General features: G+C 48.2%; 6 protein-coding genes across 8 annotated transcripts; 2 read left to right on the top strand and 4 right to left on the bottom strand.

Moving 5' to 3' along the window:
- Nucleotides 1-1,410: 1,410 nt before the first annotated feature.
- LOC136956858 (UPF0729 protein C18orf32 homolog) lies at nucleotides 1,411-2,966 on the bottom strand. 2 transcript variants are annotated; one of them, XM_067250878.1, is made up of 3 exons: nucleotides 2,891-2,966; nucleotides 1,987-2,219; nucleotides 1,411-1,779 (listed from the first exon to the last, which is right to left on the bottom strand). In XM_067250878.1, exons 2-3 carry the CDS (start codon nucleotides 2,164-2,166, stop codon nucleotides 1,714-1,716), a joined length of 246 nt encoding a protein of 81 aa, XP_067106979.1. In that variant the 5' UTR covers nucleotides 2,167-2,219; nucleotides 2,891-2,966; the 3' UTR covers nucleotides 1,411-1,713. The 2 variants fall into 2 exon arrangements, with proteins under 2 accessions (XP_067106979.1, XP_067106978.1); XM_067250877.1 differs by having other exon boundaries at nucleotides 1,987-2,222; nucleotides 2,891-2,936.
- A 479-nt stretch (nucleotides 2,967-3,445) lies between these two features.
- Nucleotides 3,446-23,323, top strand: add1 (adducin 1 (alpha)). The gene is given in 19 exon segments (XM_067249768.1): nucleotides 3,446-3,581; nucleotides 9,270-9,478; nucleotides 9,983-10,145; nucleotides 10,293-10,444; nucleotides 10,630-10,710; nucleotides 10,818-10,967; nucleotides 11,102-11,245; nucleotides 11,571-11,669; nucleotides 11,807-11,980; nucleotides 12,193-12,447; nucleotides 14,902-14,997; nucleotides 15,163-15,252; nucleotides 15,689-15,706; nucleotides 16,289-16,375; nucleotides 16,771-16,927; nucleotides 17,171-17,557; nucleotides 18,097-18,186; nucleotides 21,093-21,186; nucleotides 21,188-23,323. Coding segments are annotated over 18 exon segments (2,634 nt in total). The 5' UTR covers nucleotides 3,446-3,581; nucleotides 9,270-9,283; the 3' UTR covers nucleotides 21,390-23,323.
- Nucleotides 23,324-23,567: 244 nt separating this feature from the next.
- Nucleotides 23,568-31,546, top strand: nop14 (NOP14 nucleolar protein homolog (yeast)). Its single transcript, XM_067250390.1, has 19 exons — nucleotides 23,568-23,702; nucleotides 23,918-24,100; nucleotides 24,181-24,315; nucleotides 24,448-24,589; nucleotides 24,809-24,951; nucleotides 25,231-25,368; nucleotides 25,551-25,673; nucleotides 25,838-25,969; nucleotides 26,235-26,541; nucleotides 26,782-26,912; nucleotides 27,047-27,132; nucleotides 27,605-27,740; nucleotides 27,845-27,946; nucleotides 28,457-28,610; nucleotides 29,461-29,620; nucleotides 30,448-30,595; nucleotides 30,723-30,841; nucleotides 30,997-31,152; nucleotides 31,294-31,546. The coding sequence occupies exons 2-19, from the start codon at nucleotides 23,918-23,920 to the stop codon at nucleotides 31,388-31,390; spliced, it is 2,592 nt and encodes an 863-aa protein (XP_067106491.1). The 5' UTR covers nucleotides 23,568-23,702; the 3' UTR covers nucleotides 31,391-31,546.
- A 563-nt stretch (nucleotides 31,547-32,109) lies between these two features.
- Nucleotides 32,110-34,184, bottom strand: LOC136956896 (desmin-like). Its single transcript, XM_067250936.1, has 4 exons — nucleotides 33,650-34,184; nucleotides 32,738-33,409; nucleotides 32,484-32,524; nucleotides 32,110-32,334 (listed from the first exon to the last, which is right to left on the bottom strand). Exons 1-3 carry the CDS (start codon nucleotides 34,119-34,121, stop codon nucleotides 32,520-32,522), a joined length of 1,149 nt encoding a protein of 382 aa, XP_067107037.1. The 5' UTR covers nucleotides 34,122-34,184; the 3' UTR covers nucleotides 32,110-32,334; nucleotides 32,484-32,519.
- Nucleotides 34,185-37,276: 3,092 nt separating this feature from the next.
- LOC136956909 (desmin-like) lies at nucleotides 37,277-39,574 on the bottom strand. The gene is made up of 4 exons (XM_067250953.1): nucleotides 38,973-39,574; nucleotides 37,950-38,621; nucleotides 37,695-37,736; nucleotides 37,277-37,551 (listed from the first exon to the last, which is right to left on the bottom strand). The coding sequence occupies exons 1-3, from the start codon at nucleotides 39,442-39,444 to the stop codon at nucleotides 37,732-37,734; spliced, it is 1,149 nt and encodes a 382-aa protein (XP_067107054.1). The 5' UTR covers nucleotides 39,445-39,574; the 3' UTR covers nucleotides 37,277-37,551; nucleotides 37,695-37,731.
- Nucleotides 39,575-41,502: 1,928 nt separating this feature from the next.
- On the bottom strand, nucleotides 41,503-46,480 carry LOC136956670 (alpha-synuclein-like). Of its 2 annotated transcripts, none has more exons than XM_067250608.1 (6): nucleotides 46,234-46,480; nucleotides 45,678-45,868; nucleotides 45,420-45,449; nucleotides 44,560-44,702; nucleotides 42,480-42,551; nucleotides 41,503-42,285 (listed from the first exon to the last, which is right to left on the bottom strand). In XM_067250608.1, exons 2-6 carry the CDS (start codon nucleotides 45,796-45,798, stop codon nucleotides 42,274-42,276), a joined length of 378 nt encoding a protein of 125 aa, XP_067106709.1. In that variant the 5' UTR covers nucleotides 45,799-45,868; nucleotides 46,234-46,480; the 3' UTR covers nucleotides 41,503-42,273. The 2 variants fall into 2 exon arrangements, with proteins under 2 accessions (XP_067106709.1, XP_067106710.1); XM_067250609.1 differs by having other exon boundaries at nucleotides 45,678-45,823; nucleotides 46,234-46,370.
- Between the last annotated feature and the right edge of the window lie 14,468 nt (nucleotides 46,481-60,948).

Below are 60,948 nucleotides of genomic sequence, written 5' to 3'. Positions count from 1 at the left end.
ATTGAACGGTATTCGCAAATAGCATTTGTCCCAGTTGCATTCTCCTTGGTTGTGTTTTTGCCACTACTCCATTCTACCCTGCCTCCTGTAGTTCCGTTGTATTCCAGCAGGGTGCTATATAATAGTCTGTGCTGTCTTCAGGGAGGAGTTTCGTTGCTTAGCTACTGACATTGGCAGCACTGACATTGTCTATGGGTGTGTGCAAATATTTTATGTTAATTTAACTTGTTGATGATGTATCTTTTCACGATATGTATGTATTCATGGAGGGATTTCTTAATGTCTGTATGTTTTGCTAAATTTCTTTCATGATGTATTCCTATCATCTGTGTTGGACAGGGCTAGGTACAGTGCAGTTGGGGAGAGCGAGAGTAACATTACAGTACTGCTGGGATAGTTTATTGATCGATTGACTGGTTGATGACTGATCACTGCACTAAACTTCTTCCACCCCATCACTGCCAGTCCAAAGGTTGTGATCCTGCCAGTGTATCCCTACACCCCTAGTCCCCCGGGCCCAGCATGTGGTCCGGTCCCCCTTGTTCTGGCGGAGGAATACATGGTGATATCGTAGTTGTGATACAACGCCCTCAGCGCTGTAAGTGAGCTGCACATGCCCACTGTGTGGCCACGCCAAATATTGTAGTTTGCCTGCAGGATTTACAGTTAAACGCTTCAAATGGTTTTATTATCATATTATTATTACTGATTATTATAAGTACTACCACATTTGGTTGATGTTGTGGTATTTTTCTCTGGATAGAAGTCTGCTTTATTTGAATTTTGAAAATTTGCTGACTTGTCAATGTTAACTGAGAATGGTCTTATATTGTATGCAAAACAAGCCTGTTTCTCTCTTGTACAACAATGATGGAGCTGGTGTTTGAATATTCATGTCTGTATTAGACATTTCATTTGAAAATCTATTGTTCGATTGATAATGTATACAAACTAAACGATGGTACACATCTGTCATTGTATACAGCTGGTTCCATCATTAGATGGACTCTTACTCAGTTCTACAAGCTGTAAACCTGATACTTAAGTGGTGACAAAGGGACAAATCACATTTCAGAGTAACAGCATACAGTTGTCCTCATAAATAATACTGTCTTTATTCCACTTTCTTTGGAAATATGACATGTGTAAAGGTATCCCCTTTTGCTTACAGCATTGCAAGAAAGGACTTTGGCTTAGACCTGGTGTGTTTGTGATTTTTGGCCAACAGTGATTCAGTTGATCATTTTAATGTTTCTGCTTGGCCAGGTTACGTTCTCCTGTAAGAACAGGCATAGTCAGATGGAGATTTCAGCACCTGAAACTGCATGCTACAATAAATTGAAAAAGTAACAAACAATAAAAATGATTTTGTTTTCTGTATTTTGCGCCTCACAGATGCCACAAAGGGACCAGTATTCACAATATTTTATTTCAATTTTATTTTAATTCCCACATTTTACTGAACATTTCTGGCTTATAAAATAGTGTCTCTATATTATACAGATCTATTATTTAATGACAATGCATGATAGGAACAGCTTGGAAATACAATTTATAATTTAAGACATGTAAGAGCATGTTGTTGGACATTAAAAACTTTTGACATTTCAGAAATCATTAGAAGAAAAAAATAATAATGATACAAGTTTGGAATTGTTGTTAAATATGAAAATATGTACAGTCGAGGTGCATCCTAAAATGCGGAGGATAACGTCAGTTGATCTTTTTATCATCCACTGAGGCCGCTGACCCGTTTGAAGCTTCTCCGTTACACTCAGTCTGGAAAGAAAGGCAATAAACGGTTAATAACATAGTTATATTACATAACCAGTGTGGTTATTCAATAACATACCGTTTTGTAACATTCCTTCTTGAGTGGCTGTCGTTCATATATACAGACACGGCTAAACTTGAATCTGAATCATACTACAGAGCGCCCATTATATGGATACAAATCTATCAATAGGCTATACTGGTGTTGATTACCTTGCATGCTCCGTTGCTCTTTTCGTTAGCCTTCACATCTCCAGTGCCACTCTCCTGGACGGCCTTCTTGGTCCACCAACGGTTGATGACGGGGGAGATGATGGGGTAGAGGAAGGGCTCCAGGAACTGTTTGTAGATCCACAGCAGCACTGGGATGACGATACACGGGATACACACCATGTCTGGGGCTTGGCAGGGCAGCGCTGGGGAAATACCTGAAACGCTGGAAAGACCTGCTGGAAAACAAATAACAGACATTATAATAAATATCTTCATCGGGTGTCATTTGGGACAGACTTACGTTCATGGTTGTATTTGATATCTTATAGTCTCATTCACGCAAAACAGAAGTACCAGTTTTTTTATTGGCCTCTCTGAAAGCTTTTATTCCATGAGAAAGTAATACAAATTTAAGTCGCGTAACTATCAAAAACTCTTTCCTGACATCACGATGACAGTTGACTAAATTAGGCTTTGGGTGACATCTCGAACACACTATATCACATGTGCAGATAACTATTCATTTCCTGTACTGAATATTCAAGACGATATTTTTGTGTTGATTGATCCATTCCTTGCCTGGCTCGTTAGTTCAACGTGAAAATAAACCTGTATTGCCATACTACGTACCTAATAGCCAGTTAGCTTACGCTGTCTAGGTGGATTACTTGTATAGCTAGGCTAGTATTTACAACAACATTGACAGAATTGCATCATGGTTACTCGGCTAGCAAGTTAGCATAGCTTTCTGGTTGAAGACCTCAAACATCAGCTAAAATGTATTGTCACAGTAAACAGGCTGTTCATACAGCATGTCACTAGTTCCTACATTGACTTGAAATGTAGGCCTGGCAAAAGCAGCGAATAAAAAACACATTCAGCTAGGCTGAAAACGGTAACTGACCTGCGGTGTGGTCTGTGCTGTGGATGTCGATGATACGCAATGGAACTCAACAAGCCTAGCGAAAAACCGTCTAACTCCGCGGCGCTAGAGGGAGACAGTTGATTGAAGGGTGTACTGTACACGATCGCTACACTGTAAATTCAACTGTATGTTGAAACAATGTGTTTTATTCACATTGTCTTTAAATAGCTGAATAAAACGTATCGTATTCTAAAATCTACATTTAGCACATGCCTCATTCAAGTGTCTGCACTAAATGACAGACACCAAAGTTGATGTGGGATATATACAACACCAATAACATGGTTCGGGAATATGGTTAGGTAAATGACACGAGCCATGGTAGTGGCCGATGCATTTAATATTAAATCCATCATATACAATCTAGGCATATAGACATAGTAAAATTGGTCTATTGTTTTATCAGCGGTACAATGCCGACCTCGTTCAAACCTCCAATGGCGTTGGTCGTTGCTCTGGTGTTTTGTTAGGATAGCCAATCATGCGCTCCAGTCTTCACAGCTCTGCCGCACCCAAGCGCAAGGGTGGTAAAGGGGCGGAGTCAAACAGAAACTACAACAAGCAAAGGGAGCCCTTGGAAAATACAGCAGGACAGCGGAGTAAAACTGAAAATAGTGAGCCGCATTCATCAAGGAGCAAGTCCACACTACGTATTTTCTGCTTAAAGAGGGTAAGAAGACAACATTTAAAGTGTTGCATTTTAGAGGGGGGGCCAAATGGCGACAGGCCATGTAGACTAAATTATTGAAGTGTTTCGCTCGCCAGTGTGTCTTTGTAGGACACAGCGACGGACAGCATTGCTTCTGTGTTGCCATCATTGCACCCTTCTTCATGTATTCTGAGTGTAGGTCTCACTGTTTTCTGTTTTGCAATGTTGGATGATGTTGTAGGGCAGTTTGACACGGTACTGGACCGTTGATATGGTTGATGGCATAAAGTCTGCTGAATCGGCCAACCAAACCAGCGCGCACCCACACACTAACCTCCACTCTGAATTGAGTCGGCAGAAGAGCTGCGGCAAAAGGCAACAACGTCCAGTAGCCTGCGGTTTAACGAAACAAAAGATTTAGATAGGTTACGAAAAGCTTGTGTACAATAGACTCAATTGACTAAAACAAAACGCTAATTTCCACCGTTTGTACTTTGCATCATTTCGATAGGCTACGTTTGGATATATTATTGTCGGTACTGCTTGTGTAGGGGTGAGTTTTAGTGACTAAAGCGCATTCGTTTTAGTCACTACAAATATCCAGTGAGATTTTTGGCTAGGCTGGAGCCTGCGGCGCCAACCACCAACTAGTGCGTAGTTTTGCATTGAATGGCTTAATGGCCGTAGTGTGTTTACGGTTAGTTACAGTATGCAGGTTATCCGTGGGTGTAATTGCTCAGCTGCAGCAAGTGAAAGGCGTGCTAAGAGCCTTACTATGGGAGGACGAGGCAGATGTACGAGCTAACCTGGGGGACCACAGTGACTGATATATCCACAGGCTATGGCCAGATATGAGGCTGTGCTATCTATTGGTATTAGTTTTGCCCCTGACCGAGGGACAGAGCTGCTAAGCTGTTCCACTGGTCGCTTTCAGTTTCCTGTGTGGTGTAAATCCCCTCCCCCTTCGGCCCTATGAGGATTAGAAGGACTAAAATCCGAGCTGTGGAGATAACTTTGCGTGAAGGGAGGGTAACTCCCTACATTTCGTTACTCTGTTGGAATGAGAGGAGCCAAACTGTGCTCCATGGGATTTTTCTCTACTTTTGCTCCCTTGGAAACCGACAGAGAGCATGATATTTAATGGGATTCTGGTATTGCCAAAGCGACCGTAGAAACACTAACAAAAGGTCTCTCTTTCACTAGTGTTTGTGTTACTCCCACCACACCCATGACCCCTTAGTTTATGAGCATTTTCATATCAAGTTACCCTCTCTTTCACCTTCCTTCATTTGGCAGGGTTTCAGTATAAAACGGAACCGACAGCATCGATAGAGAGGACTGAGATAAAAACATGAGATATGTGCAGAGTAGGGTGCTGTCGCCCCACAGTATGCTGTAGGTCCCAGCTGGAGAGAGGGGCTGTATTTAGCCTACACTTGTGCTCAGTGTGTGTGTATTGCCGGCCACTCGGAATGCTATACTCAGCTCTTCTCACCCTGGACCAAGACTGTGAGTGTGTATGTGTGTGCACTCTACTGTGGGGAGTAGTTGCTCATTTGACAGTAATCCTGTATGTGAATGCTAGATAATAGCCCTGGGAGGGTCCTCTTCTCTCCAGCCTCTGTCGACACCACTACACTACACCACTGGAGTTAGATAGTGTTTATTAGCATGCTAACTGACTAGGTCTAGCCTGGCTTTGAACACCAGTGGTGCTACTGTCAATGAACTTACCAGTTAGAATAGAGGTAACTGGTCTTTGTTTTGTCCTCCATTTCAGGAGAGAAGACAAGTTCTTGAGTCTTTAGCATATTCCGTAGTAAGTACGCACGTTTCCATGTTAGAAATTCTCCTTGATTGAAACTCTTCTGCAGTTTGCCATACGAGAACACCAGATCAGTGTGTGTATTCAGAGTAGAACACACTTAGGGGAAGTGTGTGTAAACACCATGTCACCATTTCCTGCCAGTACCCATACTCCTTTGGGGCACTCAGGGTCACCTGGGTATGACAGAGGCTGGGTATACTCTTACCACAGAGGAAGACTAGCTTTTTGCAGTACTCTAGTTGACTATGCCAGGTCAATACTGGTATGTAGGGTACAGACTGCCTGTCCAATAGCCCTCCACACACACACACACACACACACACACACACACACATCAGTGTTGGTAGTAGAGAACGCAGGCCTTAGTCTACTTACCGTCTATGACTGCTACTGTGACTTTATCAGAGCAGATCAGTAGATTACTGAGATATTGTTTATATTTGTGTTTTGTTTACATAACCTCACTAAGACGCACAATTTAATCACATTTGACAAGATTCCGAACATGGTTTTGCGTTTTGACGAGGGTCATGGGTGATGTTTCGGACCAGAAACATGGTGGGTGCTTTGTCGATTCTTGCTTGTGAATATGACCTGGACCACTCAGACACAGACGCAGCACCCCTTCCAGCGTCTTCTGTTAAGTGCATTCTCCTCCTTCCTGTCCAGGCACTGCGTAGTAGATGGGGTGTATGAGAAGCAGCTGGACTTCTCTACATCTCAGCTGACAAACATTCACCAGGATGTATTTAAGAGTCTCTCTCTCTCCTCTGTCTCTCTTGTTTGCACATAATCCACTCATTTCATTTAACTTGACTGGCATATTTTTGGATCTCACCAAATCAGGCTTTTATTCTCTGCTTTCCATTACTTGTGTCCTTTTGGCACAGATGAAAAAGATTTTAGAAATCAACTTCCTGCTCCATACATCACACCCCATGTCTCCTTTCTGTCATATTGTTGTCAGCCTTCCAATTAACTGAGAAGCTAACATTTAGTTTAGCATTAGCCTACAGAAACAGTGAAGGGGGCTGCACGACTCCTAGATAATGTCTGTAATCAATACTACTCTTCCAGCTCCTCTCCCATTTCAGACCCACTCATCCGCCCATAACACTGCACATCCAGGAGCGATTGTGGTGTATTTTAAAACAAAATGGCCTCGGTTGAGGCCCGCATAGACAGAGAAGGGGGTTCACACACATCTGGATGCTTTGTGAAGTCACCGAGGAGGTCTCCATTCCTGGAGCAGTCTGAGGTATCTGTTACATAACACTTTCACCACTTAAATGGTCCTGGTTTCCCTGGTTTCCACGGCAACGCACAGTTGCCATAGTGACCATTGTGCGGCCAAGTCAGCCCGCGCTCCTGAACCCGTGTGACAGTGGTGAGACGACCTGTGTGCCACAGGCATTATGATTAGTAAATCAACAACTGCCAACTTACTGCACACCCCCTGTATCCATCAAAGCTGCGCACGTCTCTATAAAACCACAATCCCCCCCGAGGCTGAGCTAATCCCTCCACACCCCCACTAAACACATCCAGCCTTGAGAGCTTCCCAGTGAGGCAGTGAGCTAACAGAGACTCCCTATGACTCACCTGGTGGATGGCATGTTTCAGCCCTGTGCAGCGCTCCCATTTCTGCATTCCCTGTAGACCTGGGATCTGAGGGGAGACGGCAGGGCTGCAGAGAAGGATGGGCCCCCGGAGCCTTCTGGAGTGGGAGGACACCATGACATAACCTGTCAGTTATTTCCTGCTCTGCTCCAAAGCAGGGTTACAGGGAGGGGGGAAAGGCAGCAGCCGGCTGCGAGCTACCATGGATGACAACGCCTCAGGGGGGAGGGGGGGTCCCCCTCCTCTGGTGTTGCTTCCCCGTGTTGGTTTCGTTAGTGGACCCTTCGTGATGCCAGTCGCTTTTCTGCATGCTCTGAGTGAATGAGTCTAGTTATTCTGTCAAGTGTTTGTTTTAAAGGGAACTCTGTCAGACAGGCATATATATCATCAGCAGCAACAGGAATTATAATCAGGCACAGAAGAACGTAGACAGCCTGGACAGATGAGTCAGCAGCCCTGTCCGAATGCCACTACCATCAAGCCTCTCTGTCTAGTATCTGTGTCCCTCTCTCCCTCTCTCCCCCTGTCCTTCTGTCCTTCTCTCCCTCCCCCAGAGCTGAGAGACGGACTCATGCTGGCTCAGGTCCTGTTGTCTGACAGGAGGACAGTCCGTACAGCCTTTTATTAGGGCTCCGGGTACATTCACATCCCAGGGAACGCAGCTACAGGACAAGACAGGCGAGCACATCCAGGGACCAGGCCAGAGAGGGAACATCCAGGGAACAGGCCAGAGAGGGCACAGCCAGGGACCAGGCCAGAGAGGGAACATCCAGGGAACAGGCCAGAGAGGGAACATCCAGGGAACAGGCCAGAGAGGGCACAGCCAGGGAAAAGGCCAGAGAGGGCACATCCAGGGACCAGGCCAGAGAGGGAACATCCAGGGAACAGGCCAGAGAGGGAACATCCAGGGAACAGGCCAGAGAGGGAACATCCAGGGAACAGGCCAGAGAGGGAACATCCAGGGACCAGGCCAGAGAGGGCACATCCAGGGACCAGGCCAGAGAGGGAACATCCAGGGAACAGGCCAGAGAGGGAACATCCAGGGAACAGGCCAGAGAGGGAACATCCAGGGAACAGGCCAGAGAGGGCACATCCAGGGAACAGGCCAGAGAGGGCACAGCCAGGGACCAGGCCAGAGAGGGAACATCCAGGGAACAGGCCAGAGAGGGCACATCCAGGGAACAGGCCAGAGAGGGCACAGCCAGGCCCAACATCTTCCACAGTGTCTGGCTCAGAGTCTGCAGCAATCCCCCCACCTCCTTCATCCACCTTGTTCAGGTTATCTGAGGCCAGAACCAGTGTGAGCCAATCGTATTACTGATAGGTCAGAGGTTCGTATTCTCCGTCGGGGCCTAATGAGTGTGTCTGGCACCAGGACCAATCACTGCCGTCACATGGTCCATCCACTGACTGATGGGAATGGGAATTCATCCGATGAGATGAGGACAATTACGCCCTTAAATACAGAAAGATGTGAATGGAAAACAGAATGCCCACCGCTTCCTTTCTTTCCCTCCTCCCTCCTCTTCCCCCGTTCTCCGGAGGTTCTGGTCTGGTCTCTGCAGTGAGGTCTGCAGGGTTTAGGCCGTGTCTGTGGTCGCCATGGCAGCCCTGTGGACAGATTTGGCAGAGGACCTATGTTGGAGAGTAATGGGGATAAGTTATATTATGGTGCGTTTGCCAGGGCCTGTCTCCTCCCCCACCCTCTCCTTTTCCATTTAGACCGTCGACAGGACATTTCAGGACATTTCACAGTCACTAGGGTGACCAGATCCCATCAAACCTAATGTGATACAAAGGGAATGTTTGTGTGGGACACATTAGCAATGCTGAGAGGTAGTCTAATGTTTTTGATAACTCGTGTAGAGGACAGCTTTGAAAACTAGAGCCAATCAAAATTGTCTCTGTGTGAAGCGAGATAAAGGATAAAATGCCTGGTCACCTTAGTTTACACATTATTTTAGCTGGAGCTCTCATGGGGGACAGGCAGTGATGGTTTAGAGACACTCCCTGGTTAGCTTACTGCGTTATTAAAGCCAACATCGCTTGTTTTGGACCTCCCATAGACTGGCAGAAAATCAATGCAAAGGCCCCCTGGGAAGGTCACATGACAGGAAGCAGAGCGCTAAGAGGAGGCTGGGTATCAGAGTGCCGGGCCTGCGAGCAGAGAGCCTTGTTTCCACTGAGCACGGCACTGTACTGTGTTCCAGTCTTGCCTGAACAGGAAGTGAACCTCCGCACTTCTGACCTCTGACCCCCAGGAGCTGACACCAGGATGAACGGTGACTCAGGTGCCGGGGTGGTGACGGCCCCGCCTCCCACCACTGCGCCCCACAAGGAGCGCTACTTCGACCGCGTGGATGAGACTAGCGCGGAGTACCAGCGGGAGAGGAACATGGCGCCCGACCTTCGCCAGGACTTCAACATGATGGAGCAGAGGAAGAGGGTGTCCATGATTCTGCAGAGTCCGGTCAGTCTGACACACGCACACACACACATAATGGGCATGGACACACATTCTAAATACACACACAGACAGACCATAAACACATGCATACACACACATACACACACAGTCCACTGACAGACCCACACAAACACACAGGCTAATAGTATAACCTCCCACCTATCACATGACAAAATCAGCTTTCTCTTTATCAACAGTGTGTCTGTTCCTATCCCAGTTCCTTGAGGGTTCACCTCTGTCTCTGCTGTGTGTATGGCGACATTGTCAACAGGAAGAAAGACATTTCTCCAAGAGCTGGAAGGACGGGGCTGAGACTGGGGCAGGGCTAGAGAGGAGGCTTGGGATTGGCTGGCCTAAGAGCTAGCCCAAAGCACAGGCCAATAGCGTGCTGCAAGACAGGACAGTGTTGGACGGAGACACACAAGTCGTCCAATATAGAGCAGAGCTGTGTCCGCCTGGATGTGTGTCTGAGTTCAACCCTAACTTGTACCCCCCCTCCTTCTCCAGGCTTTCTGTGACGAGCTGGAGACCATGATCCAGGATCAGTTCCAGAAGGGGAAGACCCCCACCAGTCTACTGGCCCTGCAGCAGATCGCTGACTTCATGACCACCTCCATGCCCACCATGTACCCTGCCGCCCCCCAGGGGGGCATGGCTGCCCTCAACATGAGTACGTACATGAGCAGGGAACGTGCTAGTTCGTATCTTGCTGTAGTAGCTCCAGGCCACCGTGTACCCTGCTGCCCGCGAGTATGCACCACTCGGAGAGCTGTGTCTCTAGACTGACCTCCACCTCCCCCTCCTCCCCCATGTCCAGGTCTGGGGATGGTGACCCCCGTGAACGACCTGCGTGGCTCGGACTCCATCTCCTATGACAAGGGAGAGAAGCTGCAGCGCTGCAGGCTAGCTGCCTTCTACCGCCTCACAGACCTGTTCGGCTGGTCCCAGCTGATCTACAACCATCTCACGGTAAGTACGCACGCACACACACACACACACCTCTGTCACGGCGAGCCAACACATGCTCTTCTAAGTTACTTGTTCGGAAATGCCAACTCCCCATTGGGAAGGTGTGGTCCATATGGCATCATGAGACAGCGTCTTAGTTTTATGTGGATTCACATGCATGTGTATTGTGACTTTGTGCCACCCAGGTGAGGGTGAACTCTGAAGAGGAGAGATTCCTGATCGTCCCTTTTGGTCTCCTGTACAGTGAGGTGTCAGCCTCCAGCCTGGTGAGACCCTCTGCTCCTCTTCCCTCCCCTTCTCCTCCGCCACCCTCCTCCTCCTCTTCCTCCTGTCCTGTCGTCTGACTGTGTACTCCGCTCGTGTGTGTGTCCAGGTCAAGATCAACATGCAGGGGGAGATAGTGGACCGGGGAAGCACCAACCTGGGGGTGAACCAGGCTGGCTTCAATCTCCACTCTGCCATCTACGCTTCCCGGCCCGACGTCAAGTGCATCGTCCACATCCACACACCAGCAGGCGCCGCGGTATGGAGTGGGGGAGGGATGGAGGTAGTGAGGTAGAATGAATGGAGGGGGGGGGGACCAGGATGGAGAGAAAGGCAGTGATGGGGTACAGAGAGGGAGATCCGGGTGTGACCTGATGTGTGTGTGTGTGTCAGGTGTCTGCTATGAAGTGTGGCCTGCTGCCTATCTCTCCGGAGGCCCTGTCTCTGGGAGAGGTCTCCTACCACGACTACCACGGCATCCTCGTGGACCAGGAGGAGAGCCTGCTCATCCAAAAGAACCTGGGGCCCAGGAGCAAGGTGTGTGTGTGTGTGTGTGTGTGTGTGTGTGTGTGTGTGTGTGTGTGTGTGTGTGTGTGTGTGTGTGTGTGTGTGTGTGTGTGTGTGTGTGTGTGTGTGTGTGTGTGTGTGTGTGTGTGTGTGTGTGTGTGTGTGTGTGTGTGTGTGTGTGTGTGTGTGTGTGTGTGTGTGTGTGTGTGTGTGTGTGTGTGTGTGTGTGTGTGTGTGTGTGTGTGTGTGTGTGTTTGAGAAAACAAAAACTGTGTGTGAGTTTGACAAGATGAGGAGATGGACATACCTGGTGTGTATTTGTGTGTGTGTGTACTAACCTGCGTGGCCCCTCCAGGTGTTGATCCTGAGGAACCATGGCCTGGTGTCTGTGGGGGAGACAGTGGAGGAAGCCTTCTACTACATCCACAACCTGGTGACGGCCTGTGAGATTCAGGTAACACACACGCACACACACTTCACATCATTCTGCTCTCTTGCTGCTGCTGTCTGGCTGGATATATGTTTCTGTCTCTCTGACTGTGTATCCACGTTTGTCTGCGTTGTGCGTTGTGTGTGTGTGTCTGACCACAGGTGCGCACCCTGGCCAGCGCGGGGGGGCCAGACAACCTGGTGATGCTGGACCCAGGGAAGTACAAGTCTCGGCCCCGTGTCCCGGAGCCCCCCCCTGAGGGGTCCAGCCCCCAGCCCAAGTGGCAGGTGGGGGAGCAGGAGTTTGAGGCCTACATGAGGATGCTGGACAACCTGGTAGGAGAGAGACCACCCTTATCCTGCCTGAATGCTCCTGGGAAATTCATTTTGAACAAGACGATATTGAATGCTTAGTACCTTCGACAATAAAAATGGCTTCCCTTCCTTTGACCTCGTTCTACCCCCTGTTACTTTTGCTCTCCCTCTCCTGCTCTGTCCCTCTCCTCTCTCTCTCCCTGTCTTCCTCCCTCTCTCTCCCCGTCTCCCAGGGCTACAGGACCGGCTACCCCTACCGCTGCCCAGCGCTCCGGGACAAACACAAAAAGTCCAGCGAGGCGGAGCTCGCGTCCTCGGCCGTGGGCTCCTTCTCGTACGGCGAGGACAGCGACTCGGGCGCCCGCTCCCCGCTCAAGCACAGCTTTCAGAAGCAGCCGCGCGACAAGACGCGCTGGCTGGGCTCGGCCGGGCGCCCTGACGGCGAGGAGGAGGGCTCGGAGGCGGGCAGCCCCAAGGCGAAGGCTAAGGTGTGGACCAACATAACACACGATCACGTCAAACCCCTGCTGCAGTCTCTCTCGTCCGGTGTCTGCGTGCCAAGCTGTATTACCAACTGCTTGGTCTGTGCCTACCTTACTGTTCATAGTTTAGACCTACTGCTACTGTTGTTCTGGGGCAGCTGACTGGTCCTCCAGGCCTCCCAGGGGGGGGGAGAGATAGATCAGATGACTGAAGTCTACTGCAGAGAAGTGTAGTTGGAGTTGTCTCCCATTTCTCTCGCTCTCTCTCGCCTATACTCTCTCTCGTAGATCTTCCCATTGGCCCTTGTCCTGTCCCTAGACAAACCCCTCCTGTGTAGAGGAGTGATACCTAACCACCCTGCCCCCCCCCCCGCTTCAGAGTGCCAGTTCAGCTGCCCAGCGCATGCCGTGTTGCATGAGTAGTGGTGATATGCATTGTGGGTGTTGTCCTGGAAGAGTGTCGGGGGTGGGGGGGAGACATGAGGCCACTGGTGGGCATGGCCTGATGGTTGTTAACCACTGCAGCACTTGCCCCTCGCTTCCTGTCTGTCTTACGTTTGTTTCCTGTCTCACCCGAGGAAGACGACTAACGTGCTAGACTCGCCTCGGTTTAAAACCGAAGGCTTGCCTCTTCGTTCACCGTTTTGGTTGAACTGGATCCAGGTGGCGACCTATGCCTCTTGTGTGTGGATGGTGAACCCCCCACCTCATACTAATGATGTCAGCCATATGGGGTCTTTTTGTGACTCCCTGCCCCCTTTCCTCTCCCCAAAACACCCTCAACTGCCCTCGTTTTTTCCCCCCCAATTTTTTTCTCAAGTTTGATTTTCTGTTCCAAGTATGACCCCAGACCCCCATAAAGTGTGCTTGTCTCTGCATGACCGGATTTGTTTAAGACCACAACAGAGGCCACTATAACCGTTCTTAACTTCTGAACCGATTGTTATCTCCTGTGAGGAAGTAGGTGTGTTGTGTTGTGAGGCTCTCTCAGTGAGTATACCATGTTTACATGTCCATCCATGAACCCAGCCTCTCTACCCATAATGCCCTGCTCCTCGCTCCACATCCGGGCCCGACAGGGCCCCTCAAACATGGCTGACTGGAATGAACCCCCTGGGCTTCTCTCTCTCTCTGTACATGCTCCCTCAACACGCAGAGTGAGAACATGCTTCTGAAACGGGGGGTGAAATATGATTTTGTATTTCAATGTGATTATTTATGATTTGGAATGAAGGTTCAGTTTAATCTAATTTGCCTTCAGTCTTAACTCAAGAGGAAAAGACTGTGCCGGAATCTGCTTTTATTCTTCATGTTACTTGGTTGAAGATGAGTTTTGGCTTTGGGTGACTGGTCTAACATCCATACATGGTGTGGTAGCAGGCTGTAGAAACTTCTAGTATAGCTACATCTACTCATCTATTCATCTAAATACACAAAAATGTTAAAAGAAAAACAAAACAGTGGAAAATGAAAGCTATGTGTAGTCAAGGTTTGAAGATCAGTATCCAGGAACAAGTGTGGGCCATTTATTAGGTGGGAGAGAGTGCAACACTTTCTTTTTTTTAAGAACTGATCAAGTAGAAGTTCCTGTTAACTTCTGAATGGGGCCTTCTGTAGAGTTTTGTGTGTCGTCTTGGATGGGTTGTTAGAATGTCAGCCAATGATCTCAGCTAAAGCAATGATCTGACTTTCTGTTCTTAAGCTCTTTAGAGCTCTTTAAAGCGCTTAAGCTCATTAGATAATCAGTGTTGGTCATGATCAACTTGGAACAAACCATATAAAAACTTGAAAACTAGCGAGCATTAGAACGTAGGTTCATTCCTGGAGAGGGGGTCTCTGGAGCAGTGTGTGTAGTGTGTGTGTGTGTGTGTGTGTCTCTCTCTCTTCTCTGTGTTGTCCTGTCCCGTGTGCCATCTGGGACATGATGATGGTGATGCCAACTCACTCACCCCTCACAGCCACACCAGCTTGTAAGACCGTTCCATCACCGCCTCACCCCTCGCACACTGTACCCCCGCCCTCACCCCCCGCCCTCTTTCTCATCCATTTCCGTTGGCCTTGGTAGTGTTCAGTTTCGTTTCACTGCTTTTGAATTCGGGACTGACGGTATATCAATGATGATGATGATGAAGGTGGTGTGTACTGAGTTTTCCAGTAGTAGTAGTACTACCTGCATGTCTCAATGAGGATAACTGGGAGGGATTCACTTTTATGAGGGGCATCATCATTGGTTGACTGGCTCCAGGTTGAGTTTTATTTTGTATAAATCTTTCAACAGAACCATCATCTTCCTCCTCCTCCATTTCAGTTTGACCAGCATGACACTTCCTGTGTTGTTGGGCCTGTGTAGTTTTTTCTGTACATATTCTTCATCTTTTTATATATTTTCATGTTGTGTCATATTGATTGGGCAGACTTGGGCACAGAGGTTGTTGGTTAACTCTGTTGTCGTGGTTGCAGTGGACAAAGGAGGAGGGGGCTCGCCAGGCGGCAGTAGCCAATCAGTTCATCCCCATGAACACCAACGCCAAAGAGGTGCTGGAGATGAGGAACAAGGTAAAACGCCTTGTGACATGTCCTCCATATAGCTGTACTCCGTCTGTCCTTTGTCCAGATGGACTGTGCTATTGATGTTTTCGTAAGGCCCATGTAGACAATTAAGGATAATTCCCCTCTCCCCCTCATCTCATTTCTGTTCCGTCCTCCCTCCTGCCTCTGTAGATCCGCGACCAGAACTTGCAGGACATCAAGACTGCAGGGCCCCAGTCCCAGCTGCTCTGCGGCTCCGTCATGGAGCGCTCCTTTGTCCAGGTGAGTCGAAACAAGCGGCCCCAGCCAGCCACAATGGGATCCGACATGCACACAATGAAATACCAAAGGTGCACTTTGTTTAGTCCACCTGGCATGCCAGGGTTGCCCTTCTGGGGCGGCCATCTTCCCATGGCGCAGCACCAGTTTTGGTGTCTACGGGTATTGCAAATCTGTGTGTGACCCAGGTGTACTACATATGTCTGTGCTGCAGTATTAGGATAAAGGTAGTATGAAATACTGCGATATCATCAGTTCTGCTTCTCCAAGGTATCATAAACACCCGTTCATAATAGACATGCTAGATCAAAAACCGACTTCACCCACAACAGGGAGCCAAAATGGCCTCCATATTGCATCCTAGAGCCAGAATGTCTTCCATATTGTGTCCCAGAGCATGGACCTTTTGTGTAACTGTGCCATTATTCTTCGACCCCAGAGAGAGTCACTGTGGCAGGTGAGTACGTGGCAGAGGTAACCTCCCGCTGCCTGGCATCCACCCACCACAGGGGGCGCTGTCTCCTCCTCTGGGCTGGGTTCTGCTGCCTTTTCATTATCGTTTGTGTCTTCTCCTTTGGTTGGCCGGTTTGCTTAGGTGCATTGCTCTGATTGGTAGATTTCTTTTCTGCAGGCCTCTCATATTTACACGGCCCTTCCCCTTTTCAGGATTTACTGTAATTCTGTACATGATGGGACTCAATTGTTGTGAGATTGAGACGTTCTAGTGTCTGGTTTTTCATATAGTTTTTTTGCGTGAAGCCATATGTAAGCTGATTATGGTAGCAAGGTGTATTTGTGTATGTCTGGTTTTGCATTGCATTATTTGATCATTTGATCATTTGATCATTCCATTTGCAACATCAGCTTCCTATAGCCAGCTGTCTGCATGCCTGTGCATCGGCGTGTGTGTGTTAAGCGTGTGTGTGTGCACGTGTTGAGCTTGTGTGTGTGTGGGCTACGTGTATTTGACTGTACACACGTGAGAGAATGAGAAAGACAAGTTTGTCTTGTGTCCCCCTCACTCAATCTACTATTGCAGGACGCCCCTCTCTCTGACTGTATGGACTGTATTGATGGCCCTGATGTGTCAGAGGGGGCCAGTAGCCCTGCTAAGTCCTTTAGAAAGGTACTTCCTGTTCCTGTTGTGACATCATCACAATGCGCCCCAATCCCTCCCCCAGCCTCGTCTTAACCGAAGTGGGTGTGGCCAGAAGGAACGCTTACCAGATGACTTGACACAGCTAACTTTACAACACTGTACTGTCCTGTCAAAAGCATTATATGGATATATATGGGGGACTTGGGGCTGGTTTGGGGTGCAGTATTACTCCTCTGCTCTGTGTTATACTTGCAATGTCGGCAAAAGGAACGGGTTACAGCACCATCAATTTGAATCCACAATCTGTAACATTCATCGCTAGCTGTCAGTGCTGGCCTGACTGCATGTTTTGTCAAAGTCTAACCTTGAATGTTGAGTTCCGTCTTTTTATGGCCACCTGCTTTCCCTCTGTCCGCCTGCAGGGGGAGTTGGTGACGGCATCCAAGGCCATCATAGAGAAGGAGTTCCAGCCTCACGTGGTGGTCAGCAAGCAGGGGCCCAACCCCTTCACCAAGCTGACCGACCACGAGCTGGAGGAATACCGCAAGGAGGTGGAGCTCAAACAGAAAGGACCGGAAGGTAAGAGCGGGTGGGGGGGGGGGGGGGGCGAGGAAATGAAAGGCATCATCGTGTTTTGTCCCCGTGCGGTTCTTGTCAGATGTAGTGTATCAGCACGTGCCATGACAAGGTCCCAGCCCTGTCTGTGCTCTAAGAGTGTGGTGTCGAAGGATGATGTGTGGGTTCTCTGCGCCCCTCCACACCTGACCCCAGACACTGGCAGCGTCACATGCAGACAAAGTGTTATGTTGCCCCCCCATTCAGTGCAGGGTCGGGGTCAGGGCGACCAGGCTCCTCCCACCACCACCACCAGCAGCTCAGAGCTCTCTGAGCCTGTGGAGGGACCGCTCCCTACCTCCATCCCTCCAGGGAATCCAACCCCCCCTTCGTCTGTCAGTGGCACCCAGCCGGATCAGGGACAGTCCCGGGACCCCCTCGGCTCCCCGCCTCCCCCCGAAGCCCCCACTGCCGCTGGCCAGGCCTCCGACTCGCTCCCACCCACCTCTGGGAAGGGGAGTCCCAAGACCTCCGGCGAGGGGCCGGTGGGGAGGTCAGAGCCCGAATCCCCTCAGAAGGAGTTCCACTGTGCGGTCCTGCGGGCGCTGAGCGTGAGCAGCAGGGAGCAGGCCCTTGAGGAGGACCAGCCTCCAGGTACCTTCTGCTGCCCTGCCCTGCCCAGACCCCCCTCACCCTCCCTGGCTGTCCCGGGCCCACCTACCCCCATCCTGGCCTGCACCCTGGAGTCCCCCCCCCCCCCCCCCCCCCCTGCATTCTCCTTCTATCCCTCTGGTCTGGGAGGTCCCACCCCTGGCTGGTTGATTGGCAGGTTCCTGATCCGTTCGTTTGGTGAAAGTGGTGGACTGGCTCTCTCTATCTTTCTCCACTGGGGCTCGTTCTGTGTGCCACATCCTGTATTTACAACCAATACCCCTCTCCCAGTCTCTCCATCTGCCCCCTCCATCTGCCACTCCTCCTTTCTCTGGTGGAAGGGAAGCATTTTGGTCTCTGGTGGAACATTTCGGGTGGATCTGAGCTTTGAACCTCCTAAACTAACCTCGTAAACAACATTTGGATGCCGACTAACCACCTGAACCAATCGGACGTTACAGACTGTGGTGACGCCTGGCCACGTGTTTTGTCGTCGGTTGATGTGAGTTATGTCGTTTGTTTTGTTTGTTTGGCCTCTCCAGACCAGGAACAGGTAGCGGAGCCTGAGCCGGAGGTCAGAGGTCAGGAGGAGACGCGTACCCCTCCCAGCACCCCCGTCAAAGCAGAGGAAGGTAGGTCGGCCCCTCTCTCGTGCCCCACGCTGCTCTGGCTCTCTACGGCCTCTCCTGGTTGGCTGGTTAGTGAGGTCCTCTGACCCTGATTTGGAAGTAGCTGATTGGCTGGTTGGTGGTGTCCTCTCCCTCCTGGGTGGGTCGTCTCCAGGGCCAACAGAAGGAACTCTCGGGGTCCGTCCCTGTGTCTGCGAGGTGGGGGTGTGGGGTCTCTGTCCGGTGTTTGCTGTTTGATGTGGTCTTTAACACACTACTGTAGGTGCTGCTGTGTTACTTTTTGTCCTTTATTGATTTGTAATAACAGACCAAGAGGCCACGTGGTTTACTCAATTATAATTATACAAATTATATGGGCATTAAGATGCCATATTAAATATCAATTTAAATGGAAGAACAAGATAACAACTGATTTTAATCTGGGGATTTTAACAGGGATTATATACAGACTATGTTTATATCTGACACTCTGCTGGGACTGACTAAAATAAAGATTTATTGTATGAGAGTAGGTTTGTTCGTTTATTCTCCCTCTTGGTCTTTATTACTGTTGGATTACACCTCAGTTAGTCATTACTATGTAAATATAATGACTTACCAGTATACTAGAGAGGAATGGGGGGGGCAGAGAAAGTCAAAAGAAAGAAAGTGGGATTAAGAGAGGAAGTGATTAGTTTTATACAATCACAATGGTGTAATCTAACGCCTTATTGTATTGTTTTAATAAAGTAACCTGAATCTGACTGTCCATAGTATAAATATACCTTCATCTTCCTCTCATTCTCCATCTTCTGGAGTCTCCAAGAATGGCTTCCATTCTTTTGATTTGGTTACTTTACACTCCTGGTATTTATACCACTAAGTTTGTTTTAATTCTTCCTTATTTGGTTTGGACTTTAACACGGTGGCTGTGTTTGATCTGCATAGACATTTGTTTCTACTTGTGCTTTTTCTTCTTTGTGGCTGCCTTACAATCAGGAGATGGGAATGCTAAAGAATACCTGTTGCCATAGTAAGTACGTACTGTTCCAACCCTCACCCTCTCAGCCTGTGTTTCTCACTAACCCCTTATCTTCCTCTGCATGGCCTCATCCTGTCACCTCCTCGTGGCTGAACTAACCTCTCAGCCTAGGAAGAATCTCCCCGTCCTCTTCTTCCTCCTTCCTGTCTCGTCCGGAAGTCCTTGTTGTCGGGTGCTGTTTCAGACCGTCCTCCTGTCTGGGGAGTGTAGTGCAGGGCGGTGATCATATAGGCCCCAAAATGGTAGTCCTACAACGACAAAAAGCATACTTCCAATACAAATATCTGCTGTATTTACACACAAATGATGAAACGCTGAATACATGTTGAATAGTACGACCCACCAGAGACCTGGAGCTCCTCAGACAGTGAGATTAATCTGACAACAAAGCTGGCAATAACTCTGTTACTAGGCAACCTCTGTTCCTTCCTGGAGTTGACCCGCTGTGAAAGTATCAATTAACCTCTGGACACATCCACATCTTAAAAACTTTCTATCTGAAACCACGTGCTTTGACATAGAAACTGTGTTGAATACACAGGAACAGGTAGAGTATTAAACTGTGTGACTGGATGTTCTGCTTCCTCCCCCAGGTGTGTGTCCTGACAGGTATTCCACTCTTCAGTACTTGGTTTTGTTTCTGTAAATGGATACGTGCTGTATCTGGCTTACAGTGTGTGAGGCTGTGTGCAGCGTGTGAGGCTGTGTTTGTAGCGTGTGAGGCTGTGTTTGTAGCGTGTGAGGCTGTGTGTGCAGCGTGTGAGGGTGTGTGTGAGGCTGTGTGTGTGCAGCGTGTGAGGCTGTGTGCAGCGTGTGAGGCTGTGTGCAGCGTGTGAGGCTGTGTGTGCAGCGTGTGAGGCTGTGTGTGCAGCGTGTGAGGCTGTGTTTGTAGCGTGTGAGGCTGTGTTTGTAGCGTGTGAGGCTGTGTTTGTAGCGTGTGAGGCTGTGTTTGTAGCGTGTGAGGCTGTGTTTGTAGCATGTGAGGCTGTGTTTTAGCGTGTGAGGCTGTGTTTGTAGTGTGTCAGGCTGTGTTTGTAGTGTGTCAGGCTGTGTGTGTAGTGTGTGAGGCTGTGTGTGCAGTGCGTGAGGCTGTATTTGCAGATAGTGAGGCTGTGTTTGCAGCAAGTGAGACTGTTTTCAGCAAGTGAGGCTGTGTTTGCAGCACGTGAGGCTGTGTTTGCAGCACGTGAGGCTGTGTTGGTCCAAGCAGGCTATAATGTGCTTCATGTCTTTCACCTGGTGTTACGGCTGATATATCTGTCACATCTCTCATAAAACCATCAGTAAATAAAAGGCAATCACCGGAGACTGAGGTTCAAAGGTGAATATAGTTGTGTCTGGTTGAGCATGCTAGTCACTAGATTATAGCATGGAGCTCACTGATCTTAGAAGAGGACTGTGTCTAGAGAAACCAGTGTGTGATCTGAAGGTGATGGTGGTTTGGTGAAAGCACCATGGAGAAGAGGATGCTCCAGGCTAGGTCAGGGACAGATGGCAGGTAAAGTAGATCAAGGCTGTTGTCATGTAGGTGCTAGTTACGATGATGAGTTAGTACTCTTCATTACTGCTGACCGTCCTGACTTGAAAGACAGAATGGTAGTCTATTATAGATGGCTAATAAATAGCTCATTGGTGTTAGCTTGGTTTGCGCTTCAGTGCTGACACAGTTTAGCTAATCTGATTATTAGCTGGCCTGTGAGAAGTGTTTTCTCTAGTCGACGGAGAGGGTTGAGGGTGATTAGCCCACGTTCTAGTGTTCGTTCTAGTCATAATACAAGTCCTAGTACCCTCTCCAGCAGTGGATGTTTTCAGCTCCTCAGGCCCTGTGAATCAACCGTTTTCAGTCTGACCTGACTGTGTTACGTCCCCTCCTCTTCCTCCCCCCCAGAGTCCCAGCCTGATCACACCTTTAAGGACGAGAGCGACGCAGCCACCATGAGACAGACCCTCCCTGACCTCACCCCGGACGACCCCTCTGACGCCCCCCCCCCTCCCCACAGAAGACTCCACGCCCGCCGCCGCAGAGCAGGTTGAGGGGGAGGAGCCCGCCTATGCCCCCGAAGACCCCGCCGCTGTCGGCGAGGCGGGCAGCGACGGGTCTCCCAGTAAATCACCCTCCAAAAAGAAGAAGAAGTTCCGCACGCCCTCCTTCCTGAAGAAGAACAAGAAGAAGACAGAAACCTAATCCCACATCACGCCACTTCCCCCTTGTTGCTTTCGTCCTCCCTCCCTCTCTCTCCGGAGCGAGGCACGCACGCCTACACATACACACATACACAATCACTCTCTCCTGGATTTTCCAGCTTTTTTATCTTGTTTTGTCCGGCTTTTAACTTGTCATTCACCTTTTAGTGTGTGCCAATTTTATATTCAGTATACGAGTCCAAGTTGCTTTAAGGTTTTACCAGTGGCTTTCAGTGAAGAGTGAGCACTGCTGTGTGGTCCTGAGCTGCCTGTTTAGACCCACAGCCTACCATGTCAGCTTAAGCAGTTTCAGCTATATTATGTCCCATATTTTTATCTTGTTTATAAAGAATATTACTAAACCTGATTAACCTCTAGAATGTAATGGGATTGTATCAAAATGTATCAAAGTGTCTTTAAAAAAAGAAAAGAAAAATGGACTGCAAAAAAAGGAAGCTGTACTCCTTTGTCTCATCATTAATCTGTGGTAATTCTCAAATACTAAACTGCATAGTAAACTGCATACTACTGGGTGCTAATCTTTGATGTCACAGTAGCATCATAGCTGAATCCTAACCATTCAGAAACTGTGGTGTTCCAGGGGAGTCCTCTAGCTTCCCTGCGCTGTGTGCCATGGCAGGTACAGTTGGCTAATGGTCAAACTGAACTCCATGTTGTCAAATGTTAAGTCAGACTTAGTTCTATCTACACTGCTCTCTTATCGAGGGCCAAATCATGTCAGAGGAAGGCCACTCTGCTACTGCAGAGAAACGCAAACAGCAAACCACACTCCCGTTTAATCAGGAGGAGTAACCCATAGCTCTGCTTCAGAGTTGCTTGTTATCCTGCACTGCCTAGACTTCTGAGGAGACATCCTCAGATGTCAGATTCAGAGCCCAGGTCCAGGTGACCCCAGTCACTATGGGATTAAGATTTGAGCTGTTCGTAGGTCAGCGTTGTGATTCCTCTCACACAATTGTCAACCAGTAGCCTATGCATTTCCATACGGCAAAGAGGAATGTGTCCGAATGTTTCCAGAATGTTGTTTTTCTAAAAACAATGTCTCCTTGTCTTGCTTTGGCCCCTCATCAACCTAGGCTTCTCTGAGGAGACAGACCAACAATAAGAGTTTAGGATTTTATTTTAAGTCTAATAAAACTCCTTGTTAGTTTTTTACATAATTGAGCCGATGTGACTAGCTGTGAGTGAGAGCACTGTGAATCAGACCACTGCCTGAACTCCTCCCGTCTCCACCCTCGCTTACAGACACTGTAGATACAGGGAGCATTAGGACAGCTGCAAGGAATATTCATTCACTGTTAAAATGCATTACAATGCTGCATGAACGACCCCGACTCCTCACTGTTCATCATGGACTTTCCTGTGGAGATCCTTTTTTCAAATGTCTGTCGCTAGAAAAGACCCTCGACACTCAAGACACAATGGACTAGTAGGAGAGGAGCGTTTAGGAGGGATCTGAACCGCTACAGCTAAACCTGTTAGAGGTGGTCTGACAGGCTGTAGTAGGCCTACTGGGAACAATGTTGATCTCTCCTGTGAAGCTTGGTTATTAGACCACCACAAACCTGGTATTTAATGACAGTGTCAGAACAGAGCCAGCTGAGAACATGACCCTGGGTGGAGGACGTATTGCATGGCTTTAAAAGGCTTTGAGCTTCTATCGTTTGTTGTCTTTTACTTTTGTTTTTTTTGTGCTATATTGTGCTAATAACAATACTAAGCCCCCCTGTAGTCCAGATTTCAGTTGAGCCGTCTTAACTTGTGTTGAACTTTGCAGCTCTGATGATTTGTGTTCTATGAACTGTTCACCATGCAAAGTGGGTCTCAGATTCATCTATAGAGAACTACCATCTGTTTGTCATGGAGTGTTTATTTTTTGTCCCATGAATTAAAAAAAAACCTTCAAAACTTTGACAGCTGGTACTTGTGATTCATTGGAAGTTAAACTCGATGTGTTATAGTATGGATTGTTTTTAATCCATAATATGTATTTGTGTGTCACCATTTTTATTATTTTTAGGAATACTTGAAAAAAAAAGACTGAACGTCGTCAGCGTCTGCAGGCATAGCCTACTCATTTGCGTTTAAGAGTTTCGCCTGTGGTGGGCGCTGTAACAAAACCCGTTGTATCCGGTTTTCTTTCGGATTGCCCTTTGACCTCAGATTCAGGCATGCAGGGTGTCTACAACGAAACAACGTGTATTAAGACCAAGTCAATGATAATAGCTCAAAATAATATTGTAAAGAGGTGTTCAACCTCTCATATTTAAAACCAGAGTCTTCTGTACTGAAGGTAATATTGTTGACTATTTGAACTCCATTTCAACGATCATTGTTTTGATGTGTATTGTGGCTAGTCAACGTTAGCGGTAGCAAATCTGCTTTGTTTTCATTAGTCAGCTAGCTAATGTTACATTAAATTAGTAACAGTAACTTTTAAAATTACAGCATAGATGTATTCTGTTAAATATTGTTTCGATCGGTAACATCTGCCCTGTGTTCATCAAGATGGGGAAACCAACAAAGAATCGGAGTGTGGCGGATAAGGTTCGCAAGACCAAGACGACCTCGCAGATCAAGAACAACCCTTTCGAGGTTAAGATCAACAGGAAGAAGTTCGACATTCTCGGGAGGAAGAGCAAACATGATGTTGGGCTGCCAGGGGTGTCCAGGTCCAAAGCCATCAACAAGGTGATGGGGACGGACATGTGTGAGAAAGATATGATTCTTATGTATAGGAACATGATACTAATACATGATCTTCTTCACAGCGAAAAGAAACCTTGCTGAAGGAGTACAAGACGAAAGATAAGGCCAACAAGTTCATAGACAGACGCTTTGGAGAATATGACACCAAGATGGATCCCGAGGACAAAATCTTACAGAGGTTTGCTCTGGAGAGACAGGTAGGTTTGCTTAAACCGGTTTTGATGTAGACCTCATCCCCATGGTCACCTTTGATGAGTGTGTCCCTCTTACTAACCCTACAATCTTTTGTTTGCTGCTTCACCTGGCGTTGTTCTCCTTTGATCTGTCAGCGCACGCACGACAAGAAGGACATGTACAACCTGAACGAGGATGAAGAGCTTACTCACTATGGCCAGTCTCTGGCAGAGATGGAGAAGATGAACGACCTGGTGGACAGCGACAGCGAGACTGACGAGAAGGGGCTGCTCTCTGGTGAGTTCCTGATCAAGAAAGGGAGGGTGGAAAGGTGGAGGGGTATTGATGGATATATTTATTTTATTTTGGGCTAAAATTCGGTTGGGTCAATAACCATGTAAACCAGACAAACAAACAAAAAAAGAATACAGAGTCAGCCCCAGTGTAGAAATCCGAATTGCGAAAGTTCCCATTTCGTACGATGTTATTGATGCGTCTCCCTCGTTCCCCACACAGCTGAGCTGACCGCCTCCCACTTCGGCGGAGGGGGGGGCCTGCTGAGAAAGAAGACCCCTGGAGAGGAGGACGGAGGAAGCCACAGGGCTAAGTCCCGCCAGGAGTTGATCGAGGAGATGATCCTTAAGTCCAAACAGGACAAGGTAAGTCAGTGGTCCTCCATCTTCACTGAGGAGACACCGGTGTTGCAAAGTAACTCCTGTTGATTCACATGAGAAATGGCGGTTGTATGCGGTCATCAAAGTGTGTTGGATCGATCTACCGAGGCTGGATAGTTTTAATGTTATGAAATGTTGGACAAAACAAGAGAGATTTGTTCTGGTCATTCCGGAACTCTTGTGATTCTGGAATCTTCTCAAAGTTCTGCAGGGTTTCTTGAAGTTGTTGTTGTTGTTGTTGTTGTTGTTGTTGTTGTTCCTTAGAGAGAGAGACAGACCCAGAAGGAGGAGGCCCAGGTCCTGACTGAGAAGCTGGACCAGGAGTGGAAGAGCATCCATGGACTGCTGGCCCACAAGACCCCCATGGCAGAGCGCCCTGAGAGGGGGGAGGAGAAGCCCAAGGTCAGTACACAGACCTGGAGCTCTCACTGTGTCGCGTTCCAAAACGCCTTCATCTTTCGCATTTGATAACGGATTGACACACAGACATCTCATTTGTCTTTTATTCTCACACCTGTTATGTCTTCTCTCTCTCCCTCCCTCCCTCTCTCCCTCCTTCCACCCTACCTCGTTCCACGCTCCAGCTGGACGAGTATGACATGATGGTGCGTGAGCTGGGCTTCGAGATGAAGGCCCAGCCCTCTGAGAGGATGAAGACCCCGGAAGAAGTGGCCAGAGAGGAGCGCGAGAGACTTCAGAAACTGGAGGTGTGGAAATGTCCGACATGGATGAGCTGGATGACGCTTGATGCTGTTATGCTATCTCATGCTTAGCATTCATGAAACAGGGAAGATGAGGGGATAAATAAATAATGAAGTCCCGTCATGGAACTTGTGTGTGCTGATCATGTCCCTGGGGTGGTGTGATGCAGGCGGACCGTCTGAGGAGGATGATGGGAGAGGCGGCAGGGGCGGCCAGCCAGACCCAGACACACCTGTCAGCTGATGACCTCAACGACGGCTTCATCCTGGACCATGATGACAAGAAGGCCCTGACCTATCAGGTATGGGTATCTAGACGTATACTGTGTGGAGGTTGAAGCACGATGGTGTGTTTTTATTTATTTTTGGTCTTCATGTTGTCTGCTTTCCCCTCCTAATAAACAGGTGCATAGCATACACAGAACATTTCATGATTGTGTACCTTGTCCCCTCTCTCTCTCTCTCTCTCTCTCTCTCTCTCTCTCTCTCTCTCTCTCTCTCTCTCTCTCTCTCTCTCTCTCTCTGTCTCTCTCTCTCCCCTCCCCCCACCCCCCGCCCTCCCTCCAGGACGGGAAGTTGAACATCGAGCAAGGTTCCGAGGATGAGGGAGAGGATGGTGATGAAGGAGAGAGCAGCCAGGAAGAGGGGTCTGGTGAGGAGGAAGACCAGGAGGAGGAGGAGGAGGAGGAGGAGGAGGCGAGTGGAGGAGACGACAGCCACTCGGACCTCGACTCCGAGCAGGAAAGTGGTAGAGAGGAGGAGGAGGAGGACATGAGTGAAGAATGTGGCGCCCAGCCTCAGAGTCAGCTGACTGAGGAGGAGAGGAAGGCCGAGCAGGAGGCAGCGAAGGCAGAGCTCCCATACACCTTCACAGGTAGGAGACCATCTCTGGAGCTTCAGTGCAGTGCTACAACTCCCGGACCTTCTCTGGTCCTGTCCAGCTTGTGTATAGGAATGTCATGACCTCCAGATGATCCCAGGCCCAAACTGAACTTCAGCCTCCCCCTCTGTGTGGGGGGGGGGGTTGCGTTTGACATGCATATGCTGTGTTTGACATGGTTTTCCTCCTCTCCTCTTTCCTCCTCCTCCTATCCTTATCCTCCTCCTGTCTCAGCTCCAGAGAGCTATGCTGATCTGAAGGCCTTGCTGCAAGGCCATTCCCCGGAGATCCAGCGCCTCATAGTGTCCAGGACGCAGAAATGCAACCACCCCAGTCTGGCTGTGGGCAACAAGCTGAAGCTGCAGGTCGGTACAGACAGACCATTGATTGATTGAATGGATGATGGTAAAGTCCCGTTTAAGTACGCTTTATTATTGTCCGAGATCACAAATATCTATTTCAATTAGTGTCATGTAATCTGAAAATCCCTGTGTATCAGAAACTGTTTGGCTTCCTGCTTGAGTATGTTGGGGAGGTTGCCACCAGGACTCCTCCAGAGCTCTGCACCGTCAACAAGCTCATCCCGTGAGTAAAGCTTGGTTTCTTCTCCTGCGGGTCTGCGTTCTTAATGTCACGTGCGGGGGTGCGGGGACCTGCTCAGCATGTGTAGTTGTGCAGCCATATATGTTTGGCACTAGGCGGCGCCGTTGTGCAAAATGATGGTTTGTTTGGTTGTAGCGCAAGGAAAACCTCACAGAAGTAGTAACTGTGTAGTTGTAAACTACAATGTAATAATCAGGTAAGAGTGACTGGTTTTGAGAGAACTAGTGAAATGAAATGAGGAGGAGGAAATGGACAATGACTTGGAAGAACTCCTAACATTTTGCCGGAAATCGTTACTCAGTGTAACCCCTCCCTCCGCCGCCATCGTTTGTGCGGGTCTGCGGTTGACATATGTGCAGCTACACACTTAAAACAAGCTTCAGAGTCCTCTCATGTGCTACACCAACCAAAGAATATGCCACTCCCTATAACGTGTGTGTGTGTGTTTTCCCAGGCAGCTGTATGATCTGTGCCAGCTGTTTCCAGATGTAGCCTGCAAAGCCATGCAAAGCACTCTGGGAGACTCCGCCCACAGCATGGAGGAGGTCCTGGAGGTCAAAGGTCGTGCTGCATTCCCTCGGCTGGACATGGTACACACACACACAGCATGGCTAGACATGGTTCGCAAGGAAAAAACATTTCCTGCATAATCCATGTATAATGATGGTATTTTGAACTGTGTGTGTTTTTCTAGCTTCTATATCTGAAGATCACTGCCCTGTTATTTCCAACCTCGGACTTTCGTCACCCTGTCACTACCCCTGCTCTGCTCTACATCAGCCAGGCTCTCTGCAAGGTAATTGTTTGTATGTGTGTGTGTATGTAAGAGAGAGTAGTCAACCTTACCATAGAAGTGTACAAGTATCAATTGGATGTCATCCTAGCTATTTTAAATACCTCTCTCCCTCTCACACTGTTCTATTTTCTCCTGTAATCCCTCCTGTCTGCCTTTTGAACATTTTCTTTCCTGCTGTTTCATCATCTCCTATTCCTTTTGAGTCAACCCTGTGTCTCTCTGTATTGGAAGGTGTGTGTGTGTGCGAGAGAGAGAAAGAGAGACAGAGTGATCTTTAGACATCCACACAATACCCCTCTCTCGCACGTCAATGCTGAGTTGTCAAACCAACAAAATAGACAACATCGTCTCTTGTTATTTTCCAACTGCAGCACTGCAATCTAATGTGATGACTTTTTGTGTGTTTCTAGCTGTCCTTCCGTGTATTTGATCCCTCTTTGTGTGTGTGTGTGTGTGTGTGTGTGTGTGTGTGTGTGTGTGTTTGTGTGTGTGTCTCCTGTGATGTCACAGTGTCCAGTGACATCTCTAGAGGACGTGACATCAGGCCTGGTCCTCTGTTGCCTGGCGTTGGAGTACGTCTCCTTCTCTAAGCGCTTCCTGCCGGAGCTCATGAACTTCCTTCTAGGAACACTTCACCTCGCAGTGCCGGAGAACAGCTCAACAGGTAGACCCACACACGCACCTCCCACTTCCCCAGTCTGACACGCTCAGGCCTTAGCTCAGTCCTCAAGGTGCTAGCTCAGTCCTCAAGGTGCTAGCTCAGTCCTCAAGGTGCTAGCCCAGTCCTAGAGGTGCTAGCTCAGTCCTGAAGGTGCTAGCCCAGTCCTAGAGGTGCTAGCTCAGTCCTCAAGGTGCTAGCCCAGTCCTAGAGGTGCTAGCTCAGTCCTCAAGGTGCTAGCTCAGTCCTCAAGGTGCTAGCCCAGTCCTAGAGGTGCTAGCTCAGTCCTGAAGGTGCTAGCCCAGTCCTAGAGGTGCTAGCCCAGTCCTAGAGGTGCTAGCTCAGTCCTCAAGGTGCTAGCCCAGTCCTAGAGGTGCTAGCTCAGTCCTGAAGGTGCTAGCCCAGTCCTAGAGGCCCAAGTCGATCCCAGCTTAGCTCACACATGGCCTTGCCCCAGAGCTTAATAAAGCAGTATAAATACCCCGTAGTCCTGGTTCTTACTCTGGTGTTATTGTCTGTGAGTGTGCCAGCTACCCCTCACCACAACCCAACTCCTCCTTTGCCCCACCCTAGACAGGCAGAACCTGCAGGCAGGCAGGCAGACAGACATGCACACAGACAGACTGGCAGTCACAGGGCCCGGTGAAATAGTCTCTGTGCCCCGCCAAGCCGTCATCAGTAGTCCCTCCCTGCAGGGTGTCAGATCTCTGCTTTGCTGAAGATGAAAATCTGCAGCTATGAGACTGCAGCTTGGCTCAAATGATGATACAAATATACATCCTATTCACATTGTAGTGTGACCAAGGGCACCAAGGCCTTTAGGATGGTTTTAGCTAATGCTGCTCCTTTGTTGCAGGTTACTCAGTGGTGCCGCCCTTCAGGCAGACAGGGAAGTGCAGCGACCTGCTGGTCCTGAGGGAGCCTGAGGCCTGCCTCCCCTGGAGCATGAAGCAGCTGCCACTGGCTACCATCCAGCCCCTCCACCTGGCCTCCGACCAGCACGCCGACCAGCACAGGTGACATGACAACGACCAGGAGGGTCTGTCTCCTATTCTCTGTCTGTCTGGTGTGTGTGTGTGTGTGCTCGCGCCCGTATGTATATGCGTTTGTTCATGTGTGCGTGCGTATTCGTGTCTTTGTGTGCGTGTCACAGAGATATCTATATTCCAACCGAGTAGGACGGTTTCCAGTCAGACCATCTGGTCCGTGGTCTCAGCTGGTCCATTGAGTTAGTCAGTTTAGGTTTGCAGCAACTGATGTGTGGGTGCCATGCAGCACTCATGACGAGCCCACAGGATCTTCTATGACTCAGGTTCCACAATCACTGTACCCTACGATACACACACACACATACACACACACCTTGACAGACTTACTTCTAATTAAATAGACACATATAACCACAACACACACACACCACCTCATAGTTACTTGCCAGACCCACGCCCTATCACATCATACACACACATACATTACTAACGTATAAGATATCCCACTGGAAAGGCCGTGCAGTGCTGCATTTCACACAGAGGTGTCCGGTCACATCCTAGTTGTGTAGATTCCTGCGGGGCTTACAAAGAGAGATGCGAGGCACCGTGGGTGTGTGCGAACAGTCTCAGCACCCCGGTAATTACCCCCGCTCTGAAAGATACCCCAGGGTGGGTGGAGACAGTGTGACCCTCCAGGGGAGCCACCCACTTGCTACACCCCTGAAAATGTGTTTGTGTGAGTGGATACGGATCGATTTTTAGTTGTGTGTGTGTGTGTTCTCTACACACCCAACTAAAGTCGAGGTATTGTTCACCAGACCGTAACCTTGCGATGTTGTGATGTTGATCCCCAGGTTGTGGTGCGTGTCCACCTGTCTGGACCTGCTGAAGCGCTGCTGTGTGATCTACCGTGACCTCACTTCCTTTTCACACGTCTTCCAGCCAATCAGAACGCTGCTGTCGAAACACCTTCCTGTCAAAAGCTACCCCCCGCCCCTCCAGGTGAGATGAAGCCTGGGTGAGGAGGATGGATGCAGCTACTGAGAGGGGTGGGATTTCAGGGCATCCCTGCCCTAGGTGGGATTTTCAACTGTTTTTACTAGAGGTGCGTTTGTTTCGTCTCTTCCAGGAACTCCATGCTGAGATCTTAGAGGCAATTTCCTGCGCTAAAACGTCACATTCTGTTCTGGTGTTTGAGAAGAAGAAGCCCATCCCCCTCAAGCTGTTCACACCCAAGATTGTGGAAGTGTGAGTGACAGCGCTGGGCAACTTCAAGAATCGAATCATTTCAATTCAATTGAACCAAAGTCCAAGAATCATATCAAACCTATCCCTTTCATTCAGTTGAACCAAATCACATATTTTGAGATGATCTGAATCCCTGTCCTCCCTTGCTGTTCCAGGCTGGACTATGGGAAGAAGCGAGGGAATACAAAGGATGAGAGAGAACATGAGAGGTTGAAGCACAAATATAAGAAGGAGTTTAAGGGCGCGCTGAGGGAGATCAGGAAGGATTCCCGTTTCCTGGCCCAGGAGAAGCTGTCAGAGATCATGAGCAGGTATGACCCCGCACAACCTGGTGGTATCACCATGACCCTAACCTATGGACCTCACTGATTCTGACCTCCCCATATGGTTGGTTGGACCTGTGTGCTAAGTGATCTGACACGTGGTGTTCTATTTGTGTGTGTGTGTATCAGGGATGCAGAGAGGAAGAAGAAGGTGAAGGAGCTGTTCGGCAGCCTGGCCACCCAGGAGGGAGAATGGAAGGCACTGAAGAGGAGGAAGAGGAAGTGATCTCTCTGCCTCTCCTATCCTCCTCTGTTGTTGAACTGATCTGTGTACAAAAACATTTTATAGTACAACCGTTCTTTTATAGTACAAATCTTCTTTTTTTTCTTTTCTTCAACATTGTAATGTTATGCAAATTGAATAAAGATATCGTTGAATCCCCTCAACATGTCCTCATTGTGAAGTGTAAGTATTGTCAGGACATAAGTAACATTAGGAATAATTGATATGACTTATCTTCGTATAAATGGTTCTAACCAGCACTGGTTAGTTTTTAGAGTGCATTCTTCAAACAGAGAGCTATGGCAGACCTTCCAGTAAATATACAGATTTTCAGAGTTAACAGACCAGAACACCTGGATGCATTCACGTCAAGCTTTATTAAGTAGTACTTGCTAAACATTTATGAAAAAGTTTCAGTTCCGTTACATAAGACAGGGTTGAGTGTTACTGGGGGAAGAGAACCAGTCCAAACACACAGATGACGACAGTTGGTGAGAAGAGGCATGTTGTCTTGGATGGAGGGGGGAACTGCAAAATGGTGGGCAGGTGCAGGTAGGGAGGGGAGGGTCTGGGTAAGTTGGGCTGGGAGGGAGGGTGTGGTGCCAAGGGGAGAGTAGGTAGGTGCAGGTTGTAAGAAAGGAAAAAGTGAAGGATGGAAGGGGGGGGGGGGGGGGGGGGGAAGGGTGAAAGGGAGGGAGGGGGGTCGTGAAATGAGTAGGGAAGTATAGGTTGAGATAGAAGGAGCTTGTGGGGTAGGGCTTGGTAGGGAGGGTAGGAGGAAAGTGGAGATGTTGAAAGGTGAAGATCCAAGTTGAAGGGAAGCTGTAGAGTGGAGGGATGGAGGGGGTGGAGGGATGGAGGGCTGTTGTGGGGCTGTCAGACCTCCTGCGACTGGTAGAGGCTCCTCCCCATGGCAAGACTCCAAGTCCTCTCCTCTATGATGGACACTAGAGAGGGAAAACTGCTGTCACAAACCTAGAACAAACCCAGCCCCCTGGCTCCAGAGGATGTCGTAACCCTGCAAGTTAGTCCTGACAACAGAAACACCCATGTTAAAGCAGGCAGTAGGAAGCCCAAAGGTGGTTGATGACCTTACCGTCATGTTTGAGACTTTCCTCTGTCAGGAATGACTTTAGACTAAAATGGAAATAAAACAAGAATGTTTCAGTGGTGCGGCTTTGTAAGAAAAAAACACAATTCTTTAAATCAGGAAGTACATTTCGTTTGGAAACAGGATTTCAGTTTGTGTATCAGTCCAAACAATATCCCTTCAGTTCACTGTCACATACAGCAACAACACCACACAGGCTTAACCCGTGATGATGCTGTGGCCTCTGCCCTTCCACCCACCTGCAGGCTCTCCCTCTCCAGCGATGCCCAGCCTCTGCTCCTCTCCTTCCAGCAGCTTCCTGTAGGTGGCGATCTCAGCATCCAGCCTCAGCTTGATGTGCAGCAGCTCCTGGTAGTCCTGCAGGTACTTGCTCATCTCCAACTTGGTCTCGCACAGCTGGGCCTCCAGCTGGGCGATGATGCCCTCCAGACCGCCCACCTTGTCCTGGTGGTTCACCTCCATGTCCTCCAGCTGCTGCTCCATGGCGGCGTTGCGGGCCCTCAGGCTGTCGATCTGGTTCTGCAGGTCGGACACCTGGTTGTGGAAGACGCTGATCTCCTCCTTCATGGTGTTCAACTGGCCCTCGTGCTTGCCGGCGTGCTCTTTCAGCGTGTCAAACTTGCCCTTGTACCACTTCTCCGCCTCCTGGACTTTGCTGGCCGCCACGGCCTCGATCTCCACGCGCATGTTGCGGAGGTAGGCGGCGAGATCGGGCCGGTCGCCGTCCAGCTGGGCCGTGACCTTGGAGTCCTCGATCTGCCTCACCAGGTCGGCCACTTCCTCGTCATGCAGCTTCTTCAGGAACTCGATCTCGGCCACCAGCTGCTCAACCCGCTTCTCCAGGTCGGCCTTCTGCAGGGTGGCGTTGTCCACATCCTGGCGGAACTCTTTCAAGATCATCTCGGCCTCCTCTGTGGGGGAGGAAGGAAGGAAGGGGGACCGGTCAGCTCCAGAGGTCAAGTAACATGCTTTTCTTGGACACACAGTTTCTGTAGCCTAAACACGGCTGCTGAAATCTGAAACATTGTTGAAACACTGAATTTGAAACATTGCCACGGCTGGAAACGAGCAAATGTACTAACAGTGTCGGTTATAAACAAGTCCTCAGTTACCAAAACAGTCCTGAATGCGCCCTCCAGACTCAAACCTACCTTTGAGTGCCATCTCCTCTTCCAGTCTCATCGTCCACACCTCAACCTCCTCCTCAATGTAGCCTCTCTCGATGTCAGCTGCTCCCTTTTCGTTGGTCAATGACTCAATCAGTTCCCTCATCTCCTTGAACTTGAGCTCGTACTCTTCTCCGACTCCGGTTGGGCCTCCCTTGAAGCGGCCTTGAAGCGCGGCCAGCTCGGCCTGGAGCGTGGCGTTCCTGTGTTCTAGCGCCTGGACCTTCTCGATGTAGCCGGCAAACTTGACGTTCAGCTCCTGCATTTCCTCCTTCTCGTTGGCGTGGTGCTGATGGATCTCAGTGCCGACCTCCACCGCGCTGCCCTGGAAACCGGAGCGACCTCGGTTGTTGTACGAGGATCCGCGGCAACGGGACGGGGACGGACTCTGGACGCGCATCCTGTTGGATGAGCCGCTCACCTGCAGAGTTTTCTGGGAATAGGAGGATCCTCTCATTTTGGCGGTGTGTGTGTGTTACGAGTGTGCGATAAAAGCCACAGTCGATCCTGTAACAATAGGCTGGGTTTCCTCAGACGTAGATCCACTAGTGCGAGGAGTCCTGTTCTCCTGCCGCTGCTTGTTATCTTGCTGAAACACCTTGCCAACTGATGCGCTCTCTGCTCGGCTCGGGTGGTTTATAAAGGGCCACAAAGAATGTCTCGGCCTCCCTTGAAACTCCGGCAGGGTTTCGACATGTTTTAAATGTGGATCATGACTGTGTGTTCGAGCCCTTTGCCCAGTGGCGGTTCTACATGGGGGCCCTGCCCCCCCCCCCCCTTGAGCTGACTGAATAATATATTTTTTAAATATTGTAATTTTTTTAAACGTTTTTTCTAGTAGTCATCATGAAACGAGGAAGGGACATTGCAGCCTTTTTTTCAGTAAATAAAAAAGTGAGAGAAACATATCAAGGTATTGAGAGAACTGAGGAGCTGGAACAGGGAAGTTCAGAGCCAGGGGCATAGTTAGACATAAAGCTCTACTGTGGCACAGGCCCCTATTCATATCCCTTTTTTTTCTTCCAAGCTTGCTGTGCACAATGCACTACTAGGCTATAGAAACTCCCCTTGCTTAACCCACTATACAACAATTCAGGGACGAAAGTTTGATATCAGCTTTGGCAGGGTCATCAATAGTTAATGCGAGCACGCACATTTTTTTCCCCATTCATTTGAGCGCAAATACTGTGTTTTTTGAGCTTCATGTAATATTGTTTTTATGTTTTAGTCAAAATAAGATGATCGGTAGGCCTATCATTTAAAACCTTTCTTTAGTTTTGTAAAGTTTTCCTAGCCTACCTCAATTCTGACTTGTGTGCTGAGTCCGACACCTGGGGCCTCATGTATAAACGTTGCGTACGCACAAAAAGCTTGCGTACACTGTTTTTCACGCACAGGGTGTGATGAATAAAAATGTGCTTGACGTGAGAATGTGCGGGCTGTCACGGAAACTTTTGAGCAGACGTGAGAATGTGTGGACCGTCCGCAAAGTCTTGTCTGGCTCTGTAACGTGGCAAATTCTAACTGATAAGTGCCGAAACTCACCAAACATTACAAAATAAAGTTTCCACTACAGTTACTGTCATACGTCTATGCCGTTGACTATTCAAAAAACATACAAATAAAAGTTTGATCATTAATGTGGATGATCACATCAAAATGCCAAAACCCAAACGGGAAATGCTATATTGTTTAATCCGCCACCACTTAATAACTTCTGTTAAACTTGAGGGTGTCAAACGAACGACAAAATCACTCTGGAAATGCACGTCACCCTCATCCTATTGCTGCCATGCTGTTATGATGCGGCACCACTCGTTTCTTAATTTCAAGTTTTACATCGGACCATTTCTTCTTAATTTCTGCCATGATCCGGTTCTCCGAACCCACAGCATTTACAGCCCCGTATAATAATAATAATAATGATTTTATTTGTAATGCACTTTACATTTTGCTAAATCTCAAAGTGCTACAGGTAAAAAAAAGAAAGGGCACAAATCGCAGTTTTCCACTCCGCCAACTTTCTTTTGTTGCTTATACCTGATGACAGGCCGACAAACAGGACACATTTTCTCGCTTCCACCTCTATTGTTAGAACCTATATCTCACAGTCTGTGAAATTAGTTCTTTTTTGCGTGTTTAGCTATTTCAATTCAGACAAAGAAATGACCACAGGAGCGCATTTATAGTCATCTGCATATTCATTTATGGGAGGAGGCAAGGCGGGGTCAGTGGCTCGTTCATGTGTGGTCAATCTCACGTTGATTGTGATTTATAAAGGAAAGGTGCGCAGGACCTGGTGTACGTCCGGTTTTATACATGTGAATATTTCTGTGCGTACGTACTTTTCAAGTTTTGGCCGTACGCCATCTTCTGGTATGAAAGCTGCGCAATCTTTTCTACATGAGGCCCCTGGACTTCTGTGTGCGTGCTGCAGTGGCTATTTGGCAAGCTCAGAAGAGTGCACTGACATGGAATTCTGCTGGCATCGGTTAAACTGCTTTGATTTTACAAGCATTGATTGGGATACAGTGTAAATTTTTTCCGGGATTATCAATCTAAATGAATGCACTGACTAATAAAGTAAATTGTTAAAACTCAAACTTTAAATTTTACTGGGGCACAGCAGATTTATACTGGGGCACGTGTCCCAGTAAAAATGGTCTAACAACGCCCCTGAGTTTGATGCAGACGTTATGAAAAGGAGTAGCATTTCGTTTCTAAATAATTGTGTTTGGTGATTAACAGAATTATTATACATTTGGTTTCCCTTTGAAAAGTGGAGCGAGGTAATATGTATATGCATTGAACTTGTCAAACTTGTGTTATTCTTATTTCTTTGTAATATTTTAATAAATTTCCTAGCTCCATTTTCTCGACATCCAAGCAGAAAGCAGCGACGCATTCCCCCTACGAAAGGAATACAGAACCAAGGGTGGAGGCTGGGGAGGCGGAGGCAGCAGAATAGAAACTGGGAGCATCCTGTGTCGCACTAAGAAATGCAGAGTGCCGTGATATCCTGTATCCCGCCCTGCTAAAGAAGGTGTGCCCCGACTGCGTGATATGACGAGATGCTAGTGACGTGCTAAGGTCTCGGAGTCTCCTGCATGAACCAGCTCCGCTTGATTCTTACCAGCACTGATTAGTTTTTAGAGTGCATTCTTCAACCAGAGAGCTATGGCAGACCTTCCAGTAAATATACAGATGTTTTTTTTCCAGAGGTAACAGACCAGACCAGAACACCTGGATGCATTCACATCAAGCTTTATTAAGTAGTACTTGATAAACATTTATGTAAAAGTTTCAGTTCTGTTACATAAGACAGGGTTGAGTATTACTGGGGGTCGATGGTTTGAGGAGAACCGTCCAAACACACAGATGACACAACAATTGGTGAGAAGAGGCATGTTGTCTTGGATGGAGGGGGGAACTGCAAAATGGTGGGCAGGTGCAGGTAGGGAGGGGAGGGTCTGGGTAAGTTGGGCTGGGAGGGAGGGTGTGGTGCCAAGGGGAGAGTAGGTAGGTGCAGGTTGTAAGAAAGGAAAAAGTGAAGGATGGAAGGGGGTGGGATGGGATGGAGTATTGAGGAAGGGGGGGGGGGGGCGGGGGTAGGGGAGGGAAGGGTGAAAGGGAGGGAGGGGTGTCGTGAAATGAGTAGGGAAGTATAGGTTGAGATAGAAGGAGTTTGTGGGGTAGGGCTTGGTAGGGAGGGTAGGAGGAAAGTGGAGATGTTGAAAGGTGAAGATCCAAGTTGAAGGGAAGCTGTAGAGTGGAGGGATGGAGGGGGTGGAGGGATGGAGGGCTGTTGTGGGGCTGTCAGACCTCCTGCGACTGGTAGAGGCTCCTCCCCATGGCAAGACTCCAAGTCCTCTCCTCTATGATGGACACTAGAGAGGGAAAACTGCTGTCACAAACCTAGAACAAACCCAGCCCCCTGGCTCCAGAGGATGTCGTAACCCTGCAAGTTAGTCCTGACAACAGAAACACCCATGTTAAAGCAGGCAGTAGGAAAGGTGGTTGATGACCTTACCGTCATGTTTGAGACTTTTGCTCTGTCAGGAATGACTTTAGACTAAAATGGAAACAAGACAGGAATATTTCAGTGGTGCGGCTTTGTAAGAAAAAAACACAATTCTTTAAATCAGGAAGTACATTTCGTTTGGAAACAGGATTTCAGTTTGTGTATCAGTCCAAACAATATCCCTTCAGTTCACTGTCACATACAGCAACAACACCACACAGGCTTAACCCGTGATGATGCTGTGGCCTCTGCCCTTCCACCCACCTGCAGGCTCTCCCTCTCCAGCGATGCCCAGCCTCTGCTCCTCTCCTTCCAGCAGCTTCCTGTAGGTGGCGATCTCAGCATCCAGCCTCAGCTTGATGTGCAGCAGCTCCTGGTAGTCCTGCAGGTACTTGCTCATCTCCAACTTGGTCTCGCACAGCTGGGCCTCCAGCTGGGCGATGATGCCCTCCAGACCGCCCACCTTGTCCTGGTGGTTCACCTCCATGTCCTCCAGCTGCTGCTCCATGGCGGCGTTGCGGGCCCTCAGGCTGTCGATCTGGTTCTGCAGGTCGGACACCTGGTTGTGGAAGACGCTGATCTCCTCCTTCATGCTCTTCATCTGGCCCTCGTGCTTGCCGGCGTGCTCTTTCAGCGTGTCGAACTTGCCCTTGTACCACTTCTCCGCCTCCTGGACGTTACGGGCCGCCACGGCCTCGATCTCCACGCGCATGTTGCGGAGGTAGGCGGCGAGGTCGGGCCGGTCGCCGTCCAGCTGGGCCGTGACCTTGGAGTCCTCGATCTGCCTCACCAGGTCGGCCACTTCCTCGTCATGCAGCTTCTTCAGGAACTCGATCTCGGCCACCAGCTGCTCAACCCGCTTCTCCAGGTCGGCCTTCTGCAGGGTGGCGTTGTCCACATCCTGGCGGAACTCTTTCAAGATCATCTCGGCCTCCTCTGTGGGGGGGGGAGGTGGGGGGGGATAAAGGGGAGGGAAGACGGGGGAGGGAGGGAGGGAGGGAGGGAGGGAGGGAGGGAGGGAGGGAGGGAGGGAGGGAGGGAGGAATGAAGGAACGGGGATGGGTCAGCTCCAGAGGTCAAGTAACATGCTTTTCTTGGACACATAGAGTTTCTGTAGCCTAAACACGGCTGCTGAAATCTGAAACATTGTTGAAACACTGAATTTGAAACATTGCCATGGCTGAAAACGTTTGAGCAAATGTACTAACAGTGTCGGTTATAAACAAGTCCTCAGTTACCAAAACAGTCCTGAATGCGCCCTCGATATTAGTCATTCCTCAAACCTACCTTTGAGTGCCATCTCCTCTTCCAGTCTCATCGTCCACACCTCAACCTCCTCCTCAATGTAGCCTCTCTCGATGTCAGCTGCTCCCTTCTCGTTGGTCAATGACTCAATCAGTTCCCTCATCTCCTTGAACTTGAGCTCGTATTCTTCTCCGACTCCGGTTGGGCCTCCCTTGAAGCGGCCTTGAAGCGCGGCCAGCTCGGCCTGGAGCGTGGCGTTCCTGTGTTCTAGCGCCTGGACCTTCTCGATGTAGCCGGCAAACTTGACGTTCAGCTCCTGCATTTCCTCCTTCTCGTTGGCGTGGTGCTGATGGATCTCAGTGCCGACCTCCACCGCGCTGCCCTGGAAACCGGAGCGGCCTCGGTTGTTGTACGAGGATCCGCGGCAACGGGACGGGGACGGGCTCTGGACGCGCATCCTGTTGGATGAGCCGCTCACCTGCAGAGTTTTCTGGGAATAGGAGGATCCTCTCATTTTGGCGGTGTTTGTGTTTTACGAGTGTGCGATGAAAGCTACAGTCGATCCTGTAACAATAGGCTGCGTTTCCTCAGAAGTAGATCCACTAGTGCGAGAAGTCCTGTTCTCCTGCCGCTGCTTGTTATCTTGCTGAAACACCTTGCCAACGGATGCTCTCTCTGCTCGGCTCGGGTGGTTTATAAAGGGCCACAAAGAATGTCTCGGCCTCCCTTGAAACTCCGGCAGGGTTTTGACATGTTTTAAATGTGGATCATGACTGTGTGTCCGAGCCCTGTGCCGCCTCCCCCGTCACTCTAGCACAGCTAGCGTGCCGTCGTTAGCGACGTGATGGGGCAGAGTGAGATGGCTCGGCCCTTGCGGCCTTGTGTGAAATAGTTATCTAAGCATGTATGCCTGTCATTTTTCACTTTGCTATCACTCAGGGCACTGCGGGTCTTTGGGGGTGGAGGGTGTGTTGGGTGTGTGTGTGTGTGTGTGTGGGGGGGGGGGGGGGTTAAGGGTGAGGCCGGGATGGTTGAGGAAGTGTGGAATTGAGGGTGAGGCAGTAATCAGAAGGAAGGGAAGAGATCAAGATGTAGGGGACAGGAAGTACATGTGTACATGTGAAGTACATATGTGTGAGGGGGAGGTTTGGTTGGGTGAGTCAGGAAGGTGGTATGTGGAGTTCTTAGGGGCATTTCAAGGGGAAAATGGGGTGAGATATAAGGGGGAGAGCATTGGAGGGATTGAGGGCTTGAATGATGGGTGAGAGAAGGGGGGGGGGGGGGTGTTCGGGTAGGCGTATTCGGGCGGGTCATCATGGAGGCAGAAGGAATCGTCACCAGAGCACTGAGCATAGGGAAACTGTGACGTTGTGTTTTGGCAACAGGCAATGTGGACCCTGCCACCCTCACCCCCTGGCCATGAATCAAGATGTCAGACAGCAGGAGAGACATTCTTCAGGCTATTACACTCCTCCAGAAATACACAGAGACTCCGTGAGGGAATGTTGTCAAGGAGAACAAGGGCCGGATGAACCTGATTCCCTCTCAGCAGTTTCAGATGTATTTGTATTACGTGTTATTTCATAACAAGTGTATTACTTTGTGTAGCTCTTTTTACAAACTCTTCTTCTGTCTTCAGAGTGGGCTTCACGGTAGTTCATATGCGTCTTCACACAAGATCCAATCTAAACAAGCCTTTGTCACTGTCATGTCTAAAATTGTGTAATGATTGAGGTGTTTGTGTAACTTTACTGGGAGTGCCTAACTGTTCACACAGGGTTGGGGTGGAAATTGGTGTTGGAACTTGTTCTATTGCTTTTGTCTACATCTTTACCTGCCTACTTTTGTGTGTGTGTGTTCATTTGTGTGTGTGTGTGTGTGTGTGTGTGCACGCCCCTCCAGCCTCAATTCCGTGTAAGGCTAGCAGCTCTGGGCAGGTTCAATCTCTAGAGCGTATGCTAATTGGCTTGGGCCTCCGAACTGACAGGCTGTCATGGCGACCCGTAGGCACCAGACACATCTGCCCCTGGCACCACACACACACACACGCAAACACACACATACACAAACATAGATTGAGTTTCTGCTTTATTTAACATTTAACAAACAGTAAATAAATCAATACAGTATTTATCACAATCATTTGGTTTCATGCTTGTGTTTCCATCCACTATTTTACTCTGCACTGTAGGAACAGAAAAATACACTTTATTGAAATAAACTTCATACATTTCACAAATGCCTCGGCACCATTAAAACAGTGACACTTCACACACAAAAATAGAGTTTGTTTATATTTCTCATTTTCAAATGGATACTCTTTGTCATAGACACTTAGGTGGTTTAGTAGTTAATCATAGATGTAGTATATTTCTATGTACTTATTGACATTGACACACGTTTCCCTTGTCTCATAAACAGACATCACCATCAACCCTCATCTACCATCAACACAAGCTTGTCCCGTTAAACAATCAATGTAGCTCCTACAGGAGCTGGTCACCAGTTTGAAGTGTCTGCCTTCGTGGCTGATTGTTTATCGTGGTCAAGATAGGTCACCACCAATTAATCTCCATCATTGTGATTGGTTAGAACATTGTGAATGGTTGCAACAATATGATTGGTCTGAAGAAGGGCCTGTCGATAAAGTATACAATATATATAACCCTGACATAACCCTGACAGGAAGTCTTCTTTACTTACCTTTATCAAATCTAGAGAGCAAATAGTTCAGACGTTTTAATGGAGCAAGTTTGTGCTTGTGGCAGTTTAGGTTTATGAGTAGTAGTAGTAGTAGTAGTATTGACGTAATTGATCCCCAGTGGGAGACTAGGTTGAGCTCAGGTAGTTCCATCTGATGATGGAGGGGACGACGACACACACTTAGCACCTCAGTCTGCAGGGGGCGCTCTTGAGACCTAGAACACCTGGGCCAGGTAGTACTGCTAGAGGAAACCTCCGATCCTCTGGAGTGTTTGATTGAGACTGCCTGGGGTGAGGATAGTAGTGACGATCGAGTTGGTTGCATTGTGTCAGGCAAGCTGAGTCAAACACAGATCAAGTGGAATACTATCTGACCCAGTTGGGGGACATCACTGTTGACTATTGACCTCGAGACAGAGCGAGAGACAGACACACAATAATAGACCCACAAACACACACAGACATACACACATGCTCACACACAGAGACACCCACCCACTCACACACATACACACTGATATGAACTTTCTTAAACGGACACAGGGTACAGACTCCATAGAGGACCACAGCGAGGCACGACAGGACTTGGCAGAGCGACATGGAATATGTCAGCCGTTCATCTCTGGACTGGCAGTCAGCTCTAGTCAGACTCCTGAGAGACAGAGAGGAACATACAGTGATGTTACAATACTTACACATTTGAAAGTCTGTTATATATACAACAGGATATCAGCCCTACACATCAAGGTACTGATTGTATTCTCTTGTATTCTCTTCTCTGTTCTGTGGTCACAGTGTGGTTCCATGCACTCGTGTTCTCCTTGACTGTGTTGTGTTCCTGGTTACCTCTTTGACAGCGTCTCCAGTGTCAGGCTCCACAGCCAGCTCCCCTGGACTCTCCAAACCAGCATCCTCTTCCTGAAACACAGCACCATGGCAACCACAGGGACAGGGTTAGAGGGGGCTGCATCAATGAAGACGAGGAGGAACGGAGAGGGTAGGTGAGAGGAGAGGAGAAGGAAGAAGAGTGGGTAAGGGAAGGAGAGGAGAGGGAGGGAGGGAAAGAGAAGAGGGGAAAGGAGAGGTGAGGGAACTAAGAGAGGAGAGATTAATAGTTAATAAGGCCCTTCCCTGTAGAGGGCAGTCCTTGATTACAGTGTGGCATTGGCCTGACCTTCTTTAATAAGATACTGGTGTGTGCTTCTGTGTTTGTTGTTGTGTTTCTACAAACAGACATTTGTGTAAGGGAGCGTGTGTGTGACTGTGAGTGTATGTGTGAGTCAGTGTGTATGTGTATGTGTGTGTGTGTCAATCGACCAGCTGAGACAACCTGGGAGCAGTTCTTTTGCTGAACACGTGCCCTCTCCTCCTGGTGATCCACTTAACACCTCCTACCTCTTCTCCATCTGCTCATTCAGCAGAGCCAAACACACACACACACACAAATACTTTCTCGATGTCGAACTTTCACACACACTCCTACACACTCTCTGTCACACACACACAAACGCACACGCTTGACATCCACCCACATCAATAAACACGTTCTCGACCGCGACGACAACCACTTCATCCTTTCATGATGGTCATGTTCTGAAGGTCTGGACCCGTCTAGTCACCTTCCCTCCATATGCTCCGAGACCCCCTGACTGGTGAACATCTGTCTGTCTCGTTCCCTTTTCTATACACATTTGATCAGTTGAGGAGGACTCCCCAGACTACCGAGATGCAGCCCACTGTCTAACTGATGGACTGAAAAGGAGAGGATGACTCCCCAGACTATTGAGATGCAGTCATTCTCTCACCAATATCTAAATGATTAGCCCCGTGGGGACAACCACAACGGATCGATGGCACGCGCGTGTGTGTGTACATGTGAGCCCGTGAGACAAACAATGTGTGTGTGTGAGAGAGAAAGAGAGCGTGTGTCAGAGGGGGAGAGAGACAGGGATGAAGGGAGGGGATGGAGAGATAGGTATGGAGGGAGGAGAGGATGGAGGGGAACGGGGTAGAGAGCAGAGACCCCAGGCTGGGCGGGGCCCTCCTCTGATGTCCATCAGCATGACTGTCTGATGAATGGGATCAATATCAATGACAGCTCGGCTATATCCAAACCTGAATAATCTGGTTCCCTGCACACAAACACTCACACACGCACACACACACACACAGGCTCCCTGAGGCGAGAGGACACAGCAATTAGCTCCATGACAACAGCCAAGAAGAGGAAGGGAGGATGAGGAAGAAGGGAGGAGGAAAGAAGAAGAGGTTCGAAGGAAACTGAGCAGAATGAAGTTTTAACAGAAAGACAAATGCTAGAGGTAGTCCTGGGTCTATGTATCTGCTAGATGAGCAAAAAGGCCATCAATTCAACGGTCTACCTCCAATTCTGTACTGCTTAACAGAGAATAGAGACATCATCCCTCATCTTCAGACTGTGTCAGACTGGAGCCAATTGTCTGTGTCTGTGTGTGTGTGTGTGTGCGTGGGTCCGTACAGGCGTGTGTCTTTGTATGAGCTCGAGGAGCGGTGACCGGCTGGCCCTATGTGTGCATGTGTGTGTGTGTGTGTGTGCTTGTGTGTCAAGGAGCATCAGGGCGCAGCAGTTTAATGAAGGTCAGCGGCCATTTTGACCGATGCTGAAGCCCCAGCTGTCACCTTGGAACTTGTTGAAAGACTGAAGGGACTGTAGTGAAACTCCAATAAGAAACAGAAAAGACAGAAACAGAAAAGAACTACATCCGTTTCAACAAAGCTTTTAACTTAAGAGCTTTCCTGGTGGACCATAAAGTACTGCCCGCTCTATGAAATCTAATTTGTTATTCTGGATACTAAATACCTCGCTCTCTCCAATGAAGTAACGGCGAGACAGTGTGTGTGTGTGTGCAGTAGAGTATTAGGTAGCAAGGAAGGTATCATCTCTCACCTGTTTCGCCGGGTCTTTCTTGACCAATCCGGTCGCAGCGGCAATGTTCCCCGCCCCCTCCACTGTTTTATGGGCCACAGCTGTTACCCCGGTTACCACAGCCCCGCCCACATGAGACACACCAGACACAGTCTTCTCTGCCACTGAAAGAAAAGAAGAGAATAGAGGAGAGGACACAGACAGAGGTCACTATGATGTTTATCTCTGTGTCCAACTACAGAGAGCTAGCCTCAACCTAAAGAGAGCTAGCCTCAACCTACAGAGAGCTAGCCTCAACCTACAGAGAGCTAGCCTCAACCTAAAGAAGGCTCAGGTGACTCTGAAGTGACTTACATAAATGCTTTACAATGACATGCAACCATCAAATACACAGTAGTTGCCATGACAGTAGGTAGGTAGTTATTACTTCACTATTCTCGGTTGCTCTGTATATTGTTATCTCTCTGCCTCTCATTCCCTGGTGTCTATCTTTGTGTCACTTCTCTCTCTTTCGGTTTCACACAGACAACAGAGACATAGCACAACCCCCTGACATTATCCACAGTGAGAAACCCCCCAGCTCTCCTGCTAATTATCTCTCAGTGTGTTTGTGTGTGCATGTGTGTGTATGTGTGTGTGTGTGTGTGAGAGAGAGAGAGTCTAGCAGCTATTGGCTGATTCAGTCCTGGGAGAGTGAATGGAGATGGTGTTGAGACAGTTAAAACAGACAACAACTCACTGTTATCACTCAGTCTCTCCACTGCCAGACAGGTTTTTTTGAATTATTATTATTGTGCTAAAAATGTTTACCAATTATAGTTTAGTCTGTATGGTTTAGGTGATTATTAAAACACTCTTCATTCATTAAAGTTCAAATATACCTGTTGTCACTCCATCCTTGGTTTTAGTGCCTGTTGAGAGATTAGTACAATATGTGCATTAACGAGTCGTGCATTAATAAGTCATGCCAAACAAGAACCATGTCGTGTCATTATGATTATATCATGATCAAATGTAACAGGCCGACATGTACAAAAAAAGCTCTAATTCACGCACAAAACTAGCAAAATGTCGAGTTTAAAATACATACAATGTGACAGTCAGTCAACCTGTAGCCTGTCACCGTTCCCGACACCTACCGACGAAGATGACACCGTCCTTTGTCATCTCAGCAGCTCCAGTCACTCCTTGCTTCGTCATCTCCGCCGCCGCCACAACCCCGTCCTTGGCTTTCGAGAACCCCTTCATTAACGCGTCCATATCGGTCCAAAATTATGTCGCACAGCTGTGAAGGAGTCAGTTGGTTGGCGGAGTTCACGGTACGCAAGATCTAGTTTGAGAACGACAGAGTTCTGGGTATTCTGCATACATGGATGTGTTTGACACCGCCCTATGCTTTTATTTGAATGTTTCTTCCTTAAGACCGTTCCGGTTTGACAAGAAAAACGAGTTATAGAGTTAACCACAGGCTTGTATTTCAAGTTCCAGTAAAATGCAAGCAGACCGAACACCTGTTAGTGGAGACCGTGATCTTTAACTATAAAATGACCTGTCTTGCCACACATTTGTCCTTAGCAAGTCGTTGTATTCAAAGTTTCATACATCAGAAGTAGGCAGAAGTATAGGTTTTGGTTTACAATATTTTATGCAATTTCCTAAATGTAGTTGTAAAAACAAACCTGTGGATTGACGTACCTGCCAGTTGGTCACTTGTAGACTCGAACTTTCGCTCGAAGGTTATGTTCTGTTTTAGAAAACGTCGCTGTATACGGAGACACGATCAAAATCTACTGTCTGCTTCTCAAACAGTTTCAGAGTAAGCTCAACAGGTTTGAAACGGATACGCCGCTCTTCTCCCCGGAGGCTGTGGGAGTGATCGAGCGCGCGTGATCCCGTGGTGCTGATGCTGAGCTCGAGACAGAATGGCTGCTTCGGTGTCTGCATCCCACGCGCCCCCCTCCACACACACACACAGACACACACACATATATATCCTCCCTCGACCAGAGATTACGTAGATACCCAAATTGTTCTCTATTTGTGGGCTACTCACGACTAGTATTTAGTCATCAACATGTCACACGAATCAATAACAATTTGCCTACACACAATGCAAGCGTAATTTAAACAATTTAAATGATTCGAAAATGATTAAAATGTATTTTATGTTTTATTTAATTCATTGGTCTGATCTTGATTTTCTAGTTTAATTGATAGCATTATGATTGTGTATACAGGTCTTCCCTTTAGCCCTCTGTGAATCCTGACATATCAAAAGGATGATGTCATAACCTGTATCAAAGTCAGACGTGATTGACTACATCGCTTATAACATCTCTCCTCACTCCCTACTCATCTCTCCTTTACTTCACTCTATTATCCATCTTCTCTTCCTCCTCCTCTACCTCCTCTCTCTAATCGTCTGCCCTCACTCCTTTACACCCCCAACATCCTCTCCTCACCCCCACTCTCCCACTTTCTCCCCTCTCTCCTCCCTCCTCCATGTCTCCTGACCCTTCATTTCCTGCCCCCTCCCCAAAGGGCCACAGCCATCTGAAGCTCGAGCTATCTTTTATCTTGTCTCTCTAATTGATAGTCACAGACTCCGCTGCGATCCATGCCTCTCTGACTCCTTCTCATTTGTCTGAGGAATATGACAGATTGTGATGTTGGCCTACTGTGCCTGCTCTGCTCACAGGCCAGTTTGAGATACTGGAGCTCAGCATGTTTATAGACAATGTTCTCAGCAACGTTGTCTTTGTGTGTGAAGTCATTGTGCATTTTGTATCAACTTCGGCTCAGTGTTATACAGTCAAACTGTAATTACCTCATCAAAACATTGTACTTATTCTGTTTTAGTGGGTGGGTGTTGGTGAAGGTATGCACCATTGTTATCAGTCATGTGTGTGTGTGTGTGTGTGTGTGTGTATAAACCAACCTTGGGTAAATCATGTATTGGTGCTGCCATGGTGACTAGAGCATGAAGGTCTCTGGTTTGGTACAGACACGATGCACTATGAAGAAGACCTTGACTGTGAGGATCACTTTTACAGGGAGGTTCCAGTCTTTTGTGAGACTTCTCAGTCACTCACTCAACTGCGACCACAGTGGTTGAAATATTTCAAGAAGAGATTTTCTACCAAAGAAGAGAGAAAAATGATACTGATGCTAAAATGTGGTCATTGTTTATTTCAACCAATTACTGATCTTCCAGTTGCCTCTCAAAAGTAAAGGAGCAACCTCCTCTGCCTGACTGACTTGAGGGGTTCAATGTTTCAGAAAGGTTGACATTCGCACCGGTGGGGTTGGTGCATATTCACAGTGGTGTGTATATAGGTCAGCTAAAAAACAAAACCTGTTTAAGGCAAGAGACTTGAAACCCAACGCTGGTCCCATGGGCACACTGACAGGAAATGAGAGGAGATTCTTTAATGAATGTTTCCGATTTAATGAGGTCCAACTCTTACATGGTTTACACATTCTTTTTTCCTTGTTTTCGTAGTTTCTCATTTAATCTCAGAATAACATGAATGTCACAGCCTCGAGCGCATTGTTTACTCAAGGGCCCACAGCCAGACACTGGCTTCATCTCAAAGGCCTCTCCTTCTCTCCAGCTACTCTGACGCTGTTGAACTAGAACGGCTGGATTCTAATCACATCAACTATCTCCCCTGATCAAACTCTCTGCCTCCCAGGTTGCCATGTCTGAGAGGGTTTGGAAGAGGTGGCAAAGGAGAGGACGGTGGGTACTGTAAAGTATGGAGGCAGCCCCTATTGGACACACACCAGGAACAGAGCTGATGGAGGAGAGTGGGCTCTCACCCAACACAGCACATGTTTATGTGAGGATGATATCTGTGGAGAGGAGGGATGGATGGGGCACACTGCCTACACCACTTCAACAACAAAAGGCTTTTGTTCATCTGGACTGTTTCCGGAGACATAATTGTAGTGTTTAAAACAATTACTCACCAAGGTTTGCAAGAACAACTCTCCGTTTGAACTGATTGTGAAGTGCCCCAGTGTTATCAGATATGAATGAAGATGGCTGTGTTTTCTTCAGTCAATTTGGAGTGTGTTCTTCCCGGTGGGTTAACTATGTGTGGTCCCTTAACGTCGGGGCAGGACTGGCATGGCTGCCCTAACACTGGCCGTGTGGGATGGCTCAGAACACGAGCAACAGGGCTGGCTCTCCTGACCAAAAGATGAGGGCTGTGGACACGCGGATTCTGGTCAGTGACAGTTGTATTGATCAGAAACGGAATGAGTGATGGCATTTGTCCGAGAGGGAGAGGGAGATGGAGGGAGTTCGAGGGAGGGGAAAAAAGAGGGAGAGGGTGGAAGGGGGGAGAAAGGCAGAGAGGGGGTCCGGGGGGGGGGGGGGGGGGGGGAGCAGTTAATCCAGAACTGTACACCAGTACCAACCAGGATGCCCTCGTTAAGACCAAGGCCCACGCCACCTATGACATCATCAGAGAAGGAGGCAGATGAGAGGCCGCCAGGTTGGAATAAGGCAGCTCCATCCTCATTAGTGTTCCACAGAAAGAACAAACCGCAGGGTTCTTGAACCATACGGGGACAGAGAGTTCCGAACGGAACATTGAAATGAGCCGGTGGATTCCACGGTTGCGATGCGTCTCCAGCTTCAGAGAGGAGGAGAGGAGCACACTCCCTGGTGACTTCAGTCATGCGGGGTGATGAGATGGAGGGGGAATATCAGTAGACACACACATTCGGCACCAGACTCTGGAGCTGTGGAACAGATGGTATGTTTTCAAACGCAGTTCAAATGCCTCAGATTTTACGAAATGATTCATCAATGAAAATTCAATCATGAATATTTCTATTGTCCTCGCACAGATATTTTGTGTCCATGATTCAACACTGGTTCACCATGGTCCTTGTGTGTTAGCGCCAGTGGAGGTCTTGTGTCTTTGTGATGCACGCGGCCACCAACACTCTCCTTCTGGGCGAAGTGACTCGAAGCTGGAGATGTGCCGCCATCTAGTGAAGGCTTGAGGTAGTGCACTCCATGCACGGTGTGCGCATGTGCAATCTGTGTGTGTGTGTGTATATATGTGCGTGCATGTGTACTTCCCCTTAAAGCTGTTGAAAGCTCCACCAGATGGTGCTCAGAGACTCGATAACGTCCCCCACATTGCACGTACGGTCATCACAAGGTTGCTTCCTCCTTCGGAGAAGGAGTGCCTCGGTGGGTACTGCAGAGTTCACTGTCTGTCTGGTCAGCATTCGTTGTTGGGTAATCCTCTCCATCTGAATCTAAAGCCTCGGCCTTATTTTCTCATTCCTGAGAGTCAAACTCTCCTTTCTCTCTCCCCTCTGCCTTCTGGGTCATGGGAGGCTCGGAAGACAGGCAGTTGGAAGTAGGAGTTTGTGAGACAGGTTATCAAGGTAGGGAGTTGGGTAGGTGACAGGAGAGACTTACTTGAGAAATATGCAGATACGTTGATTCTAGGTTTTTGTTTTCAGTTGAAAGGGGAACACACCCAGAGAATTGTGGCTGATACCAAGCTGGGACCAGCTGATGCCTTCAGCTATGGTTCCCTTAGATCCCCCCAACACAAACACACACACACACACACACCCACACACAAGATTGCTTCCATGTGTATTGGTAACAGACGTGGCATTTTGGGGACACTTTCACAGAAATCTGGACAAACAAAACGCCCCCATCCGTTTGATATGGTTTTGTTCTTTATCACATGACCTTGGAGTGAGGTCTTGGCAGGGGGCAGAAGTGGCTGCAGTTACACTGCCAGAGCCCTGATCTCACCCCCTGAGAGCAGACAGACGTAGACAGACAACCCTCCACCTAATCAGGCCCCCCTGACTGGAAAGGACATTTTGTCGGGCGTCCCCCATAGGAGGGGAGGAGACCAGAGGATACCCCTACTGTCTCAGCTCAGGTGAGGAGCTTCGTCTGGGATGGGGGTCCAGCCTGGAGGAAAAGAGCTCCAGGAGGAGCAGGTAGCAGCAGGAGCACAGCAGCATTGTTACCCAAACAGGAGGAGCATCTGGCAGGCTGCCTGCACCCTGGCCGCATGACTCATGTACCTCTCCCCTGGGGCAGGAGGCCACGGGAACACCAGCCAGCAACACAAATGATGTTAACCCTTTGTTTGGTTCCTCGGAAACAATTATAGGCTCGGTTACTTTCATGTTATAATGTGTGCTGGTATGTGCGTTTGTTTGTCCTCTCCCCCACTGAGAGCCAGGGAAACGATGATGGAATCACAGCGGCGGGTGGAGAGAGGAAAAGAGAGAGTTCGGAGAGATCTCTTTTGCAGACTTAGCTCGCTCCTGGATGGACGGATAGGGAGATAGAGAGGTAGAGAAAGGGAGAGTTGAATGAAAGGAGGCAGATTGGGAACGACAAAGGGAAGGCTGTGGAAGATGCCTAGCAAAGGACTGAAAGAGCCCCGAAGCACACGTGGAAATGAGCTGACGGGTTAATGAGGCAGGGAGGTCAGTGGTGAGAGGGATGTGGAGGATCAACAGAGGCTGAATGAGGTGAGCAAAAGGCAGAGTGAGAGGTCAAACAAGGGTGGAGAGGAGGGAGGGGCCAGAGGATAGAAGGAGAGGAGCAGGAGAGGAGCAGGTGGAGGGCCACGTCCGTGGAGGAGTGGGAACTGGCTTTCCACCTCCTATCCCTCACAGCAGATGCAGGAGGACATTCCTCTCACATCAAGTTTGGACAACGTGTTTGACAAAAGTTGTTCGATTCCAGAAGATACCTTCCGCTGTGTCCCAGATGTGGTGTTGAGCTGCCAAGCAGTGTGGGAGGGCCGGCTCCCAGATTGGACAAGACTCAGTGGGCACATCAGAAGTGCATCAGGCGTCATGGTAACCTGTGGTAGGCCATGTATCTGTGCCGATCGTTTAAAGCTAAGGAGCTGACGAGACATGCCACAAACAATTGAAGCCAAATGAACCATATTGGAGATCCGGGTCCATGTGTGCACACACTGCTGTACACAGGAACACACACCCATACACAAGCACACAGACACACGTACACACTCACTCTGACTCCAGTGGCTCTCTGCTCCCGCACTGCACTCGATGGTGCTCTAAGGTGCCAGTGGTATGTGAGAGGAAAAGCCCCCTGGATGTCTGCTCTGTAGAACCTTTAATGTTCTGTGAAAATATGGCAGCCTGCTATCTGGATGAGAGCACTGACTGAGCAGAAGAGAGGGAAACAGAGCAGAGGAGGGGAGTTGAATGGGAGCCTCGACCGCAGATGGCATGTGTGTTTTTGAACCAGTTAGTTTTTTTATTTGTGTGCGTGTGTGCCTGTGGTTTTGTGTGTTTGTGTGCAGAATGGCAGCAAATCTCACACCTACTGAGAGGCCATGAGGAAACACACTCGTCCCTTGCACAGACAAACTCCAGAACGGGGTTAGGTGCGCCACAGAGACAAATCAAACAGACCTTGATTACTTTCAAGATGACTTTCACAAGTTTTACAACAACAAGTACAAAGAAACAAAGCCCCCAACCCGCAGGTGTGAGCAGGTCCCTTACCAGAACGCACGCTGGCTGGCGTTACCGTGGCAACAACAACAATCACAACAACAGCAGGAGTGACAGCAGTGACGACGAGAGGGAACCCTCACGGAGATCCCTCCTGGAATGTTTTGCCAACTGTGGAATGAGGTTGCCACGGCAACAGGAGGCCGCCGAGGGAAACCCCTTATCTGCTGATGTTGTCCTCAGGGTTGTTGTCACACTGCAATGGCCGCAGAGTTAAAGAAGAGAGGGAGAGGAAAAAATAAAGGGCAAGACAGAACACATACGCACACCTTGGAGTCGATTGAAGTCTGGGCACTGGCATGTGCGTAACCATGGAGATACTCTAATGTTTACATGTGGGCGGAAGCAGCACCATAATGGGAATGAATGGTTGTAAAGAGGCAGAAAAAAGAGGGTGTTCCTTGTCCCTGTTGAGGAGAGCTAACGCTGAAGACCTGAACTTTCACCCAAGCACTCCACGACTTGTTGTAGTGAATGAACTACAGGAGGAGGGAGGGGGAGGAGGGTGCAGCTTCAATCAGAAAATGGAATGTGATTGTGAAACACAAATACTTTACTCTCTCACTGTCTCTCTCTCTCTCTCTCTCTCTCTCTCTCTCTCTCTCTCTCTCTCTCTCTCTCTCTCTCTCTCTATCTCTCTCTCGCAATCTTCATTACTTTGTCTCTATCTTTTTCTCTTTATCTCTGTCTCTCTCTCTTGGATTACTTTGTCTCTATCTTACTTTGTCTCTATCTTTTTCTCTTTATCTCTCTCTCTCTCTGGGCAGACACACAAAGCTGAATTTTGACTGCGTGGGAATGGGATGATAAAATTCTTAATGACTTACTAATGATTATGCCTGTTTCCATTTAAACCCTACAAAAAGTACCAACATGTAGGTCATCAGTAAACCCAACCAGCCACTACAATTACCAAATTTTCCACAAAATCCACATTTACACAAAAAATCTATTGATTCCCAAAGTCGACTTGAGCTGTGCTAGTGGATCATGCTCTCTACCTGCTCCTCTACTGTGAATATGGAGCATGTTCATGCTGTCAATCAATTGTCCTCCAGTTCTTCTCCATCCCTCCTCCAGACCTCTTTCCTCTGCCCTCCTCCAGCCCTCCTCCAGCTCTCTTCCATCCCCCCTCAAGCACTCCTACAAACTTCCTCCAGACCTCTGCTGTCCAGCCCTCCTCCAGCCCTCCCCCAGGCCTCCTTCAGGCCTCCTCCAGCCCTCTTCCAGCCCTCCTCAGCCCTCCTCCAGCCCTCTTAAAGCCTTCCTCCAGCCCTCCTCCAGCCTTCCTCCAGCCCTCCTCCAGCCCTCCTCCAGGCCTCCTCCAGGCCTCCTCCAGGCCTCCTCCAGCTCTCCTCCAGCCCTCCTCCAGCCTTCCTCCAGCCCTCCTCCAGCCTTCCTCCAGCCTTCCTCCAGCCCTCCTCCAGACTTCCTCCAGCCCTCCTCCAGCTCTCCTCCAGCCTTCGTCCAGCCCTCCTCCAGACTTCCTCCAGCCCTCCTCCAGCCTTCCTCCATGTGCATTTGAACTCCCGCTCCCTGCCCAACCAGTGAGGATGACAGGCCAAAGGGCTGATATGCTGCAGGAGGTATTGGCACATCACATCTCCTTTATAGCAGTTAATGCTCTTTCCATTCAAATACAGCGCCAGCCCCTGTATATTGTTTTATTTCTCAGATGACAGTCGGTAAAGCCATCAACAGTCTGTTTCTACCTTTTTTTTTATTACAGACTGAAGGGGGGCAATGGAAATGTATGGAGGGAAAGACTGGCACCCTTTCAGTTATGGGGGAGTCAGGTGGGCATCAGCTTCTTCCAACAGACCTGCATGACAGCTTCTACACCAACACCAGCCCAGGAGTAGACCAAGAGGAGAGATAGTGTATGGATAGTCTTTCTATCCATACATTCTTTCCCTCCTCACCTCTCTTTCTTTCTGCCCTTTTACTTTTGACCCTCTCTTTCTGGCCTCTTCTCCACTCTCCCCTCCCTCCATCTCTATCTCTAGGTATGTCCCTCTCTCTCTTTCTCTGGCAGGCTGTAGAGTGAGAGTGATCTGTGAGTCATTTCCACATGCCATGTCAGTCATCACCTCTCACTCAGTCACTGCAAAGCAAAACTTAGGAGAGAGTTTGCACCAATGTGTTCAAACACATTAGAGGTCTGCCCACGGCTCTCAATGCTGTACTGTATATCTGTCACTATAAACTTTGTTTAACCCTTCAGTTGAACACACCTCCTGAGAATATCACAATGCTGCTTGTACCAACAACTTGATCAGGCTGGTTAATGGCTCCTCCTCTGATGGAAAAGAACAGAGACCTAGAAAGAGGAGTGATAGAAAGATTGTTTTATCAGATGCAGTAAGGGATCTGGCCACTTCCTAATCAAACCTGTTTTTACATCCACAAACTTTATATCCCAAAGTATTTGGGCACCTGATCATCACAACTATCTGAGCTTGTTACATCCCATGGCAAAAAGATGGGCATTAATATGGAGTTAGCACCCCCTTTGTGGCTGCCACTCTTCTGGGAAGGCTGGCCACAAGATTTTGGATTTGTTTGTGTTAGCCCATTCAGTTACAAGAGCACTAGGGAGTTTGGGCACTGATGTTGGGTGATTGGACATGGTTGGCTGATGGCGTTAGAATTCATCCTAAATGCATCTAATGGTGTTCATGTCCGGGATCTCACAAGAGAGGTCTATACAGAAATGTTTTGTCTATTTTGGTGTGGAAAAACTTGACTGGCCCAAACAGATCCCTGATCTAAACACCATCAAGCACATTGGGATCAATTCTTACAACATCTGTAAGTCAGGTGTACTCACCCAACATCTGTAAGTCAGGTGTACTCACCCAACATCTGTAAGTCAGGTGTAGTCACCCAACATCTGTAAGTCAGGTGTAGTCACCCAACATCAATGCCCATCTTTAATGCTCTTCTGGTAGAATGGAAACTCCTGCATCAATGTTTCAATTGTGCCCCCAAAAAATCATAAAACGATCTCCATAAATGTAAAGACATCCATCAATGCTTTATTTACAAACTCAGTTAAAACACACTGCCTTCATTGAATGTGTTCTTAAGCTTATTTGATTTTGGGCACTTTGAATCAATAATTGCAATCTATATTACACCTTGTCTGAATGAGCAGCTCTTCAAAGGGACGCCCTGTTGCATCCCCTCGTCCCGTACATACGGTGACCTTCTGTTTGGTAAACAAGCCATGTGGACTTGATGTTATCTGCCAATTTGGATAATGTTAATATATGCTTATACGCTCTGAAATATTAATCCGAATATTTTACCTCCTGTCCTGAGCTCGTTAAGAGGCCTAATCCTCGTTAAGATCAGCCAGCCGTCTGACAAGGACCTGAAGGGCCTGTTTATCCTGCCTGTGACCTGCTGAATAAAAGATAAACCAAATCAAAGTTAGCTACCTTTAAAGTGCATCAATCATTTAGTTGGTGCATCTAAGCCTTGTATTAAAAACACTCTATGATTCATTTATTATTTTCTTTATGGCAGAAGCTCCTGGTAGCAATGTCGCCAGAAATGTTGGACCCCATGAACAGCTTCTCCACTGGAGTACAGAGAGAGGGCTCTCACTCAACTGCAACACTTCCTGTACTTATAAATCTCAGGTCTCTTTCACTGATGGATCCACGCCCTAATATTTTACAGTACCGGTTTAATCACATACACACACTCACACACACATTCAGACACAGCCCAGTTTTCCATGATGACAGCCAAGGCGTTCTGTGACGCAGGCCTGAACACAATCATTCTATGGTGTTTAGTTGTACAGTCTGTGCTACACACCTATTTTTCAATGTACCTTCACACCACTTAAGAGCATTTGAGATTCCTTTGGTGTCATCTCCATGTACTCTATTTTCACTCTGTTCTGTACTCTCACACCCTCTTCCTCTGTCTTCTTAATCAAAGGAAAGAGAGATTTAGAGTGGGAGACGAACGACGAGGACAGGGAGATTTAGAGAGGGAGAGGGAGGAGAGATGATGGGAGAGATTTACAGGGGTAAAGGGAGATTTAACGGAGGGGGAGAGATTCCGAGGAAGTCAACTTTGGGGTTTTGATATGATTGGCCCCTTGGTACGGTCTGCTCTGTGTAATTGAAAAGTCCTTTGAGACTATTTCAGGAGAGCAGTGGGAACGTGGAGTCCAGAGGTGCTGGGGTGAGAATGTTCATCCAGCCGCTGCTTTCCCAGTGACTGGGTCTGCGTCGAGTCCCTGCGGCTATTTCTGGATACCGTCACTCTAAGGTTTCTCACACAGAAATACATGTGATGAGAATGTGTAACATTATCTAGGTATGTCCATGAAATGATCCATCTGGAGAGAGAGACAGAGAAATTAAGCACTTAGAGATCCCAGTTCCCAGTTTTAAACAACAGCGCTTGACTGAGGGGGCAGGACATCTGCTTCTGACACCAGTCCACAGTCCTCAAACCACCAGTGTGCCCACAAACCCAAATTAACGCTGTCTCACTGCAAGGAAAAGTTTAAACAAACATAAATATCAAGCGTCAGCGTCTTCTCCCCGGCTCAGACGGAGTCACAATGGACTCCCGGCACTGCTGTCGTCACTACCTCGTATTGTGGAGTTAGTTTGAGTTCATCTGTCTCCAAAAGGCCCCGCCGGGACCATGAGGAGACAATGAGATTAAAGAGCTCCACACGCTGCATTTGTTCTGCACAAACTGGGAGTCTACTTCAGGTCACCGAAGGTTAATACGTGTAGCGTTCCGATGTTTCATGAGATGGGGTGCACCTATTGTAGAGACCACACACACACAGACACACACAGACACAAACACTCACTGAACACTTCATGGGAATGTCGTTTGCTTTATCCCATGGGTGCATGGTATTGCTCTCATTTTTCACAGCACTGACTGTACTACTGTAATGAAGACATTGTAAGACTGTAGTTGAGGAATTTATATCTTATTATTGTGCTTTTGTATTATTGTCCAATCAGAATCCATTTATTAGCTATCCATTGTAATCAAGATATTATTGATACACAGTTTTTTCTGCTGTACTTTTTATATTGTACCATTTGTACAGCGCTTTGGAAGAAGCGTCTATAAATGAATACAACTTAATCTAATATACATGTAATTCAATTGAAAAGAGAATCATTGGCAACACAAGCAGCTCCTAACATTACCAAGTAAAATTGTAAAATGATGTGACTGCGATGACTCAAAATATCTATGGTCATATGGTTTGAACCTATTTTTATATTAAAAAAGAATATTGCCCCATAAATATGTCACAATAGACACTTTAAAGCAAATCTCTAAAGTCTCCCCCGACTCCAACAACTATCACCACATGAAAAGATCTTTCCACTGTAAGTGTATTAATCATCAAGAGTATTACAAGCTTGTAACATATCTTTTACACCACAACATGCTACAGTAAGAGGTGTGTAACACAGGGAGGGGTGTGGGTACTAAACTCTGCTGACAGAGTGGATCTGGCCTGGTCTACAGTATTATAGATTCATGTCAGAGCTTGTAGCTCACTAAGAGAAGATGGACGTTTAGGTGTTTCCTGAAGGGGAGTTCCCCTCCGTGAAGATCCTGGCCCGTTGACTCAGCAATCTATCTTCCTCCCCTCCCACAAAATACACGCAGCATTCAGGCCCATAACATTATCGCTGTTTAGAAGATTTAACTTCTAAAGAGACAAGTACCTTCAAATATACTGGGGTATTTACTGAGAATTTCCTTCAAAAGCCCCTTTTTATTTGACCTTTATAAAGTAGTCATTTTACAGTGACGTTTTCATCGCTCTGCATCTGACGACAGACTCTCCATACTCCTCCTCTGTGTCGTGGGTTTGGGCTGAGTTGAACAAACACATCTTATTTGCTCTCAAGAACACGGGATCTGATCCTCAACACGGGGTCGTAGCTCCACATTACGACCTGCTTAACTACTTTGCCACTTCAGAGACAGTAAAGAAGCAGTCTGGTTCTAATGAAGCCTGGCAAAGCACTTTGCAACATGGTACATCTACCCCAGATTACACACACATGCACACACACACTTACACACACACATGGATGTACACACAATCATCCATGCACGGATGTCCACACACACACACGTACACAAACAAAGTACTAACACACACACCATACTTTTCCCCTCGCATCAGCAAACAAACCACTGCAGAACCTTATTACAATGCCTCTTCATTAAACAAGATACTATAACCCAACACTGGCAGACAATGTTTTGGTTTTTAACAGAACATTACACTCACCATAAAGTCCCCTTTTTCATTTAATACTCCAAGTCTAGACTATATTTTTATGATCATTAATGCCAGCGGCTAATTGGGCTTTTATTGTTAAAGTCGATTTGTTTGAGTTTTTTTTTAGCCCCTTAGTTTTTGTCATTCCTGGTGTCTCCAGGGGAACACCAGTCAGCCACCCACTCTGACAGGGTGAGCCAGGCTGAGCCTCAGATGATGCTGGTCCTGGTGCACTTGACAGCATTTGTACTCGGCGCAAACAATAAAGTAGGAGAGAGAGGTGAAGAAGGGAGGGAGAGTGCGAGAGAGAGAGAGAGAGAGAGAGAGAGAGAGAGAGAGAGAGAGAGAGAGAGAGAGAGAGAGAGAGAGAGAGAGAGAGAGAGAGAGAGAGAGAGTAAAACAGTTGGATGTTGGACTGCTAAGGTAGCTGTTCGGTGAGGGGTTCAGGGTTTCTTGGCTCACCTTGCCCCCTCCAGGACAGCACAGAGAGAGAGAGGAAGAGAGAGAGAGTAACTGCAACCTACAAACCACCATCTACAGTAAATGTAGGATGGCTGACATGATAGTGATGGTCTCTGTAACAGAGGGTTGACGGTGTAGGGTTACTCTGTACCTGGTGACTTTCTTCCACATGCTATTTACCACTCCAACCTCCCATTTACAGCGTAATTACCTCACCCATCCTGCTCCACAACTCCCCCCCCCCTTCCAGCTCACTGGCTGGCCACTCACCAGCTGTTAACGGGTGTTGTCCTGAGGGGTAGAGGGGTGGGTTGTGTGTGGAGAGAGGGCGGAGGGAGAGGAGAGTGTTGCATGTGCTTCCTTGATTCTTCTAACAATAATAAGACGCTGTATGTCGTCCAGCTTGTTGTGTCCCCAGCAGGAGCAGCTCTTCCAGGTAACATATGTGTTATAAGAGACGTGAGGAGGAGGAGGGAGTGGGGGACAAGGAGATGACATCTAGGACCCTGGAGCACCCTGCCTCTCCTGCCTCTGCTCTTGTGCCTCATCACATTTACATTTAGTCATTTAGCAGACGTTACAGTAAGTACAGGGACATTCCCCTGAGGCAAGTAGGGTGAAGTGCCTTGCCCAAGGACACAACGTCATTTTGCACGGCCGGGAATCGAACTGGCAACCTTCAGATTACTAGCCCGATTCCCTAACCGCTCAGCCACCTGACTCATCAGTGTTGTGTTTGTTGCTTTGCCTTCCTGATTTTCTTTTTCTTCCTCCTCTAACCCCTCTCTCTTTCGGCCTCCTTTTTTTATCGGTTTTCATCTGCCCCCTGTTTTCGTACATTTTTGTCCAGCCTTTTCTGCTTTATTTGACAGTGACCGTTTGAGAGAAGCAGGAAAGGCAGGGGAGAGAGAGACGGGATGACATGCAGTTAATGTCCCCGGCTGGAATCAAACCCAGGCTGCTGCGGTAAGGATGTGTGGCGTGGGACTTTGACCCTGTGAGCCAAAAGGACGCCCCCATCTGCCCGTTTTGACTCCCTCTCCTTCTCTCCCTTCACTCTTCTTTCACCGTCTCCTGTGCTAATGCAAGTTGGTGGCTTTTCTTCTGGGGAGCCACAAGGCTGCGGTACCTACACATCTCAGCTGTGCACACAGAGGGACAGAAGAGACTACGGGACACAGGGAAGAAGTGTGGAAGGAACAGGCTGGGATGAGGGGAGAGACAGGGGGATAGATAAAGAAAAGAATCATGTCCAGGCCATACTGCATAAACATAGATTGAAAGAGACTATTTAAGCTAAACTGTCTGTTCTACATTGTAACAATCTTTGTGTGGATATTCTGCTGTAGGCCAGTCTTCTCAGGGTTAGGGTGTTGTTACAAGGTATACAGTATTTACACACACTCTCACACACACACACACACACAAACACACGCACACTTTGCCTTGGAGCTCCTTTCCAGCTGCCATAGTCAGTTATCTGCCGGGCTGTGTTCTGCCCACATGGTTTGATTCATATTTCTGATGTAAACCAGGTGCTTCATGCCACCTCCACCTAGTCTCCTCATCCCCCTCTTCCCTCCTCTCTCCCTTAAAGCTGCAGTAGGTAACATTGTAAGACAAATTTAAATATGAGAAAGAGCACCCCAACATTGAACTTCAGTGCTTTCATCCAGCTCAGTTTTGATTGACAGTGGTTTCACAAAATAAGCGAGAGAAAGAGCCCTCCTTGCCGAGAGCGATTGGCTAGAACAGGATTGCTGTAACAGAATTGGCTGGAACGTAGGAGCCGCTGCAAATGTAGAAATTGATATTCCACTGGTACTGCACTGTCTATGATGCTAAAAAAAACTCTCAGAAGACCTTATTAGCTTACATAACATGTTTATGGGGGGACAAATCTTTGTTAATTTTTTTTATTTTTTATCTTACCTATTGCACCTTTAACCTCCTTCCTGTTTTCCTCCCTCTCTATAACCAGCCTTGTTCAAGTGACCTTTTGTTTGATTTGCGGTGTCATGCAGTTGAATCTTTGGAGAAGTTTAGTTCAACGGATTGCAAAAGAGAGAGCGAGACAGAGATAGATGGAAAGA

The sequence above is a fragment of the Osmerus mordax genome, chromosome 14 (assembly GCF_038355195.1).
Source record: "Osmerus mordax isolate fOsmMor3 chromosome 14, fOsmMor3.pri, whole genome shotgun sequence".
Classification (NCBI taxonomy): domain Eukaryota; kingdom Metazoa; phylum Chordata; class Actinopteri; order Osmeriformes; family Osmeridae; genus Osmerus; species Osmerus mordax.
The sequence above is the reverse complement of the archived record's forward strand: the minus strand, read 5'-3'. Positions and strand labels throughout refer to the sequence as shown.

Bases quoted from the DNA above. Each gene is read 5' to 3' on its own strand.
- LOC136956909 (XM_067250953.1), bottom strand. From the start codon at position 39,444: ATGAGAGGATCCTCCTATTCCCAGAAAACTCTGCAGGTGAGCGGCTCA. The intron at 38,622-38,972 runs GTAGGTTTGAGG...CCCCCCCCACAG, and splicing joins AGAGGAGATGGCACTCAAAG to AGGAGGCCGAGATGATCTTG.
- LOC136956858 (XM_067250878.1), bottom strand. From the start codon at position 2,166: ATGGTGTGTATCCCGTGTATCGTCATCCCAGTGCTGCTGTGGATCTAC. The intron at 1,780-1,986 runs GTAATCAACACC...CTTTCTTTCCAG, and splicing joins AGAGCAACGGAGCATGCAAG to ACTGAGTGTAACGGAGAAGC.
- LOC136956896 (XM_067250936.1), bottom strand. From the start codon at position 34,121: ATGAGAGGATCCTCCTATTCCCAGAAAACTCTGCAGGTGAGCGGCTCA. The intron at 33,410-33,649 runs GTAGGTTTGAGT...CCTCCCCCACAG, and splicing joins AGAGGAGATGGCACTCAAAG to AGGAGGCCGAGATGATCTTG.
- LOC136956670 (XM_067250608.1), bottom strand. From the start codon at position 45,798: ATGGACGCGTTAATGAAGGGGTTCTCGAAAGCCAAGGACGGGGTTGTG. The intron at 45,450-45,677 runs GTAGGTGTCGGG...ATCTCTCAACAG, and splicing joins GGACGGTGTCATCTTCGTCG to GCACTAAAACCAAGGATGGA. The intron at 44,703-45,419 runs GTATATTTGAAC...CTTTTCTTTCAG, and splicing joins CAAGGATGGAGTGACAACAG to TGGCAGAGAAGACTGTGTCT.
- nop14 (XM_067250390.1), top strand. From the start codon at position 23,918: ATGGGGAAACCAACAAAGAATCGGAGTGTGGCGGATAAGGTTCGCAAG. The intron at 25,674-25,837 runs GTGTGGAAATGT...GGTGTGATGCAG, and splicing joins AGAGACTTCAGAAACTGGAG to GCGGACCGTCTGAGGAGGAT. The intron at 27,133-27,604 runs GTGAGTAAAGCT...GTGTTTTCCCAG, and splicing joins ACCGTCAACAAGCTCATCCC to GCAGCTGTATGATCTGTGCC.